This window comes from Adiantum capillus-veneris, chromosome 15 (assembly GCF_014529385.1).
Source record: "Adiantum capillus-veneris isolate H3 chromosome 15, ASM1452938v2, whole genome shotgun sequence".
Lineage (NCBI taxonomy): Eukaryota > Viridiplantae > Streptophyta > Polypodiopsida > Polypodiales > Pteridaceae > Adiantum > Adiantum capillus-veneris.
Genome location: NC_140945.1, coordinates 59,370,531 through 59,442,619, shown reverse-complemented (window position 1 = coordinate 59,442,619; position 72,089 = coordinate 59,370,531).

Below are 72,089 nucleotides of genomic sequence, written 5' to 3'. Positions count from 1 at the left end.
CATGAAACTCCGGATAAGAGAAAGCCATGGCTACCCAAGTTACAATGCTTTGAGAACCCCTTTGAACACACGTGCAAGAACCCAAAACTTTTGACTACCCAATCCCCAGAAACTTCAATGGAGCTCAACTTTAGATAAGGACAAACACATGCACATCAAATGAGTTTTCATAGTTGATCATCGGAATTACAACAGGCAAAGGACATTCCAAGATCTCTCGTAATCTTCTTGGCCCGAACATAAAGACTATGCGCTGCTGGAAAAAAATCTTCCTGGACACATGAACATTTATCTGGATTCTTTGAGTTAAATGAACTGGAGTGAATGGAGGGCCATTTTGATCATCCATTAAAGCCAACCATGAAGCTCCCAAGAAGGCACACCTGACTCAACCTCTGATTTTGCCAAAATTTCAGCAGCATAACAACATAAATGGCTCAAAATACCAAAAAACCAACCATCATAACTTGGGAAAATTTCGACAGAGTTTCCCCAGAAGTAGAGCAGTAGGAACCCAAAATATAGACTGTCTATGTATGCATAAACTGTCAACAATAGAACCCGAGCATCAAGTAGGACTCACTAGTACATAGCCTATGGCGAGGTCACGAAAAGGGTGCTCCAGCTACCTGTATCACCGAAAGGATCTCCACATTTGAGAATCCCCCAGCTCAATAAAACCTCATGCTATCGACCCTCACACGAAGGCTAATGCAAATCGCGTAAAATGACTATCTTCCAGACCAAGTCTCAGAAATGGCTGGGACTGGCAAATACAACCAAGTATGGCTCCACAAATGCGTACAATGGCAGTTTCCACAAGTAACGTACAATCCAGCAGACAATGCGCTCAAACAGGCGCCAAGTGATGCATACCCATAACAACTGTAAGTGACATCACTGCTAGTATATCACTGTACTCCAGCTACCTGTACCTGTGTGAATCACTTGTACCTGTACCTGTGTGAATCACTTGTACCTGTACCTGTCCCTGTCCCTGTAACCTGTAACTTGTAACCTGTAACCTGTAACCTGTAATCTGCAACCTGCAACCTGTAATCCCGAAGCTCGAAGCTTGAAGCTCGAAGCAGAAGGTACTCGAAGAAGATCCTCCGTGGGGGCGCCAAAAGAATGTGAGCGGGATGAAAACACACACAGCGCCTCTATAACGACCCGACAGACACTCTTGGGAAGATACACACACACACACACACTATGGGGCACCACTCAGCTTACACAACACACCTGGCCGAGACAGGGAACACACCTCTGGAGTGAGAGGAGAGAGACTATCCACTTGCCCACTCCACATAGACACACACACACACACACACACACCCAAAAAACTCAGCTCAAAAGAGGAGAATTTATGATGTTTAGATACAATTGAGCTTGGGCCAACACCAATGGGGCAAATAGCTCACACAATATGGGTAAAAGAAGCCAGATACAATCACAAATTGGAGCAGAAACTTCGCTCATAGGAGGAACTTACACAGAAAAACAGCAGGAAAAGAGTGAGGAATTTGGCAAAATGGACAGCGCCATCGCGTCCGGAACGGCCCAAAACCCCAGTCTACAATGTCAAAGTGCTCAAATCCGACCTCGGATGAGCAGTTTACGGCCAAAACAGGCTCCAAAATGAGCAAAAACACACCTGCGGCTGTTCCTCCTCTCTTCTCCACGTTTTTTCTGGTCTTCTCTCAGTTTTTTCAGTTCCCACACTTAGCTTTATTAGTTGGGCACCCTTGGCCTTTTAGATGACCTCAAACGGACCCTGAACAGGCCAAAAACTGACCTCGCAGTGCATAGTTGTCACCTTTTTGCATCATTCGCACACCTGGCACTCAGCTTTTTTCCAATAATGCATCTCGCCACCACGTGAAGTGGCCCCAAAAAGTGGTCCTAATGATGACCTTTCTGCATAACTCTCACTAGAAAACACCCACGTTGTGTCGGTCCTCATCCGCGTGCAAATATTGACCTCGTTCGCCCTCCTGACGCCACTAGATGCCATCTGACGCACCTGCTGACCTCACGTCGTCGGCCCGCGGATAGCTTCCTCGAGAAGTTTTACGCGCTACCAACTTCACTTTATTGTAGAAAGAAACACACTAGTACTGATAATAGTGAAAATCGCTGCACTATGTACATGCTGTCCTACCTGTACACATGTGGGCCCCACGTAACCACCTGGCTAAGAAAAATGGGCAATCCTTTATTTGATGCACCATGCATGTATATGTACATATGCGCAATCCCTTGCTCCAAAAAACTCCTGACAACGTGAAGTAAGAATGACACTTTAATGTTATATTTGATTATTGACAAGTGAAGTTTGAGAACTAATGAATTACAAAAAGGGACCTATTATGCAAAAAACCGTACTAACCAAAATTTTGCACAAAAGGACAAAATTGTCCATGGAGTATTTCTTGTAGTGGAAATGAAGGCCAAAATGAGCTCAAATCAAAATTCTAAGCTCTACAAGCTTTTCAAAAGTATTACTCAACCTCTTGACGCTCACCAAAGCTCACCCAATTTGGAGAAAATGAGTGAGAGGCTGTTGGCAATGCTTGCGATTGTGCCCGAGAGGATGCAACTTGCTCTGATACTACTTGTTGGATTTTGGGTTGCAACAATACACACATAACTTGGGAAAGATGAAGAAGCTCAGGGCACACAATAAAGAGTGTATTACTTAGTGCTCAAATAAAACAATAAGTTAGCCCTAGAGTGATGGGGGTATATACACTGCATGGGGGAAAAACATCCTAGTGAGAGAAAAAGTGCCCTGGAGATTCTAAGTGCGTTCACACATCACTACCACATATATTGTAACATGAAAGGTTGCACACCCAGAAGAGAGAGAGAGAGAGAGAGAGAGAGAGAGAGAGAGAGAGAGAGAGAGAGAGGTGGCAACATAGGTGATGTTCTATGAAGACGTTGAAGGAGGGATCATCATTTGTGAAGATGACACTATATGGTAGTAAGACTATGTGTTCGCAGATGTGTGAGGATGAGCTAGGGTCATCAATATGTTGCACAATAGTCAGATTCGAGCCATGAATGCACCACTCTTTTTGCACCTCGGGGAAAGGCCATTTGTTATTGATTTCATCCATTGGTTGATCTTCCTAATGATCACTGTGTTAGCTCTCCAATAAGGTGAACGTTCATTAAATGTTACTTATTTTGCATGAGATGCAGGAGCCTTGTTGATCATATGTAGTTGTATTGACGGTTTATATGTAGACAGATAGAGATGGCGCACAAAGCTCTTAGAGAGGAAGAGGGTACACACACACACACACACACACACACACACACACACACACACACACACACACACACACACACACACACACACACACCAAGGTAACGCCTTAATTGATATAGCCTTTTGTACATATATTGGTGCTGCTCTCTTTTTGTTTGACATCAAATTATGGTAGAAAAACAAGATTATTATAATTAATCACAATAAACTTATTACTGAGCTCAATTTTTTTCTAATCGAAGTCATGGTGCGTTCTTGTTTGTTGTGGCTCTTGGCAAAAAAATTTCTCACATCTTGCTGGTTGAAGTATGCTCTAAAACAAGCTTCTCAGATTCCACTAATTTCAATAAAATGAAATTTAAAGTCAACATGTACATGTTGCTCGCAAGGTAGATGCATGACATGTGTTCATAATAAATTTAGAGAGACGGTTTTGGAACCATTTTACCTCATATTAGAGATGTTCATAAGACCATTTGTAAGGATTTTTGTCAGTTATTTTGTAATTTTTTAAAAATTTTTCATGTTTCACATTGCTCCTCCTTATACACCAGACAATACAGTATAAATTAAAAGTGTTAAAAAAATGTTGTGATCTATGCTGAAAGACCATGATTTTTTTTTTTGCAAAACTCACAATTGTGAGTGAATTATATTGAACAACCCAAAAAATTATAAGGTCTTGTCATGCTCTTGTTGAGCCATGACATCATCCAGGGACTATAATTACATCGGCTATCAGAGCAGCCACCCCCACCAACCCGCTCCCTCCTCCTCGATACACAAGGTCCATAAACTTGTCCTTATGAGATCTTTTATTTACCAATGGCCAATATTTTCCCACGTCCTAGGTATCCCATCTGCTTACAACAAGGCACAAGTAGTCCTAGACCAATCCTTCGAGTGTTGCTTGCGCCCGAGCGTCCATATTAGCACTTTGCTTTCTTGAGTAATTTCTCCGAAGCTTGCCACGTCAAAACCTCCTTCAAACACACGGTGGTTCCTTGTCTGCCATACATTATGTAAGAAGAAGTATCTGACGATTTGAGTGCTTACAAGGAGGGCAAGACTTCCTGAGTTCTTACCTCCAAGGAATAGGTCAGTCTCGAAGAAACTAATTTTCCATGTTCTTTGGACCCACTTGCATATTTTCCTTGTGAGGCCTTTGATAGTTGGGCAGTCCATGAATAGGTGGGCCAGATCTTCACTAGCCATCCTGCACCCCAAGCATCGATCTAACCCAATCCCTCTCTCTTGAATCTTCACCCCCGTCGGTAGAGCAACCCACATTACCTTCCATAGAAAAACCTTCATGTGATGCGGAACCTTTGGCTTCCATATGTTCTCCATTACTTGCTCCCACCTTTCCTCCGGCCATTGCTTTTTCCATAGCTCGTTAAGGGGGACTAGACCAATTCTTCTTATGCATCATTGTCTTATAAATGCTTTTAGGATGGGGTTTCCATAAGAGACTACTTCCGGGCCATTTCCAAGCATTCTAGTCCAACTCCGAGTCACAGATTGGCATCACTAAATTGTCAAGCTCTTTCATTACTTTGTGGACAAGAAAGACCTCCAAGCTATTGAGTTGGTATTGGGTAACCAGAAGGTCAATGGTTTTCCAACTCTTGTTGCCACTATCCCAGAAGTGCCCAAGTCGCTTCAAACCCTTATGATTGAGTTTCCTGGCTGTCTCAATGCAATAGGGAGTTTGTGGTAGATCTACAACTTTGGAAAGCTAGGGGGACCAATGTAAAATGGAGTTCTTGAAGTATCTGACTTCTCCCCCCCACTTAAGACTCTTGCTGCTCTATTGCATTTTCTTATCAATTCTCTTGAGCTGCCCCGAGTCTTAAGGTAGACCACGTCGGGGCTAACAGTTTGTCATTAACCTCCACCCCTCTCCACTTTCCATCATTCGAGCCAAGTTTAACTGCTTCTATCATATCTCTGACCATGACAACCCAAACTTGATCCTGTTTATCCAAGGAAACAAAAAACTTGGCACAACAAGCTTCTGCATGGGCCACAGGGTTGAGAATCTTGAGGCCTCCTTGATTCACCGACCGAGAAACTGATTCCCAACGGCCCCATTGCCATGGCCTAGAGGATTTTGTGTTGTTTTTCCATGAATTTATTGATCCTAGTATGAGCCCTTAGGCAAATGGAATTTGATATTCAATCATGCCCTACTAATGGTTCTAGATCGCTCTACCGGATGGTCTAGCCCCCACGCTACCTTCAACAACAAACCTTGGATAATGTGGATGAGCATAAGATGACAGTTCGAGAATAATCTTACGTATAATAGACTAACAAACCTATATCTATAACCTGATATGCATGTGGTATGTGTAGAGGAAACCACCCAACTAGAAGTTGTCAAGTGGCTACCAATTTAAAGAAATGGTGTGATAAGTATAATAAAGTAAGTTAAAAACATAAAAAAATCCACTAACTTAGGCCAACTTGAATTTTCCATTGGAGAAGTTTTAAAGAGAGTAGATGGCCTCAGGGTCCAACTTAAAATGTGTAAGTGTAGCATGTGAGTTCATGGGGGAGGGAGCTTAGAATTATAGATTTACATTTATACAAGGGGTTAAAAACATGGATTGAAGAAAATGTATATGCTTATGAAGGAAAAGGGATTTAATTCATCTTGAATTATGTGTATAGAGAGATTAAATTTCTCTTAAATGCACGTGCTACGGTAATTTTTGGAAGGTGGGCACCTCGAGTAGAAGCTGGGGTAGCCATGGCACATTTGACTGCTATTTCCAAAATAGACCTCTAAAAGATCTAAGAGGGACGTATCTATGCTAATAGATAAAGGGGAAGGGAATTCCGGTTTCCCCCCCACCACATGTCAGCCTCTCCTTCAACCGACGGGTGTGGCTTGTAGCGCCCGAGAACACAGTGACAGAGAGAGAGAGAGAGAGAGAGAGAGAGAGAGAGAGAGAGAGAGAGAGAGGCGACGAAGCCGTCGGCTATACTAGTCAACCAAGAAAACATCACCAAGCTAGTAGGACCCTCACAAGAGGATGAGGGGTGGTGAAAAGCTAAAGCCATAGTTAGGTACTTACCACCATGACTTTGAGGTTAGTTGACGTACAAGAAGAGAAATCGAATAATAAATTTATACCTACAATGTCCTATTGCAAAAATGTTATGAAGGGCCATCGTTGTACTAAGAACCTTGGATATGATTATCCTATGGATACCCTAGTGGCCAGATCATGATGGATGCTCAAACCTTAATGGCAGTAGCTAAAGGGAATTTTAGACCTCATACCACGAAGGAATGATGACCCTACAATGCAAACAAGCCTCTTGGGCCCTATTTTTGTTGAAATGTTAATCACTTGATCAAGTATTGTACTTTTTTTTATTGAGTCTAATTCTAATTGGCCTAGAGTAATGATGTAATGTGTCTTTAAGTTTTTATTAATAAATTTTGCTTCCACTCAAGGCCCTTCATGAGCTCAATTAAGTGTAATAATAATTAGAGATTTGTTATGTTAATTCTATGTTTTAGATCTTAGGGAATAAAGAGAATATTTTAGATGTTTTACTTTTAGGAAAGTGAGTGTTGAATATTTTGTGGCTCCCAAATATCCGGGAGAAAAGGACTCTAAAAAGAGAAGTCGATGTGAACTCATAGCTAAAAGCAGAGGTTGACCATAATTGACTACGTGAAAAGAAGTGATGCGAAAACTATGCAACCAAAATAGTGATACGTGAAGCAAGGATTTGAAAAGAATGTACCAAAAATGACGCACCCCAAAAGCCTATAAAAAGAGGTAGGGGTGCATAACAGACATAGAGGAAGAGCAAGAGAACTATGTAGCAAAATTTTATGCAGTCAATGAGGGCATGCCATTCCGACACTACCCTATTCACTCCTGTGACTCCATCCAAGGTGCGATAAAGGAGTAGTCCTTTGCATACTTGGCAACGAGTCTACAAAGGGTTCATGGGTGCCATTGGATGCACGCTAGGGACAACCGCTTACTAGGACTCAAGGAGGTCACCCACCCCAATATTATTATGGCAGGAGAGCGCTTAACCGCAAGGTAGCTAATCATTGAGTTAAACCTCCTTGTTGTCTATATCCTCAAAATAATATGGGGTTAAGCTGGAGTTTCTAAGCTAAACCATGTGAAAAATAAGCATATAAAGGAACATCTAACATAGCTAAGCATGCATATATGTGGGTGCATTATGGATGTAAGAAAAGAAATGGACTCATTTTTGGGCCTTTTAGCTCTAGTGAGAGAATGCTCCTTAGCCAATAGGAAGAAGGCTAATTAGCATACCATCTTTGCTGGTTAGCATACTGTGCATGCTACCTAAAATACACATTACGATAACTAGCAAAGAGGTATGCTAACTAGCATACACATTATGCTAGCTAGCTCAGAATGTATGCTAACTAGCATAGAGGTATGCTAACAAGCATACACATTATGCTAGCTAGAAAAGAAGGTATGCTAACTAAACTTTGAATGCTTGTTAGCATGCACCAAATGCTAGCTAGCATACAAGGTATGCTAGTTAGCATACTGAGTATGCTAATCATCATATCTTGTTTTCTACTCGCCGTACTGTTGGATTAGCCAACGTTTTTAGATTTAGCCCGCTGTCAGCAGATTTCAGCATTTGCATTTTTAGCGCATCGTTGTCGCCATCGCCGTCCTATCCGACACAATGTCAATTTTCAGCGTGTGCTAACTAGCAAACAAGGTATGTTAATTAGCATATTTAATATGTTAATTAGCATACTTTTTGTGCTAATTAGAACATTGTGTATGATGGCTAGCATGCAAGTATGATAAGAAGAAAAAAAGGTATGCTTATGCATGCTAATTAGCATACCTTTTTTCTAATTAGCATACTTGCATGCCAGCCATCATACTGAGTGTTCTAATTAGCATAAAAAGTATGCTAATTAGCATACCCTATATTTTATTTAGCACACTGCATGTGTGCTAAATAACATATAGGGTATGATAATTAGCATATTTAATATGCTAATTAGCATACTTTTCATGCTAATTAGAAGACTGTGTACGCTGGCTAGCACACAAGTATGCTAACTAGAAGAAAAGGTATGCTAATTAACATACTCAATATGCTAATTAGCATACCTTTTCTTCTGGTTAGCATACTTGCATGCTAGCCATCATACGCAATGTTCTAACTAGCTTAAAAAGTAAGCTAATTAGCATATTAAATATGCTAATTAGCATACCCTGTTTGCTAGTTAGCACAATGTGCATTAATTAGCAAATTTAATATGCTGATTAGCATACTTTGTTTCTAATTGGGAAACTCTCTATGCTAGCTAGCATGCATAGTTTGTTAACTAGCATAGAAGTTATGCTTATTAGCATACACAATATGCTAACTAGCATACAAAAAATTGCCAACTAGTATTCACAATATGTTAGCTAGGGTAACTAGCTGTGCTAACTAGCATACATAGTATGCTTACCACCATGACAATGTATGCTATCTATGTCTCATAGTATGCTAACTAGCATAACTAGGTTTTCCAACTACCATACACAATATGATAGCCACCATACCCACTAAGCTAACTAGCATACCTTCTATGCTAACTAGCATACACAAGGCTAGTGCAGGAATCAAGGCTAGATAACTATTCCTTAACATTATCTTACCAGAACTTTGTGTGATTGGAGGTCCTTGCCCTGTGACCTTGCCACACCATTCAACTGGTATCCTCTGCTGGCAGGTGGAAGCTCTACATTCGGTCCCCAGGGAGCATGCAGCAACCAAGCAGATTAGGTGATACGTATGCTCACATGGCATTTTGGCCATTTCACTGATTTCGTGTACTTCTAGTGGTAGACCACAACCAGTAAACTCGTTGCTTGTTGTCCCATCGCGTACCCCTCGTATACACTTTGTAAAAGTGTCCATAGCTATCTTGCATAGGGCAGCGGGGATGAAGGAGCCTTGTATCATCCTAGTTATATGCATGAGCAGCTGAAATTAACTATCGCAAGCGTGCACTTTTGCTTCCTGCACCTCCACATTAATCTACAAACCAATCAAAACAGAAGCATGGTTAGTACATAGGATAGTTGTGCACATATTCAAAACATAAAATTCAATCACAAAAACCATCGGCACTTACATGAAGACAGGTTAGGTCAATATCAACAGCAGTGGGGGTGTCTTCACTGTGAGGAAACCCCAAACCATCCAGTGTCTCTTTCAGTGTCTTGATCTTTACCTTGAGCTCTATTTCTCTCCTTGCATCCACAATGTCAGTGAGGCCTAAACACCGCAATTCATTCTCAGCATCATGAAGCTTCTGTCTCATAGCAAGTACTACATGGATGACCATATCATGGATTGCTTTCAGGACTCTCGCAACTTCAAGCTTCTCACCCGCATTCTTGAGCTGTTGTTTAGCATCATGCAGTTGATTTTTGAGATGGTCACTTGCACTCATGATGTGCTGCAAATCAGAGAGCCCAAAATATGACAGGCTTGCTGTTACTTTGTGAGAGCTGTTAATAGAGAGGGGTGTTGTCCTGGTAGCAGAAACAACATTCGGAGCTACTTGGCCAGTGCAATCATCCTTTGTTTCTGCGGAGCCCTCCTCTATTTTTTGACTTGAGGGTGGGTATTACGCACCCTCCACTTTTCAACATGGACATCGTACTATCCTTTTTCTTGAAGGTCCTGCAAATGCTAGACAACAAACTCAACCCAATTGAATTGCATGATTGAGCAACACAATTTTCTCATGGGTGAGAGGATTCACTAACAAATTAGTAGTCAAGGACTATTGGAGAAATGTGTCATGCTTTGGTTGATTTACAACTTCCAAATGTGGCCCCCTCATTGAAGAGAGAGAGAGAGAGAGAGAGAGAGAGAGAGAGAGAGAGAGAGAGAGAGAGAGAGAGAGAGCCTGAGTCTTGCTTCCCCTTCCCTACATGCATGTACTTTGACATTGGGGATCCTTGGGAATTAGAAACCTTCAATCTTTTGTAGGGCAGAGGAGAAGCAACGGAACCTTTTCCCCTCGACTTCCTTCTCGATGGAGTACTGTCAAGAGAGCTGTAGGTGGTGGTTGGCCCTAGTGGTGAGCTATCCTCCACTTGGGTTGATTGCTGGCCTCTAGCTGCATACCTGCTTGCAACTCGCAATTGCTTTCCTCCCTCTCTGACCTGTGGCCCATGCATCGTGCTTCCCTCCATGCTTCATGACTACACCACTACCTCAACGTAACGACTGAGCTTAACTATTTGATATTTTAAAAATATTACGATTCACTTTTTCGAATTCCAAGTATACACTTTGTATAGTTCATGATGGTGGCCCACACACTTGAAAAAACATGACTGTCCTATCCGTGTGTTATGCTTACAAGATGTGCTTGTTGGCATATGTTAACTAGCACAAAAAGCGTGACATGTTAACATGATTTCACCCTATCATCAAGAACAAAAAGCGCAGGGAAGCTGAATTTGCAAAGATAATGATTTTTGGAGCTTTTGATGGGCATGGTGGCACAAATGTGGTCAAATTTTGTGTATGCAACCTCCCTTTAGAGATCCAAGCCTGACTATTGGAAGATAGAGATCTTCTCATGGGCAAGTGCCTTTGGCCTCGATATGAGTAGCACTAGAGTGCAGCAACAAGACTCACTAGAGGTAGGGGCACAACCATTGTGCCCTTGGTGAACTATGAGTGTGCAGTGAATGAAGAAGCCTAACTTTCTCTTGGAGTCCTCGCACATAGTGGGTGTTTCTCCCATGCAAGGGCTTTGGTAGACATTGCATTTAGGGAGTGGATTTAGGTAGAAGGTCTCTGCTTATCCACACTACAAGAGCAAACTACACACAACTTGTAGTGGGATGCTATGTTGTTGTTGTATCCAAATCATTTCCATTGATAAATTTTACTTGACAAGCAAGGCTCCTAGCGCTAGCTCTCAGGTAAAACCATTCTCTTTAGTAGTCACCTAGAAGAGCCATTTGCATCCTCCTCTGTGATGATAATCTCAAAAAAGGACCTGGTAATTAGTGGACCCGAGGGATTCACTCTATATACAAAACGGGACACCACCTGTGAGCGGACAACTTTGATAAAACCCATATATATGACTAATATTAGGGAATATGGCCCCCCATTCTATGCTTATACGACAATCAATGAAGAAAACTATCATACCCCTATCTTACATGTAAAATTTAGGTTTGACATTATCTAACTGAGTAAAACTAGTCAAATTAGCATAGTGACTGGCAACATACTAAGTAACCACTTCTATTGATAACTATATGTATCCTCAATGTGTTTTAGTTTGACTTTCAGATTATGTATCCAATCAGTGTGTACTCTGGCTATTTGTCCAATTTTGACCCATCCAAAGCTGGTGTAAATTAACCCTTGAACTTATCCAAATCAGCCCTTATCTCTATGACATGCTTGATGCAAAATTTGATGTGTGACCTGATAAAAAACTTCCCCTAAATTCATTCGAGTTCTACTGAATATTGGTGACCAATCGTTACAACTAATCAACCGGGTCAGGTCCCCCACCCCCCATAAATATGATACCCCCCTCCCTTAATTTTAAGCTTGGGAGATAAATTATTGGGGGCCTACCCCTAACTTATAACCTTATGTAACTTGTAAAAAAAAAACCCCTCCCCTGCACTTACGTGGTGTGGTAAGTTTTCCATGGTGAATCCCCCGAGTTAGTTGAATGTCAATTCATACTAGAGGGATTGGAATCATCATTCAAAAATCTTCTTTTCATTAGTAGAAGATCTTGCCCTGTAGTTTGGTCCATATCCCTCAAGGCCCAAGGAGAACCTTTTTTCTGGTCATGGAAACAACCTTAACCATACCTCTTAATCTCTCTTCAAAACACCTTTTGCATCAGAGATCATACATGCTATAATTTTTGACAGACGCATGATCCCTTTCTTTTGATCACGGAAGTCCACAAGCTATAGAGAGCAGCCATAATCAATGACATATGAAACCGTTCCTTGCTAGGTGTTGAACAACTCAAGTTCACATGCTTGATGACATTTTGAAGAGCTAGAGTTTCTTTCATCACCCTCTTTTTTTGAAGAGCTAGCATTTCTATAATCGTGATCCCTCATGTTTTGGTCTTGGAATTCATCATCATTGTCATTTTGAGCATATCCATTCTATCTATCCCTATGATCATCATGACCTCTGGGATTCCAGAGGCCTTATTTCCACAAAAGGACTCTTTAGATATGCACCACGGTTTCTCACAATATGAACTTATGTCAAGCGTAGCCCATAGAACTTGCTTCTGAAGAGTCCCACTTCATGCCAAAACTTTTCCTTCTTTATGCCGATCAAAGCCCCTCTAAACAACTTGGAGTGCTTTAAATAGTCATTTACATGAAAAATTTGATCACGGAGTCTATCTAAATCCCTCCATCATGCCCTTGATTGCTTTTTCATTTGAAAAACCCAAATGGCCTCTAGTCAAATCTTGTATATGTGGATATTGAGGGTGCGTGTATAAGTGACTGCATAAACTAGTTCTAAAAAAAAGAGAGATTTGGATTACATTTGACACTGTGTTCTTGGCTTGTGTGCATCCCTACAAGTGACGCCTTTGCTTTAATTTTGTAGGACCAAGATTCCAAGCATTCACCATGATCATGTCCAACATGATCTCCCTATCATTGTGTCAATCATGTCCACTGTGACTTTTGCCATGCCATCATGATTCATGTTCATTTTTGCATTGAATTTTGCTACCATGTCTACCATCACCATTGCCTGTGTGCTGTTTCTTTTTTTTCAACTTAGCCTATGCTCAAGATGGTTTTGGAGATTTTTCATTCTCCCTCTATCAAAGCCCAGGGAAGACAGAATGTATATGGTTATTTTTTACTGTCTCCTTGTTCATGATGTTGCTTTTAATGGGGAGAAGATCATAGATGCTGGTGAGAAAAGTCTTGACTATGTAATCACAAAGCTTAATGCCATTATCTATGAGGTTGATGAGCTCTACTAGTGCTTTCTAAGAACAATGCATCCTTTTAGCATAAGAACAATGTGATTATTTTCTTACAGTATTCAAGACCATGATATCAACAACTGCACAACTCTTTTGAGTAGTTTGAGAAGTTTGGAGACCATCCAATGAAGCAACAAGGCAATATTGCGAGGGTCGCTCTGCTTACAAGTTTACGACAATTTAAATGAAATATATTCATTTGTAAGTAATCTAGACCTTTGTAGTCAATGAGAATGGTCTAATATTTACTATTGCAACCCATTGTATCTTCTTTCCTCATTCTAGGAATCTTCTAGCATAGGGTGGCACTTGCATTCCGGAAATTTTGTGTATACTTTCTTGCAAGAAGGTGTACTACAAACTACTCTCAATTCAGACCATGCTTCTGGATCCCAATAGTCTTTAACCTCTCGGAACTTGGCACCATCCCAAATCCCACAATACTTCTCCCGATTGTCATTGCATATGAGTCAAACCATTGGTTATCATTTCTCCAGATGCTTAATATCTCATGGAAAAAGCTTCTGCTTTTGAACATGTAGTCATATTTGTGGTCGAATAGGAATGTAGTCAAATGAAAGCATCATTTTTCTACACTTGCATTTCTCACAACAAGTTGCACAATCTCTCTTAAGTATTTTGAAACAACGACCCTTTGAACATGTACATTTTGGTATTTCCCCAACATAGTTGTCCTCATGAATTAAATTTAAAATCTAAGGTGCATGACTTGCACTAGAAGTACCTAAAAAAATAGTATATTGTTGGCTACATACCATGACAAGTCCCTTGAGCATAGATTGCATTTGGTACCAACAAGCAAGCACTTGTATGCCCTTAAGATCATCATCCCATATTGGGGAGCCAAACTACTTTTTGTGCAATTGTTGTTTACTCTCAAGCCTCTAAAGCATCCAAACCAATACTACAACATGCCGCACGAAAATCGACGTGAATACCGACAACTCAAAGCTTGTTGTAAAGGAAAAAAGGCTTGGAATAAGTGTTGAAATAACCATTGGCATCGCATCGTCGGTATATGCACCAATATATATATTGTCAAAACACGCGATGGAACTACCAATAGGCACCAAAAACTAATTTGCCTTACCGACGCCTATTTCGAGGGGCATATATCGATAACTGTATCAACGACAAAATCTGCATTTTTTTTTTTGGGCAGAGAGGGTTGGGAACTGATACTGCATGTACTACAGCAGCAGGAAATAACCCTCTCTCCCCAAAGGAAGAGTGCACAAGCAACAATACTCCACCTACAGTTTGACACTAAAGAGCGAGTGAGTACAAATTAGCAAAATTGTAAGCGTAACAAAACCACAGAATCAAAAGCTTAAACATGACTAGTTCCCAAAAGCATAACCATATCGTCGACTCCCAAACCATAGGCACAACAGCATGAAGATTTTCTAGCCATAATTAAATCATGACTTGAAAACCGCAAAACCATAAACATAAACCACTTGCCATTAGGAAAGAAACGGACTCATTTTTGAGTCTTTTAGCTCTAGTGAGAGAATACTCCTTAGCCAATAGGAAGAAGGCTAATGTTACGTAGAAAAAGCCTTTTTTCTCATTTTGAAAATATCCATGAAAACCATTTTGGTGAAATTGTCACTATCATCCGAAAAGTAAGTCGCTTGGTAGTGACATCTTGTACAAGCGTCGAACACCTTTTTATGACCCATTGTTGCTATCCTATAAAGTGAAGTACTTGTACCTGTGCATCTTGCACAAGCATCAATCACCTTTCTATGAACTACTCGCAATTCAAATTTGAACTAATCGTACTTGATAGCGATTGATAGGTACTATTTAAGACTAAGAAGGAGTCAAAACCAAGGGAATAGAGGCCCTTGAGGGGTCTCAAGGGCCTCTATTCTCTTGATACTGACCTCGTGAGGCTCTAGGCTTAAAAATGCTATATCTTGAGCAAGAGATGTCAGATTTCAACATTTTAAAGTGCTATCCTAAGATTTTTGGACGTGTCGGATGCATACTGGTATTCTATTTGTATTTTGAAAACATCTCTTATGTGTTTTCTCTCATCGTACATCACATCACTCATTAAGATTCGTAGAAATGGATTTTTGTGTACACTTAAGTTGGGCTCTTGAAAAGCATTTTGTATGAGCATGCATTTAAGTGATCGAGTAAACTTTTATGTATGTACTATGAGAAATAGAATTCCAAAATACTACTTTTGTATTTTTCAAAATTACCTCTCTCTATGTTGAGTTGGCGTTTCTTACAGAGCCCAAAATTGAGTCCAAGTTTCTTCTAATGCATACCATAACCATAACCATAATCTGCTTGTCATACCATAACCATAGCTTTCTTGTCATACCATGACCATAATAGCCATATCATCATTGCAAAACCATAACCATAACCATAACTTGAATGCCAAACCATAACCATAACCATAACTTGAATGCCAAACCATAACCATCACATGATTGCCAAGCCTTATTTGGAAAACCATAAACATAATCTTCTTGCCATACCATAACCATAACCATAACCATAACCATAACCATAACCATAACCATAACCATAACCATAACCATAACCATAGCCATAGCCATAGCCATAGCCATAGCCATAGCCATAGCCATAGCCATAGCCATAGCCATAGCCATAGCCATAGCCATAGCCATAGCCATAGCCATAGCCATAACCATAACCTGCTTGTCATACCATTACCATAACATCCATACCGTCATTGCAAAACCATAACCATAATTTGATTGCCAAACCATAACCATAACATGGTTGCCATACCATCATTGCAAAACTATAACATAACTTGATTGCGAAACCATAACCATAACCTCTGTGCCATACTATGATTGATATACCATAATTGCAAAACCATAACCATAACCTGATTGTCATACCATAATGATAATTGTAAACAGAATGCAAAACCATAAATATAAGCGTGAAATTGTACATGTATACAATGAATGAGTATAACTATATCAAGAAGACCACAACTACAAAAGAAACATATATAGAGGATGTCACCCTCATGATAATGCCTCCCAATCAACGTCCTCTCCCTCATCCTATAGATGGGTAAAAAGGGCCACAAGTCCATGCTTGTACCAATAATTCTCCTCTCGACGTGTCGGAGGGTGCTTCATGACAACTTCCTGCAAAATTATGGTGTAATCATAAGATAAATATTCAAAATAACATATACATTTTTGAAAGTTTAAAGCATACATATAATACTTACAAACTCATGCCGAAGTGTGTCGTAGCCTCCATTTCCAAGATGTGATGCTCCAACAGACTCCAAACATGCTCTGGCTGCATTTGTATGCTACTGAAATCTCTCAGGATTGTCTTGTGTCTCTTGTGCAGTCCCCACCCACTCCTCTTTGTCCAACCATGCCGGCTTTGGACTGTCGTCCCTGTACTGTCTCTCGCCTCTGACCGATAGTGTGACACTGTGGCAATCACCACACTCAAAATCTACCCCTCTGCCGGCATGTCCTCTTTGTAAATGGCCTTGACGATGTAATTCTTTCTTTCATCATCTTGATTATCCCAAATCTCCATCACAGAGTGGCCAAACCGAAATGTATAGAGCTGTCAAATCCTCTGTTGCATGGCGTTTTTCACCCTATCTGCCACAACAGCCCCGTCCGTGCTCTTGTTGGCACCTTGCTAGGATCATGCTAGTGTGATCCCCAAGGTGTATGTGGTGTGCTAATCGGTTAACTATATATTGAAGAGAGTGGTGGGTCCTCTCTTGGTGGTGTGGACGCATCGGTAGAACCACTACCACAACAACCACTGCCTCTAGAACAATTCCTACCTCGTCTCGAAGATAAACCAACCGTTGATGTAGGGGGTACACTCGATTGAGGTGTAGGGACTGTCTTTATTGGTCAATGACTCACATTCTCTAGCCATGCCCGATCCTCGAACACCTCGATCTAGAGGTGCACGAAGATCGAGACCCCCGGGGAGGTCACCTAATAAAAATGTAACCTATCACGTGAGTTCAACCGAAGGGTATTTAAAGTTCTTAAAATTTACAGAAATATATATACAGAAGGGTATTATTTTTTCAAATTTGAAAAAAAACTTACAGATTTTAAAAGAAAAGGGTACATTATATTCTTAACAAAATTCACAGATAAGGGGTTTTACAAACATGTCTTGAACGCACGTGATATGGTAGGTTTACACATAGTGAACCCCTCGAGTCGGGACCACCGGGTAATAATCTTGTCTTTATTGGTGAATGCCTATATATTAGGGTTTGAAATACTCCTTTTTTAAAATCTATTTACCATTTTGAAGTCTGTGTGCGCTATTAAAGTCTGATTGCGTTATTTTACTTCGTTTATCGAAGTCCGTTTGTGTTTTTGAAGTACATAAGTCACTTTTGAAGACTGTTGCGTTTCTGAAGTCCGCTTGCGGTTTTTCTACCATTTGTTGCTAGCTCTAAAACCTCACATTCTCTAGCCATGCCCGATCTCCTCACACCTCGGTCTAAAGGTGTACAAAGATCAGGATCACTGGGTAATAATCTCGTCTTTATTGGTCAATGCCTATATATTAGGGTTTGATATAAGTCTGTTTTTGAAATTTGTTTGCGTTTTTGAAGTGTGCGGTATTGAAGTCCAATTGCATTATTTTACTTTTTTTGTCGAAGTTCTTTTACGGCTAAGACTAAGCGGCTAGTCCTACGCGTGTAGCTTCCAACGGCCTAAATACGGAGTAGTCCTTCTTGAGTGGTAAGCGACTAAATACCTAAGCGGTTACCTATAAGCGACAAGCCCTAATAAACCGTTTGAATATCGACTAAATCTACACGACTAGTCCTAAGTCGCTAAGTGACTAAATAACGAACTAGTCGAGCCGCGTATAGGACTAAGTGGGTTCGGCTAAACAATTCAATACATAAGTAGCTAGGCGCTCTAATTAAGCAATGACTAACCTTCATCAATCTAAATGCGGACTAGTCCTAAGCGATGAGACCACTTATTACCTAAATGGTTAGTGTAGGACTAAACCTAATTAAGTGAATAGCCTACGATAAGTCACAATTACAAAAATAACAATATAATTTTTTAAATTTGAAATTTATTTACACAAAAACAACAAAACTAATTATAAAATAGTATAAATCAAAATAAATCTTTCTTTCAATGATAAAATGTCATTATCTTTCTTAGTTCATGATGAATTTTAATTAATCTTACTTATAAAATAACATTTTATTTTTGCAAAATATGTGTGAGCATCATATATAGTGTCTTTATATTGTTTAGTGTGCATTTCTATTTACTTGCGTGCATGTTTATGTGAATGTGTGTATGAAACAAAAAAGAATTTTAGAACACTCACATGAGGCCTATTTGAGAAACAAACAGTTGGAAAAATGTCCTCAAACCTGCACATACACACACACACACACACACACACACACACACATAAACAAAAGTGCACAAATCTATAAAGAAACTTGAAAAGAAGCTTATCTTGTTGATGGGGAGCAGCCTATGAGTAAAAATCTCAACTCCGACAAGTCGTGAGGCAGCAGATCTGCAGCCAGTAAGTGAGAAGGAGGAGGGCAAGAGAGGAAGAGAAGAAAGGAGCAAAATGTGCAAGAAAAACCCGCGATTCTATTTTTGCATAATTTGATGGTACAGGTGCCGATATGTGCGCTGGTATAGGCGTTGGTATAGCCATTGGTATGCGCGTCGGTATACGCGTCGAAAATTTGAAAATAATTTTAAAAAAAAACCTTGATCTCCCTCTAGATTTACCTACACATATATCAAAGCTTGCCACTAACGTCGATAATCTGACCTCGAAATTTAAGCGATCTCTTGTAGTGAATACATCACACAATATTTTTTTCTTAAACATCAATAGGTATTTTTTTCTCATCCAGTAAAGCTTGAAGCTCTAAGATTTTTTCAGCTAATTGAGAAGCTAGATTTGGCTCGCATTTTGTTTCATTATTGAACATTCATGTTTGCCTCTCACAACCCACACTAGCATTGTCATTCAAAATGTAACTACCGTCTATAGAAATATCATTAGGTAGTTGCATTTGTTCTTCACAAATTTGGGTGTTTTGTGTGATCTCTTCTAGACTACCTTGTGCGTTTGAAGAAAAAGGGTCTACTTGCATGTTATTTTCCAAGTCAAATCCACTCTTTAGTACATCCAATTTATGCATGAGTTCTTGATGTTGATAGAAGGTTGATAGATGAACCTATCATCCACCTTGATAGTACACATTGACGTACAAAAACTAGTTTTATTTGCTGCATGTTTGGTATCACTCATCATGTGTACATTCGCTTGTGTGCCCCCCTGGAAGGGAGTAGCTCCTCAGTAGCTCCGTCATGGCTCTATATGTGTGTGGGTTAGGTTTTACCAATTGATCATGGATGAATTTTTCCTAGAGAGTCTTAAAGTTGATGGTTGTAAAATATTCTCCTTGTTATTGTTAGTAGCAAGCTAACACGGACATCATTTTTCAGAGTTCTCTTTGTAAAACATTTATTATTTTGATAAATCGAGAATATTGTAACTCCTATTTTCTCGGATAAACTCTGTAGTTAATGAGCCGGGGCTACAAGCTTCCAGATTGTATCAGTCAGTCATCACCCAGCTTTGATAGAACTCCAAATTATTGGTTTTGACCACCCAAAAACCTTGTCTAAGATATAAAAGCCAATTTTTGTAAGTTTTTAATATGTTTTTTGAATAAGAAATACATAGTGTGAGCTAACAACGCTCACTTCTCTCCTTCTTGTGCTTCCTACTCCCTCTCTGGTTGTCACATTGTGATTGCATTTGTTGCATTGAAACCGTAGGTAAGAGCTCTACGCATTGACGTAAGCCATTCACAGTATTTCGTAGCTTTTGGCGTTGCTGACCTGCGGCCTAATTTCATCATAACTAGAAATTTATACTTTTAAATAAAAAATTAAGCATAGGCGGGGTATTGGGACATCATTGCTAAGCATTTAGATGCATTCTGGGTCGAAAACAACTAGGTCAAAAATCCACTGATGTTAATAATCACGATTTTGGATTTTGACCTAAAGTGGGGTTTGAGACCATAAGCATGTGTGCTTAGGTCTTATAAACTTGTCCTAAAAGTTTCGTTATGTTTGGATGTCATTTGATGCTGTAACGGATGTGAATTGTTTGACGAGCGATGAGCGATTGGCTTTTGGTGATTTCAGTCACTTGAGTGTAGCTTAAGTTAGATGCCACTTGTTAGTTGTTTTTCGAGAGATTGACAACCTCTTGTAGCCTCTATGCACTAGTCGATTCAGCTTCGTCCCATGGTTTGACAAATTAATCGTGGTTCTTGCTAATACTGTAATAAGATAGGATGGTGAGGTTAGACATGCGTCCCACATTTTTGGCACCGTTGTCGGGGATCGAGGAGACGTAAACTAGGGAAAAACACGAGTGTCTTGTGTAGTTGTCCTTTAACTTCCTCTAGGTTCGCCTAGAGTTCAAAACTTTCTTTTAGAAACTGCATAGCTTAAGATTGTCATCTTTTGTTGTGTAGAGGTAGCTTGGAAATAACCATACTTGTCGAGTGCCTTTAGGATTGTAGGATTGTAGAATTAGATGACGATTTTGAGAATGATTGGTAGACAAGATAAGTCTCAAGATCATCAAGACTCTGAAAAACATAAAAAAACACAAGAAAACGAGTGTTTGTCACTTTCCACAACCCCATTGCATGAGAATCTAGGAGTAGGGTAAGTAGGATCCGAGGTGGATTTCAGAACATTGCTCTCTTTGAAAGAATCAAGTGTGAGTTGTTATTGGAAGTGCATAAATTTCAGGTCTACGGCTAGAAACAGCTCGAAAAACCTCGAATCTACTCACTCCGACTGGAGAGTAAGCCTAAAAGTTGTCTGAACCAGTTGGTAAGCTCAAAGACACTTCGAGGTAAAAATTTCAAGAGCTGACCAAAACTCAGATTATTTACTCTTTCTTGATATTATAGGCCAAATTAAGTTTTGACTTGATTCATAGGCTTAAAATAACTCATATAAAGACTGTCTTTGAAAAAATTGCAAAAAAGGCTTCATTTCAAGCCTAAAGTTAATAATTGCGATTATTAACTTTCTGCTCTAAATGGACCAAGGTTCATACCATTGACTCATTGCATGTGTACAAACAACTTTTGTAAAGGACCAAGAGATTTGGATCACTAAACTAGCTAAAAACTGGGTAAAAACTAAAGTTTGTACTGACTTTTTGAATCTTGAGTATAAATTGGGAAAAAATTTATCCAAACTTGTTGAAATTTGATTCATAGGCTCATGTTGATGTGATAAACATGTGTACATGCTCAATTGACCAAAAAGATGCAAAAATTTATCAGAAGTAAATAATTGCGATTATTTACATCTGCCCACTTTTTCAAATTTTTTGACCATGTCAGCATACCACTAGTCTTACCATGTTGTAATAAGCCCACAAACCGAATTTGGTAAGATTTGGATCACTAGATTGAAAATTGTGACTAAAATTGAAAAGTTAGTCTGCGAACAAATAATTGATGACCATTTGACCAAAAATTGTCCAAACTTGATGAAACTTGGCTAGTGACCTTAACTAAAGGTGCTTAATAAATCTGTGTCAAAGTTGAGACATAAACTTGCAAAAATACAGTTGGAGTAAATAATCACGATTATTTACGTCTGCTTCAAAACTTGATGATTTTGCATAGTGGACCACAAGGTCAAGCACATCAATGAGACCTCACAAATCAATTTTGGTGAAATTTGGATCCCGAAAGTGAGACTTAAGCCAAATTCTTGAAATCAGAGTCTGCGAACCCCAAACAGTTGATAAACTTGATCAGATTTTGTCCAAACTTGTTGAAACTTGTCCAAAGACTTTAACAAGCTGTATACTTGTCAAAACAATAAAAAAAAGTGCAAAAAATTGACAAAAGTAAATAATTACAATTATTTACTTATGTTATCCAGAGACATCAATTTTGACTTTTGAACTTATACAGTGATAGACCAACATCATATAAAGCCACAGGGCAATTTAGGGTTCAATTGGATCAAAATTGATACATGTACACTCAGTTTACAGGTTGCAGATTAAACCTTTGATTTTTTGCTAAAGTCAAATTTGAAAGTCAAATTTTGACTCTCATAGCTTGATTTGAAGTGATACACAAAGACCAATCACGAGAGTAGCAAAAACTCTACTGTCTTTATAGAAGAATAGCTAGCTTGATCAAATTTGTACAGGAATCAGGTTGTAGACGAGAAATCCGTGGCTTGACAGAAAGTTGTAATTGAATCAAGTGGGAATTGACAACAAGTCAATCCAAAGGTGGGTACTCTATCCAGAGCTTCATAAGTCTATATGAACCTTAGATATGGTCATGTACTAGGAAATCAGGCATTCTCGGAGAAACCTCCAGTAGAGTATCCACCGAAGAAAGCGTGAATCAAGGCAATTCCTTGCACACAATTCCTAAAGAAGTTTCAGACACTTTTTCAGATTCAACATCCGAAATGTCATCTTACTCGACGCACTCGAAAACCGAAACAACAGTGCACTATAAGCAGATACTAACTTTTTACAAGACTAACCGTCATGGAGCCCAGGTTTACTTGGACCCTAACGAGGAGTATGCTATTCGCATTGATGACCATGGTATTGAGTTCGAAGAAGAGGTTAGGACAAACAAACAAGGACAAATGTACATGGATTGAAACGAAACTTAGTATCTACAACATAAAAATCCTGACGTGATAGACAAATGGGGTTAGAAGTAAACACCATAATCTCAGATATGTCAGCAAAAGAAGGACCACCAACTTGAGAATTCCAGGCATATGATCAAGTAGACTTGAAGCCTTTGAAATGGCTTAGTACGGATAATCCTAGGATCGAAGTCTATTGCTGGGAAGATAGAAGCATAAAAGATCTTGTATGGACTTCTCATGCCCAACCACGACAATTAACAACCATGAAGATCATCTATATCTTCAAGATCAAAGATAAGGGATCAACAGACCTACCAACCTACCTGTTTAGGGATTGTTATAACAACAACTTTGTTATGATGACTCCTGAGGAGGTAGAACAAACCAAATACCAAGGGCATTCCATACGGGATTGGATATTGGGGCAAGGACCAGAAACAATTCCAAGAGATGAACATCGTGAGAGATCATCTGAGAGTAATGTGAAGAAACCAGAAACCACCTCATCATGTAGAAAAACGAGTGACACTAAGGCCAGTCTAGGGCTACATGAGTCACTATTTCCAACAGACTAGTTTGAAGGACTCATAACGGAACCAACTCCTAGAAGACCTGGAGTTGAACCGAACAGATGCGTCAAACCGGCCGATTTTCAGAAATGGTTCAGAAAATACAGTGGATCAGGGGATCCATACAACCACTTAGCAAGCTTTAAGCAAGTGCTAAGAGCAGAGCGTATATTCGATTTCCATACTCAATTCGAGGGGTTTGGAATGACATTGGAAGGAAAAGCATTGGCATGGTTCCAAAACATTTCACCAAGGTCAATCATGGACTTGAACACATTAGCTCAAGGATCTGTAGCTGCTTGTTCCAAACCGGGGATCAAACATAATACGATAGCTCAAATCTACAGCTTTAAACAGAAACATGGTGAGTCTGTTAGGGATTGTGCAACTCGAATAAAAAAATACATTGCCAGATGCCCGGAGATGGAGATACCTGCAGAAGAACGACTTGTATCTTTGTTTCTGGAGGGATTGCTAAACAGAGAACTTCATGCTATACTCTATAGTAAAAAGCATACAACCCTAGAAGCGTGTGTGTCAGATGCTATTGACTTAGGAGACAATTGTGAAATTTTCAACGAGGAAGATGTCCCTAAGGATAATCAAAGAGAGAAAACAACATCCACTAAACCAACACAAGTGGGAACGGCTGATGCGGCACCACTCTCAGCTATAGAAGATATGCTAAAAAGGATGAACGACATGATGAACAACATGTAAAAAGCACTTATGAGAGGACCAGAACAAGGGATACCTCCACAAAGACAACCAATTAGGCCACAAAAATGGTATGAAATCAAGGGTAAATGGACCAACCATGAGATCCATGAGTGATACTTCAGACCAAAGTATGATGGGAAGGTTCAATACGTGCCCATGAGGCCACAAGGACAACCCATGTACAGATATCAGCCTAATATGGCCCAAGCTCAAAGACCACCAATGGGTATGGAAAGACCTCAACCTGTGTTGGGACAACAACCTGTAAAGTACATGCACTCTGAAGGAGTCATAGATGAACAAGAATTAGTGCCTGTTACACCCTATGCAGAGCCTAGTCCATCTACAATAATGGTAGAAGGAGATTGGTATAATCCACATCCACCACCAATGGAAGAAACTGTGACATATGCTCCACCAGAGCTCGCACCAATGTATTATGTAGTTAATCAAGGTGTCAGACCTCCCATGGGAAGACCCATAATGAAGCCAAGAACAGGAAATTGTCATAACTGTGGTGCTGATGATCATTGGAAAAATGAATGCCCAGAGCCTAACAAAAACCTCAAACCAATTGAAGCCTATTGCATACAATGTTTCAAAAAGGGAGGACACTTTCCGGAAGATAAATCCTTTGAGCAAGGGTAAAATGATAGTAAACGTAGTCCAAGTGATACCTAGTAGCTCATCAGAGAGTGAACCGATTGTTCCAATCAAGGTAATCACTAGAGCCCAGGCAAAGAAAAAGAAACACAGCTCCTCTTATGATTCAAAAAATACGAAAGTTTCTTCTCAAAGAATCAAAACGAGCAGAAGCAAAAGATATGAGATGAGAAAACAAAAACAACGGGTTGAAATCGAGGAGAAAGCAAAGAAGCTAGTCCAGGACAAGTTGAAAGAAACTGGCAGTGAATTCAAGGAAACAACCGTGAAATCTGGAGGATCCATTCTGGTTGATAAAATTTTTGTGCCTATTAATGCTGCCTTGGAAAACAAATGGAAAAACTATCCATCTCCAGACATGGAAGCAGCTAAGATGGAAGCTTATCAAAATTTGGTAAGAATCATGCAAGAAATGGTGGAAAAACAAAAACGCAAGCTTGAAAGTATTACAAAACTTGAAGAGCTTGTGGTAAAAGAAACTAAAGCAAAATCCGATGTGGTGGCAGAACACCACCTTGAAGCAAATGAACCAGAGCTTATAGTGCCTCACAGCGAAGATGCCTTAGACGAAATTCCATTCGTAGAGGAAGACTGGTCAGGACACTTATGGGAAAAAGTGATAGAGATCAATGATGGGAGCCTAACTCTAAAGTCAGCTCCTATAGAGGAAGTCTGGTTGGATAACCTACCCTCTGATATGAATAGGATGTACAATCCTTGTACGGGGATTGTGGATCAAAACCTTACATTAAAAACATTACCTAACGAAGATGAATCCATCTTGTGCAAGACCACTCAAGTAAAAAGTGCTGAACAGACCCTAGAAGTAGACAATATTCATTCAATCATGTCTACACCCATCCAATGCACTCTTACCTTGGAAAAACTGCTAAAACTTTGAAGGGGATCGGGGAGCACCACAGACGGAGAGTGAGAGAGAGAGACACACACGATGTGGGTGGGGAGACTCAAAGAGTGAGCAGCCCCCTATACACTTATGCTATGTATAAGGTATACAAGTTAGTGGGCGCCCAGACTCTGGGCGGCCGGGCAAGGCACAGACGCCTATACCCCAACAACCTCCCACTTAAAGGCGACTGTGCCTTTAAGCAAGGGAACCTAGTCTAAAGACTACAAAAGGTGAGAGAAAAACGCTCTCAACCGATGCCCACTGGCTGGCTGTGATCGTATGCATCCGGCTGTCCTGCTCCCGTGTAAGTCCATACACCACCAGACGTACCGCACACGTAGTGCAAGTATGTATGCAATACCTGCATATCTCCCTCGTGCACTATGTCATCATCAGTCAACAAACAACTGACAACCCCAACTGCAAATGCTCCCACTGCAGCTGCGATATCCGGTCTCAAGATCAACATCTCATACATGAGACCACCGAATGCCGATGCAATGCTAGCGGGCCCTGCTAGCTCTACGGAGCATGCATCAACATATTTATACCTGGCAATAGGCATCCCTGACTGACAAGGCGTGTCAGCCACATGCATCTCTTGACTGTCCGCAAAAGATGCATCAACCTGTCGTGCAACCTCAGAGCAAACTAGTTGCTCTAGGTGTCTGCTGGAAGACATATCCTGCACAACTATATCCCCATGCTCACTGTCGAGCATAGAAAGGAATGACTGCATAATTGCTGACATCTCAGTCTCCTCTGCAATCATCCACTGCAAACATGACCACTCAATCTGCTGTGACTCACTAGAGATCTCATGCTCTAGCTCCGTATGCATAGACTCTTGCACAACGTCCTCGTGTCGTGACTCACTAGAGCAAGACCGCTCTACTTGTCTATCCTGCATAGAAGTATCTCGCACAACTGACTCTCTGCTTTGCTCAGTCACTAGCAAAGTGCGCATGTCTGACTCTGTCACCTCTCTGTGTGATTTCTCAAGTCGTGCCCCAACTGTGTGCACAATGAGCTCACTACTCTGTACTCCATGCAAAGCATCCTGCAACCCACAAGCAAAAGAGACTCGCCTGCTCTCTCGCTGTCTACCTGTTTGCATGATCACAGAGACAACACCGTCTCTCCCGTGATCCACATGCAATGGGTAACATGTACCACTCCTGGCACCTCTCGCAATCACTAGCGAACCCAAATGCATCACAAAATCTCGCTCTCGTAGCAAAATCTGACATCCACTATCCCGTAACTATTTGACTGCGATCAAATCCAGTCTCAGATCTGGCACATAACGCACATGACGTAGGGTAAATCTCATACCACTGGGCAAGGACAAACATACGTCTCCTGTACCCTCAATGTCATACACAGCACCATCAACCATGTGCACACAACCAAGTCTCCCACTAGAAAACGTTCTAAACCACTCACGATGCGACGTGACATGGAAAGTAGCATCTGAATCTAGTAACCAATGTGAAGACAATGTGCAATCCGATATGCAATCCGTAGACATAAGATCGTCTGAAGACAAGCTAGATGTAAATGTGACATCGCCGTCATAATCATACTCAGTAACCACCGTACTGATCTCACTAGCATCTGTCATGCCCAAATCTGCATCACGCATCTGTCGCCTCCGTTTTCTCAAACGCCTGAAACATCGACGCCTAATGTGCCCTCTATGTCCACAATGCAAGGTTTTGCGAAATGTTGCTATAGTTATCTGGCAGACATTTGCTCATCGATTGAAAGGTATTTTGGTAGCAATCATCACTCACATGTATGTCATTTGATGGTGCAGATTTTGTTGCTTGGAAGGAGCATATGCTTGTTGCATTGGCGGATTTGGGGCAGGATAAACCCTTGCATGGTTTATCGGCAAAGCCCAAGTCTATGAGTGATGATGATTGGCAGGATCTTGATGAGTTAGCCATGTCTACGATTCGTTTGCATCTGGTTGAGTCTGTTGACTGACAGGTCTCGAGGGAGACTACAACTCATGCTTTATGGCAGAGTTTACATGCTATGTATGAGACATCCATGTCTACAGGGAAGTCTAGTCCCACTTCTATGTCCATGGGAGAGATTGGTCCCACACGCAAGTCTCTATGCCGTCGAGACTTGCGTGTGGGACCAATCTCTCCCATGGACATAGAAGTGGGACTAGACTTCCCTGTAGACATGGATGTCTTGTACATAGCATGTAAACTCTGCCATAAAGCATGAGTTGTAGTCTCCCTCGATACCTGCCAGTCAACAGACTCAACCAGATGCAAACGAATCGTAGACATGGCTAACTCATCAAGATCCTGCCAATCATCATCACTCATAGACTTGGGCTTTGCCGATAAACCACGCAAGGGTTTATCCTGCCCCAAATCCGCCAATGCAACAAGCATATGCTCCTTCCAAGCAACAAAATCTGCACCATCAAACTGTGTCAGACCATAACGCTGGAAGTCAAATGAAAAATCAGCCATAATGCTCGCAAAAGAGCAACCAACAATGAGTAGCAAATGTCAACCAAATCAGCCCTAAACTGGCTCGAATCGCATCAACAAAAGTTTGCAAATATGGCTCAAAACCTGATGCAAAGTTGCACCAATAACCGTGCAAAACCTTGCACAAAATCACAAGTCAATATGACTTAATCGCGCATAAATATCTGACAAAATTTTGGCAGAGTCTCCTTTGTAATTGGAGAAAAATCTCAACAGTAAACCTCAAAGAGACAATAATATATGCCACGATAGCCAATCCTGGAATAAACTCGACCGGAATCACCTCACAAAGTCATACATATGAGCATACCCGCTCTTGCCGAAGTACCACTCAAATAATCTCAGCCATAAACAAATACACAAATCCATATATGGCATACATAAACCGCCAAGACCATGGCAACATAGCTCACTCTCGCATGAGTGGCTCTCTGGACAAATGCATATCCAAAAACCTATGTACACCTATGAATTTGCTGGTTGCTGCAGAAAATACTCCATGTGTGTGAGATATACCAAAAACAGTGTTTTTGGGACCCGAAAGTGCACAAATAAACCTGCTGTAATTCAAAGCATAATTTCAGCAAATAGACATCACCATCGCCTCCGGAGCGTGCCAAAACCCTGACCTAGACTCCTGGATCATGTAGATCTGACTCTGTATGACGAAGCTATGCAAAAAACTGCATTTTAGAGCCCGAAAATGACAAAAACGAGCTGTACACAGTTTTGAACCTGCTCCTGCTCCACTCTGCGTGATGCAATGTCCTCTCAAGGCAAGCTCCAATGCAAGAGCTCTGCCACAACAGCATCCAAGCACTCGAATGTCAAGCTCTCCTCCGCCGAGCACTTCTCTAACGAGCTCCACTGAGCTCAAAAGCTCCTCTCACCCAGGAAGCCACATCCGCCTCCTCGACCAAGCTTGACCACACCAAGCTCCTAAGATCCAAAGACAATGCTCCTCAAGCTAAAATCGCTCTCCGTGAAACTCCGCGATCGAACTTCACCGTCGAGAACGAGCGAGCTATCGCCTCGAAGCTCTCAAAGCCTTCATGCTCTCCGCGGTCACCATAGCTCTGATACCAATTGAAGGGGATCGGGGAGCACCACAGACGGAGAGTGAGAGAGAGAGACACACACGATGTGGGTGGGGAGACTCAAAGAGTGAGCAGCCCCCTATACACTTATGCTATGTATAAGGTATACAAGTCAGTGGGCGCCTAGACTCTGGGCGGCCGAGCAAGGCACAGACGCCTATACCCCAACAAACTCAGACCATACTTATGGAATGATTTATAGAAAACCATAGAGAAGGCAGGGATAACAGGGTTAATATCGAAGAATTTGGGAAAATTGAAAAATGAAATGGAACACAAAGAGATTTGATCAGTTCCTATGAACAAAGTCGGAAAATATTATGAAGGGGAAGAAGGAAACATCACCCTCCCAGTGAGATATAATGACATTGAAACCATGGTGATACTGGATAGTGGAGCTGGCATAGCCATAGCCACTAAAGCAGTATGGGAATCCTGGGGACAGCCAGCCATTACACAAACTCGAATGAAATTGCAGTTGGTTGACGAACACATTGAGAGACCATTAGGGCTGCTTGAAAAAGTGATAGTCAATTCTTGTGGAATTGAATATCAACACACTTTTTCCATAGTAGACTTTGAGAAAAAACTCAACTATGAAATCATATTGGGAAGACCTTTCATGCGACAAGTACAACTTATCCAAGATTGGGGAAACAATTATTTGTACTTGAAGCAAGTGGGATCTATAACAAGGGTCAATCTAAAAGATCACACTTATAGAGATGTTTTGGAAACACCCATCCAAGAGTTTGATTCAATCTCTTTAGCTGAAACTAAACTCCCATTCTGGTTAAACAAAGACACTCCTATTTGGATGTGTGGAGCTTCAAAAAATGGAAGCTTAAGATGAGAAGAATGTATCTTAGAAAGGGAGTACACAGAAGAAGCCTACATACCTGAACCCTTTCCAGAGCATTTGTTTGAGCCATTGGAGTGGAATCAAATTTTAGCGAAAATGGATGTATATATGAATACGTCTATGCCTACTCAATTTTGCAATGGGGATGGCTACGACATAATTTCCATCCAAATGATTTCAATCCTCAACATTGAAAACGAAGATGAGGAACCCAAGGACTTAATGAAAGCTCAACAAGTCTTTTCAGACCTCTATTACGATGCAACTGATGAGTTAGATGAACACTCAGCTACCTCAAAAGATTCAGGGTCAGAAAAAGAGTATATGAGAGCTAAGTTACTCTTAAAGGGAGGGGAGGAAAAGATTTTTGACTTTTCAAACCAGAAATCAAGAAGACAAAAATGGTATAGACGAAAGAGAGACACCAAAATTGTGAAAACACGACCTATTCCATCAATTCCTGATGCAGATAGATGCTAATGATTGCGTCAAGGACAAAATAATTGGCAAATATCCTTCAAACAAAAACTCAAAAATGTCTCAGACATCGAGGGAAACAAGAAAGGGTACTGATCAAAAAGAAAAACAGGATAAGAAACCACTCATGACCAGAGTCGAGCGAAAAAAGAAACATCAAGAGTTGAAAAAAGCTCTAAAGGAGATATACACAACCAAAATGGAAACCACTGAAGAGGATGGTAAGGATATAATTTATGTTCCATCCCATTACAAAAAGTATACTCTCCAAGATCGGAAAATCATACTTGAACAACCTGTTAGGGAGCTACGAAAACATGGCGAGTCTTACGAAGGGCCTAAAAACGCTAAAAGGATAGACCTGGCTGAAACAGGAGAAGAGCCTAGACCTGCTTACATTGTGAATGACCTAACAGAACAAGAAGAAAAGCTTTTGCTGAGCTTGTTAAAGGAATACCGAGATATCTTCGCTTAGTCTTGCAAGGATCTCAAGGGTGTTGATCCAGAAATTTTTCAACATACCATACCTATGAGAGATGTTGCGAAACCAAGTAGACAGAGACCATACACATGTATAACAAAACATTTTCCAGGAAGATAAAAGAAGAGATTGAAAAACCAAAGGAAGCCGAATTCATTTACGAAATTGAACACATAGATTGGGTGTCTCCAATAGTGGTAGTACCCAAGAAGAATGGAAAATTAGGAGTGTGTGTTAATATCAAAAAGGTGAATGTAGCTACCATTAGAGACAAATTTCCTCTTTCGATAATTGAGCATGTTTTAGAACGAGTTACAGAAAAAGAAGCTTACAGCTTCTTAAACGGCTTTTCGGGATACAATCAACTTTTGGTTGACCTGAAAGATCATCATAAAACTACTTTTGCAACATAATGGGGTATATTTGCTTATTGGGTTAACTAATGCTCCAGCCACGTTTCAAAGGTTGATGAGCCATGCTTTCAAAGAATATCTTAGGAAATTCTTAGAAGTATATATGGATGATCTATGCGTACATTCATCAATCCGGGTTGATCATTTTGAACACCTCAAAAAGGCATTCAAAAAATGTAGACTTTATAGGATTTGCTTAAATTTTGAAAAGTGCACATTCATGGGTAGACAAGGAAAAATTCTTGGACATATAGTGTCTAAAAATGGCAGAGCTACTGATATTGAGAAGATTCATGTCATTGCTGATTTTCCTAGACCAACAACAGTAAAGGGGGTACAAGCCTTCATGGGACATTGTGGATATTACCGACGGTTCATCTACATGTACACTATAATTGCAAAACCAATGTATAGCTTGATTACACACTTTGAATGGACCGAGGTGTGTGAAGAATCCTTCATGAATCTTAAGAAGCTCTCACCTCAGCTCCAATATTGAAAGCACCAGATTGGGATAAGGTATTCCACGTACGTGTAGATGCTTTAAATTTTGCTATCGGTTGTATACTAGATCAACCAGGACACAGGAAAATTGACTTTACTATTTCTTATGCTAGCCGACAATTGAACATGGCGGAAAAGAATTAGATCACCATCGAAAGAGAAGGACTAGGAATGATCTATTCCGTTGAAAAGTATAGAAATTACTTATTAGCTAACAAGTTTGTGTTCTTTGTGGACCACCAAGCTTTGTTGTATTTGGTCAACAAGCCATGCAGCATAGGGAGAATAGTGAGATGGTTCATCATTCTTCTGGAATTTGATTTCACTGTGGTTGTAAAAAAAGGCACTACACATCAACGAGCAGATCATATGTCAAGGATTGTTTCAATGGAATCACCTAAAGGGGTAGGCGATGATCTACCGGATGCCTATTTTTTCTCCGTGGAAATGATACCTAGATGGTCGGAAAACATTGTGTCATCAATGACAATAGCTCAAGTGGATTCACAAATACCACTTCGTATCACAATCGGATTAATTGAGCAATGGGCTACGTATCAATTACTAGCTGGTAGACTATACAAAAGAAATCGGGATGGAATGTTGCTTTTATGCATTAATCCTAAAGAAAAAGAACAGTACCTAAGTCAAGCACATGTTACCATAGTAGGACTTCACTTTGTAGAAGACCAAACTATGCAACAAATCTTGAGACTTGGAGTATTTTGGCTGACTATGAAGAGAGATGCTAGATCTTTTGTAAAGGATTGCCCTCAATGTCAAAAAAAAACACCCATACCTCATGTAACATTGTTTCAAATGTCACCTGTTCCTAAGTGGAGTAATTATTTGGTCACTTACTTATCGAACCGAACATTTCCTGAGGATATGAGTAAACGTCCTCTAAGAGCAATTGAAACTGAAGCAAGAGACTATGTTCTTATTGGGAACCAACTGTATCGGAGAGGTAAGGATCAAAATTTGCATCTTTGTGCAAATGAAAATAAGTATATTCCGATTATAGAACAAGCACATGCTAGATTAGCTGGAGGTCACTTTTCTAGTGAGACCACTGCAAGAGCAATCTTGATGGTAGGCATATGGTGGCCACCACTTTTTGCAGATGCCAAAGAATATGTTCAAAGATGTGATACTTGTCAACGAGCAAAAATGCCAACACGAGTAGACAACATGCCCTTAAGACCAATGATGGGGGTTAGAGCTTTTGCAAAATGGGATATAGATTTTGTTGGACCAATACAGCCACCTGCTTATAGAACCCAAGCTCAATTTATCATTGGAGCTACAAACTATTTAACCAAGTGGGCCAAGGCTGAAGCAACTCAAAATAATGATGCCAAAACCACTGTTGCATTCTTATATGAGTATGTATTCACGAGACATGGACTACCAATATAGATTGCCAGTGATCAGGGAACTCATTTCCTCAACGAGGTAATAGAGTATTTGCTCAATGAGTTTATGGTCATCCATAACAAATCAGCTCCCTATCACCTATAAGAAAATGGACAAGCTGAGCATACGAATAAAATTCTTAGCTCGGTAGTGACTAAAGTGGCTAGTTCAGGAAGGACAGACTGGGAAATGAATCTCCATGCTGCTCTATGGGCTTATCGAGTTTCATTCAAAACAGCTTTAAATGCCACACCCTTTAACCTTGTTTATGGTCTTGATGCCATACTTCCAATAGAATTTCTATTGCCGACATTAAGGGTAGCACATAATCTTGAGTGGACTGGACATGAATTATCACAAAGACTCGAAGATTTGGAAAAGCTAGACGAGCAAAGGATAACTGCTGTAGCTCATATCTATGCACAAAAGCGGAAACAAAAATAGTTTTTTGATTCCCACTTAATCATAAAAATCTTCAAGAAAGGGGACTTAATTTTAGTCTATTCCCTTAAGCAACACATTTCCAAGTTTAAGAAAAAGGAAAACGAACCGTTTATCATTGAAGATGTATCTCCAAGTGGAGCAGTAAAATTGTCCACCCTAGATGGTGAACCAAAGGCTAATTGGATTTAGTGGATGTCATTTAAAGAAATACAAATTGCCACTAACCAATGATTTGCTAGAAAGAATGCATGCATCCAAGCAAAGAAAGATAAAATGAAAGTAGGTTGTTGATGAAGCGCAAGAAGAAGCTAGGCTTCATGTACTCAAGCGGAAAGACGCTCTCAAGAATCAACAGATACCGATTCCCATCAACACTTTGGAAATAGATGATCGACAATGGGAATTACCTAAAGACGTAGTTTCAACAGATGATGACTGGTTAGATGGAATGGACCTACGCATCAAGGTACAACTCAACAATCATAGCACCAATGCTTTGGTCGACACAGGAGCTAGAGTAAATGCAATCATTTATTACACATACAAGAAGGCAACAAGTCAAGCATTGATGGCAGGAATAGAGACAATTAAAGGATGCAACAAGAACCCAACCCCAACATTGGGAGTAGTCAAATTGAACGTAATAGTACATGGATGTTCATGTCTTCATCAGTTTGTATGCTTGCCAAATGAACACATGAATGAAACTATGATTCTTGGAATTACCTGGATGCACACATACAAAGCAGTACCAGATTGGGATACAAATCAGCTAAAGCTATCACCTAGAGAAGGGCAACTCATTGTTCCAATTGCACCAAGCAAGTAGGAATGGAAAAGAAGCAATCAGCAGACCAAACCACGAAGTAGTCAATCTTTTCCATCCCCTTGATAATCACATGCTACATGTAGCATGCAAGGAGTGAGACAAATTTGGGTACCAAAAGCACAGCTTAAGGATAAGACGATTCAAATATGGGTGCCTAAAACTTCACCGACAAAACAAAAGAAGGTTCCAAGGGTTAAAACACAGAGACGAGCATCTCTGAGCAAGGAACCTAGCATGGAAGTGGTTTGGAAGAAAAAGGAGCACAAATCTTCTCCACAAATCATGAAACCAATCAAGAAATGGCGAGTTAAGTCTCAACAGACTCCACCACACCATGCAGCACCAAGCCGACCAAGCTACCAATGGCAAGAAAAAGCTCGACAATAGTCAAAAGTGCTATCAACACCTTAAGCAATCAGTGTGCTAAAGCATCCTGATGGTACAATCAAACAGAGAGCACACAAGCTACAAGATTTGCTCTTTGGAAGACATCAGCAGCAAACCTCGACATCGGAAACCCTTGAGTTAATTATTCAAGACCCAGCTCTTGCACAACATATTGGTTTGAATTGCATTGATCTTCATAGCATGATAGAGCCAACCATGGCTATCCATAGACACAATTGTTTAACCCATGCACACAGTCGTCCCGGAGTACGCAATCTAGGAGGGGTGGAAGGGCACTAAGTACTAAGTACTAAGTAATTAAGGGCAATGTTTGAAGAGGGAGGAAAAAGTTCGATGTTAACGTGTGATTTTTTACAAAATTACCTAATAATACTCTTATAATTCATCATCAAGGAAAAATTCACTGATAATATCTTCCCGATGAGTGTAAATAGTGTATATACTATCAAAACATCAGTCATTTTTTTGGGTATTTTTCATTATTTTTATTGCTAAGGAGTTTTAAAAATAGAAAAATCCAATAAAAAACAACAAAGATGTGTTTTTCAATTGATTTTGTTAATTATTGGATTTTTACTTTACTTCTTTAGAGCATTTTTCTATTTTCTTTGATTTTTTCAAATAAAATGGTCAAAAATTAATAATAAATAGGAGGGAAGACCAGATGGAAAAATGAAAGACACGATGGTGATTAGAAAGACAAGGCAGACAAGAATAAAATTTTTCAATGAAATCAGAAGATGGAAGCGGGAAAGCCTAAATTAGGCGGCTAGGCCTACTTTTGCAAAATTCTTGTAGAATGAGCTACAGGAATCCGATCAGGGAAATTTTTGAGTCTAACATAGATCTCACGGTCTAGTTGGACTAATGAGGGAATTTAGAGAAATTTGGTTCGGGAAGTCCGGGTATAGATATCCAAGGTAGGCTAAAACCACCTCACTTCCACTTGCAGCTTTTGTAGAGAGGGATTTTGGCCTCTTTCGTGCGACTTTTTCGGAGCCCACAATTGACCATTTTCAGCGCCGTCTCACACGAGACATGAGGGGTAAGTTCTTTACTCGTCAATGATCCATTTTGTACGGCCAGTATCTAGTCTAAAGCTCTAGAAAAAACCCTAGAAATCGAGCAATGCACGAAGACCTACGACCTAAAACTGACCATAGCGGCCTGCCAGCTTGACCAAATTAGATGGGATTTGATCGATAGCATGCCCTAACATAATAGAACCTTTCTATATCGTCAGATGACCATTCGACAGGGGTTGAGGGGGTCCCCAATAGAAAAGTTAGGTTTTTGGCAAATGCGAGAATTTCGACTTGACTCCTCAGATGGCTTGCTTATGAAGTCCATATACAATGTATATGATTGGTTTGGTGAAATCCATCAAGCAAAGCCCTCAAAAAGCAGAAAACGGCTCGAAGGTTACAAAGAGTCAAATTCGACATACGGGGTCAAACTGACTCCAAATGAGCCAAAACTGGACATGTTGCTTCACGACTATGTTGAGAACAAGTCTAAAGCCTCAAAGTTGACCGACCAATCCAACAGGAAGTGTAGTCACAATAAACGGTGATTTCAGAGTCGACAAAGCACAAAGTGATGTCGGCATGACCAAATTCATCAATTTAGAACTTGTATTAGATATATGGAATATGTCTATGTCAAAGATTTTGTCACTGTAGTAAATAATCACGATTATTTACTTTTGCATCAGTTTTGCTTGAAAATTGTCAAATCATCTGACCTATCATGTGTACACACCTATTACATGCCAAAAATCAAGTATGAGCCAAAATGACCACCCATTACTTGAAAAATTGTCAAAAAAATGCAAAGAAGTCCTTGCAAGCCAAATTTTGGGTTATGGAGAACATTTCTCTCATATACAGGGTCTATACAATGCGTAGAATCAGTTTGTACAAAAAAATTTCAATTTTAGAAGAAAAGCTAATAATCGCAATTATTTACTTTTTGGTCAAAATTGGGGAATTTTGATATTTTGCCATCATACATCCAAAGTACATGATGTGTTAACCCACTAGACAATTTTGAATCAATTTGGAGCTCAAAATCTCAAATTTCTTTTATATCTATTGTTTGAGAGACCTAAAGCCAAAATCTGGTACCATTTTCACCCTATGCATCCAAATGAGCCCATATTTCACTCAGAGCATGTATTTGGTATATACTTCAAGCCTATAAAGCCAAGTTTGCAAAAAGTTGAAAATTTTCCTCAGCTGTAAATAATCGCAATTATTTACTTTGGTTGCAAATATTTTGTTTGACCACACTGTTTTGTTCCTTGCATGTTTTTATGCATCTTTGCTTGTTCAAAAATTGATTTGAAGCAAATTGGACCAAAATTGTCAGCATTTCAGCCTAAAGGACATTTGAGAGACAATTCCGTCAAATCTGCTAACTTTGCACTCTATTCGCTGAACAGGAGCCATGCAAGCAGTAGAGAGGGCTAAAAATAAGCTCAACCAAAAGGAGAAACTACATGAACTACCCGCTTATCAACTAGACCCCGAGTCAGTCAAAGCAGCAAAAGCATCCTACCTCTCCAGAGAACCGTTAGAAGAGCACCACACTACGGTCTTCATTGGTAGGTTCAAAAGTGAAGAGGGGCATCAGGTGGAGTTGCAACTCCTACCCAAGGAAGTCTAGGATACAGCAGCAAACCCAGAGACAAAAGCCAGAGACAAAAGAGGCTACCGCAGGCTGAGGCTCAGGAATTTCTACAAGAACAAGAGCCTTGTGGAGTGGATTTTCAGAAAGCTTATGAGCTTCTATTCACAATCAAAGAAGATGGAATCGCATAGATATCCGACACCCAAGGGAACAAGGTCAAAGTAGTTATCACTAAAGAGATAGTGGCAGAGGCACTTAGACTGCCCACAGAAGGAATGACCATGCGAGAAAGGGACAAGAAAACCGCAGAAACATTTACCAAAGAGACAGTCGTGGCTACATTCGCCGATCTAATTCACAAACAAGTGGAAGAGCCAGCCCTTTTGTACCATCAACACTTTCATTTTCTCGCAAAAAGGCCACCAAGGTACACTACGCCAAATCATGCCGTGGCCACCACATTCACTCAAGTTCTCAAGTCGACAACAAGACAACCAGTGGACCACGTGCAATATGTCTTGACAACTTTGAAGGGCACCAAGAAGGAATGCAAAATCACTTACTTGGGTGCGCCAGAGGTCTTGACTAGAATAGCATACCATGCCATTGGCATGGACAACAACCTACCGCCTACTCCTCATCAGAACACATGGATATTGGCAGCACAACCCTCTCCAAGAGCTACAAGGTAAAAAAAAAAGATCATAAAAATTTGATGAAGAGTAAGCTGGCAGCTTGTCGGAAAGGCACACCAGCGAGAGCTCTGACAGCGAAGAAAAGAGAGCTAGGAGAAAATAGATGAAAAGAAAAGTTGTGGCTACACACCAAGAAGAGCCAGCTCAAAAACAAGCACGCTTTGAAAGAGAAAAACAAGCCTACCAGCGTAGTAGACAAGCACAAGGGAAGGACCCAAAAAAATGGGTGCTTGTTGTACTCAAAGGCCCAAGAACGAAGCATCACATAAGAAAAGAGACGGATTATCTGACAGAGCATTTAGAAAGAATGTACCAAGAGGCTGAAGCTCTAAAGCTGAAGGAGGTAGAAGAAGATGCCAAGAAAGCCAAAGAGGTGGAAGACCAAAGACAAGTCAAGAAGACGGCTAGAGCAGAAGCCCAAGAAAAAAGTTATGGATCTCCCCGACCCACCTCACTGCCTACAGAACAATAGGACCATCCCATGCCTAGCCCACCACCATCACCTGCAAGCAAAGACACCAGTAAAGAAGCGGAACCTAAGAAAGAGAAAGATTCCAAGTCCACCAAACAAACAGACCGCACAAGAAGCTTACCACCCCGAGAGACAAAAAGAAAAAGATGCTGAGCCAAAACAGGAGAGAGCCGCCGAAGATGCTCAAAATCCTAAAGAGAAAAAGGCATGTGAATCTGAACAAGAGTCTGATAAAGAAGCATATGTAGAAAAGTCTACCACTGCACATGAGACAGAACTCGAGCCAGAGAAGGAAGAAAGGCCCGTACCTGACGAGACAGCAAGGTCTGAGTCAACACCCTCTACTTCTACTCAGCCAGAAACTACCGAGGCATCAAAGCCTCTGGATGACCAAGAAGAAGACCGACCATCTACCTCCACACAAGAACCATTAGCAGTTACGACGCAGCAGGAAGCCACACATGAGGCTGCAGGCACATCTCAGCTGGCAGGACAAGAGGAGTGGAAATCAAATGACGAGGTAATAATCCAAGTCAATGAATATGTACGGAAGATGCAAGAAATGATGGAGAGACTCCGTTCAGCAGCATTAAACCACAACACAAAGGCCAAGGAACTTGAGATGGTGATCCATGCTTTGCAAGGAGAGTTAGAAGACAGGATGCCTGTCATCATCGATCTTCAAAGGCAGGTGCAAGAGATGAAGGCAAAAGCTAAACAACATCAGTTAGCCAGAGATAGGCAACAAAAAGAAATGGAGGAGTTAGGTGATCTACTCACCAAACTATCCAATGCCTGCAAAGCAAAAGACGAGAAAATGACAAAAGTTACAAATGAACTTCTCACGATATCTCTATCAGCTCAAAAAATTCAGGTGCAATTAGATGTTTCCAATGCCTCATTACAATACTCTGAACAGCGGATCAATGATCATGCAATTTTCTTACGGAAAATAAGAGAAAATCCAGCTGTGGCCTCGATCAAAGGAATTGACGAAGTGTACCAAGCACTCGAGAAGAAAAACAAAGACCTTGAATTGGAATTAAAGCTAGAACAATCATAGTGTAGGGACCTGGCACTGATGCGGGTTCAGAAAGAGGAGAAGCTCCTAAAGGAGATAGCAGAACTCAAGAAAATTAATCAACTCCTCAGAGATGGGAAACCAGACATGCACGAAGAGGTAGGCACTTCAGAGCCACCACAGATAGACATACCCTCAGTCTTGTTTGCTGAGTTTGAGACACAGTCCACAGCAGAGCCGAGTGTTGATGAAAATTTTCATATTAATATCACGGATGAAGACACAATGCCAATAGATCATCCTAGAGGTGGATGAGCAGTGGAAAGCCGCAATTGATTGGGAGTTGAGAGTTTTACACTCTGTCAACGTCACTCAACTCACTCCCAATCAGATCAACTCTCAATGGCATCAACAATCCCTGCCATACCCTCTCATCAAAGTGGAATTATTACAGGTGAAAGAGAGGTTGTACAAAGATATGCAAGAAGATGGTGCAAATAAAGACCACCCAAAGTGGAGGTTAAGCTGGCTGAACAAGAATCCGAGATACCTGATTCTGTTCACAAGAGCACATGCAGCCCTTCAAAGAGATCCAACCTTCTGTCCTGTACCCAGAGTAAGGACATGGCAAGCGCATGAAGCACTGCAAAAGAAGAGGCCAACCTGGCTTAACTACCCAAGCCTGCGAGCTTTGGAGAGAGGACATGCAACAGAGGAATACATGGTGAAAACCCTAACAAGTGCCATGTCTTTCTTCAAGAGTCTACCAGATCTTTCCTGCGCGATGTTATATAAAATCTGCAAAATGTTGCTCACATGTATACAAGTTTTTAATGAGCCTGAGAAAACAGGAGCCCCATGGCTATTATTTTTGGAAGGAAACAAAAGCTTATCCTACGATCTGAGTGGGAAACCTTTAGAAGATTTCCTTCACAAATTCTATGCCAGATGTATGTTCTTGCCATCGAATAATATGTTGGCCTTTGAACAAGCTTTCTACACTGGATTCTTCACCTGGCGAACGAAGATATTTGCGCTGGTGACCAATAACCTAACATCCAGGTTTGTAGGCTACTCAACAGTGGAGCTGAAGAATAAAGTGACATTGCAATTTCTGCAAGTGCTCGACAAAGAAAGCAGAATCAGATACCAGAAGGCATTGGATGCACTTAAAGATTGCCTCACCAACCGTCAACCCAAAGAATATTTCAGCCCATAAAGCTGTGTCAAGGGACAACACAGGCGAGGAGGTGGGGAATGTTAGCAGCAAGCTAACACGGACATCATTTTTTGGAGTTCTCTTTGTAAAACATTTATTATTTTGATAAATTGGGAATATTGTAACTTCTATTTTCTCGGATGAACTCTGTAATTAATGAGCCGGGGCTACAAGCTTCCATATTGTATCAGCCAGTCATCACCCAGCTTTGGTAGAACTCCAGATTATTAGTTTTGACCACCCAAAAACCTTGGCTAAGGTATAAAAGTCAATTTTTGTAAGTTTTTTGGATAAGAAATACACAGCGTGAGCTAACGGCACTCACTTCTCTCCTTCTTGCGCTTCCCACTCCTCTCTAGCTGTCACATTGCAATTGCGTTTGTTGCATTGCAACCGCAAGTAAGAACTCTACGCATTGACGTAAGCCATTCACAGTATTTCATAGCTTTTGGTGTCGCCAATCCATAGCCTACTTTTATCATAACTAGGAATTTACGCTTTTAAATCGAAAACTAAGCATAGGCAGGGTATTGGGGCATCATTGCTAAGCATTTAGATGCATTATAGGTCAAAAACGAGTAGGTCAAAAATCCACTGCTGTTAATAATCACGATTTTGGAACTTGACCTAAAGTGGGGTTTGAGACCATAAGCATGTGTGCTTAGGTCTTATAAACTTACGTTTGGATGTCATTTGATGCTGTAACGGATGTAAATTGTTTGCCGATGAGCGATTGGCTTTTGGTGATTTCACTCACTTGAGTGTAGCTTGAGTTAGATGTGAGTTGTTGTTTTCCAAGAGATTGACAACCGCTTGTAGCCTCTCTGCACTAGTCGAGTTAACTTCGTCCCATGGTTTGACAAATTAATCGTGGTTCTCGCTAATACTACAATAAGGTAGGATGGTGAGGTTAGACATGCGTCCCACAGTTATGAATTCTCATCCGACACTTGAGTGCTTGCATTTATAATTGTATTGACACTTGTGGGTCTCCATACTACCTAATGCTATAGCCATCCTTGCCTAAAAGCATATAGGATTGAATAATTAGATCTATTGAACAAAAAATCCAAAGCTACACAAGTTACTACATATAAGATACTTAAATTGGGATGAAATAGTTGATGCACTATTGTTTTGAAATGATTTTCTTAATTAACATGTATAACTTAATGGTATACATAAAAAGCTTCTTTCGATCCAAGACACAAAGAGGAACTAGCACATTTCATAAAAAACAAATTCTACCTCTATCACAAAGGTTTGTGCTTGAATGCATGAAAGATACACAAACATAAAATAGACGTTCCTATGCTATGGCCAAGAGACATTTACAACTTGCCTTTCCCTCACAAAATAATGGGGGAAAATCACAAATTACTACCTTTCTCCTGTTACCATATACATGTGGTGGTGATGTGTGTGAACACACATAGGACTGCTAAGGCATTTTTTCCCTCAGTAGGAGGTTTTTAACCCCGTGCATTGAATATACGTTCATCACTCTAGAGCTATCTTATCTTTCCACTGAACACTAAGTAAAGCACTCTCTACTGTGTGCCTTGAGATTCCTTTGTTGTTGATAAATCACTTTTGGCATGTAAAAAGTAGCATTTATATGCATAGTCATATGTTCAAAAAGATGTAAATACATGCATTTGGGAGCTTTGAAAAGTGGTTTCAAGTTGGGAAAAAGATGCAACGTGTGCACATTGTAAATATGCGTGCTTGCGTGTCGGCAGTCGGACACATGTACATGCCCGTATAGGGTATCGGGGCCTTGGATATGGTTTTAGGTAGCTTATTTTGGTTCTATAGAATGTGTTTGAGCTTTTTAGAATGTAAATAATTCAAGTGACAAGTATGGGTACTCTCATCCCGCTCGAGAAGTTTGGGACATGCAGTAACTATCTATTTACGGTGCCTGATCTGCGGCGATGCGTGCACCGCCCTAGAAGTGGTCAAAAATGGAATGTGGGGATGTGGAAATGTGATTTGGGTATCGAGGATCAAGCGTGAAAAATTTGGTGAATTTTGGAGTCCGTTTGGGGTTTTTCCTACGAAAAATGCCTGCCGAGGGTCAAAACTGGCCAAAACTGGGCAAAAAAAGGTCAAAAAATGGTCAAAAAGGGGTGTGAAATGGCTTAAAATTGCCACATCACTCATAGTGCCTTGATGGTCCAGGCTAAGGGAGGAATTTGGAAGAGCAATATCAACAATTTCACCCCTCTGTGTGTGGGAGGAAGCAGGGTTCCTACAGGTAGTCTAGTGCAATCCTGTCGCGTTCCCGTTCTGTTTTCGAGTGTGTGGAGGAGTGAATGAGAGCTTTCTCTCTTCAATTTTGCACTTGAGAGAGTCTATGGGAGTTCTAAGGTTTCCATGGATGTGTGTATGCAAGGAATTGAGGGAAGAAGGTGCGGCTTTCTGCAAGACTATGTGACCCTGTATCGGTGGCATTAGGGTTGGCGCTACTCGAAAGAGTCCAACAGAGTGGAGTTTGGTGAAGCTTTTGCAATGGTTTGAGAGTGGTCATTTGTGGCTGGAGTTTTTGGGTTTTTTATGGTTTTTCTTGTATATTTTGGTCACCATCAAGCGTGATTTCAAGTGTTGATCACCTCAACTTACCTTGCCATTACAAGCAGTACTGCACATGCTATTTATTCATTTTGTGCAGAATTTCCTTCAGTGCTATTTTTTGCATAACAGGTCCCTTACAGTCTTCTAGGGTTTGTGCTATATAGCACATGTTGTTCTTGCTTCATTTGTCCTCTTTTTGAGTAGTTTTAACATCAAGTGCAGCTTTTGCCATGGCTGACAACAGCATAGATGTGTTAAGATGTTTGCTGCTGAGGATAGATTGGATATGGAAACAATTACCCTATGTAATCTTATATGATGCAGCATGTCCTTGTGTCAAAGGGCGTTTGAAATATTGTGCAGGGCATCAATGTACGTCTTGGTTATGAGGATGTTACAAGTTTTGGTGGTAGGATTGCTGCTGCCAGAGTTGTTTTGCCTACGACAAAGCAAGCTTTTTGGGAGGTAAAAGATGCACAAGCTCATGCTTTGATTGTGTTGTTTGTGAAGCGCACTATTAATCCTTATATTCATTTAGCAAAATCTATAAAACAACTGGGGATATTCTGCATGGTCTTTATGCAAGTCGCAATGAGGCTAAAATTGCATTGTTGCGTAAAGAGATGGAGTTGAAGATTATACATGAGGAAGATGAAATGGACACTTTCCTTGATGGTGTCAAGGATATAAATGATCCACCTAGGCAAAGACATTTTTGAAAGTTCCCTTGTGCAGTCTGTTCCTGATACTTTGCCAAATTCTTAACAGACTTTTGCTAGTACTTGGAGACTTATGATCCAAGAAAATGCTAAAGCTATCAAGTTTGATGCATTATGCACATTGCTATTACAAGAGTCAATTTCCAAAAATAATAGGCCTAAACAACGTGCAATTGAATAGGCTTTTATTGCTGCTCAAATTAAAGGTGGTAATAACAACAATGTAACCACTTCTCTTGGTTTTTCTACGAGTGAAAATCTTATGTTCCTAATGCTTCTTCTGGCAACACTTTGTCTGGGAATTTTGGTGATAAGGAGAAAATGAAGATGGGCTGCCATTATTGTAAAGATAATGATCACTTGATCAAGCAGTGTCCAAAATTGAAGGCAAAAGAGACTAAGAAGAAAGAGGCTGGTTCACCTCTAGGGCCAAATACGAGTGCAACTATTGTAGAGTCTTCTTTGAAAGGAGATTGTGATGCTGATATAGATGTAGAGTGGGCTTTTAGTGAAGAGTGTACTTATGATCCTGCTGTCCATGATGCATGCATGTCAGTTGTTGCAAATTCTGCTTTGGATGTGTCTATCTCATGTGATGTTGATGAACCTCTATCTCTTGATAAAGCATAAAATTCAAAAAATTGGATGGCTGCCATGCAATCAGAATATGATGCACTTATAGAAAAAGACACATGGACTTTATGTGATTTGCCTCTTGGCAAAAAGGCCATTGGTACAAAGTGGGTTTACAAGTTGAAACGCAAGCCGGATGGTGAGATTAATCGCTATAAGGCTCCGAGTTGTTGCAAAAGGCTTATGCACAACAAAAAGGCATAGATTATGAAGGGACTTTTTCTCGCACTTGTTGTATGACTATTGTGAATTTTCTATGTGCATTAGCAACTCATTTTGGTTAGGATGTACATCAGCCAGACATTGTTACTGCTTTTTTCAATGGTGACATATTTTGAGAAAGTTTATGTAACGCATCCTCACAATTTTGTCATTAAAGGGCAAGAAGATAAAGTGTGAAAATGTAAGAAATCTTTGTGTAGGTTGAAGCAATATCCTTGTGCTTGGTATGAGAAGGGTGACACTCATGGTCAAACGAGGCTTTCATAACAGTCCAACAAAAAGCACATTGTTGTGAGGGTGATGTACTTCTCATTGTCGTTCTCTATGTGGATGATTTGCTGATCACTGGACCAAATGAGAGACATATTGCTGAATTTAAGGCTGATTTTGAATGCTACTTTCAAGATGAAAGATTTGGGGCTATTGCATCATTACTTGGGTATATATCTTAAGTAGTGTGATGGTGGTATTGTCTTATGTCAGACAAGTTACATAGAAACATTGCTATGTAAGTTTGGACTTGAGGATTGCAAACATATGGCCACTCCCATGGAAATAGGTTTAAAATTGAGTATTCATAATAGTGGTGATCTTGCTGATGTCACTCTTTACCAAAATGCTGTTGGCTGCCTTATTTATGTATGCAAGACGAGGCGGGATATTCAATTTGCAATCCCACATGTTAGCAGATTCATGCATAGCCCAGGGTCTAAGCATTGGCAGGCTGTCAAGAGGATTTCTCTTTCCTTAAGTGGCACTTTATATCTTGGATTTTTTAATCCCAAGGGAGATCATTGTTGCCATTACATGCTTTTTTGGACTCAAATTGGGCTGGTTGTTTTGACACACGAGTGTCCACAAGTGGTTTTTGTTTCATGCTCAGCTGTTCATCCATATCATGGTTGAGAAAGAAGCAACCTACTGTGGTCACTTCCAATTGTGAGGCTGAGTACAAGGAAGTCTTCACAACTACGGGGTTCAATGTGTATGGATCAGACGCCTTATGGCTCGTTTGGGTGTTGGACAAGACACTGCAAACACTATCTACATTGATAGTCCAAGTGCATTGGCAGTTGCGAGGAACCAATTTTTCATGCTTGCACAAATCACATTGAGTTGCATTACCACTATGTCAGGGAGAGGCTCTCAACAAGAGAGATCAGCTTCGCTTATGTACCAACATAGGACAACCTTGCATATCTTTTCACAAAGGCATTGTCTAGTGAGAAGTTCAAAGCTTTCTGCAAATCTTTGGGCTTACTCTCCTTTGTGGACTGATCATGTCCTTAGGGCATGGAACATCCCTAAACTCTGTGTGCCAGCTCTTGTGTAACATTTAATTGTATAGTAACTTGTGTGCAACGGAAAATAACATAGACATAGTGAGCATAGCAAGAGTGCTTGGATGGAGAGAGCAACAAAAAGCATAACACCTAGTTAGATAGGCATGAACAATAGAGAAATTAAGCTATTGACAACAGTTGAGGACCGGATTTACATGGAGTCGGTCCCCCCTCCAAAAGGCTTTGTATTATAGGTTTCCCCCATCAAGGGAGACATTTTACAATACAATAATTTGTGTTCCTTCAATAACTTGCTGGTGCAATGAAGATGGAAGCTTCAAGCACCAAGCTTACACTTGAAAACACAACATCAATTCCCTCATGGTCTCTAACCCAAGACCTCACACACCTTCGAAGATGGTGAGAGCTAGCGGGTATGAGAGTAGATTGAGAGGAAGGAGGAGTATTCTTAAGAGAAAGAAGTATGTCTCCTCACATAATCACTCTTAATAGCTTATCATAGCTTAGTAATTAGCATGGTAGAGGAGATGAGCATGCATTGGAGCTTGGATCTTGGTTGGATTTTCATCACAAAGCCAAGAGTTGTTGGTGTAGGCCTCCCTTCTCACAAGCTTGGAGTAGATGATGAGCTTTCCATTAAAGCTTGAGAAGGACATAGTCTTATTTACTTCACACATGATCTTGTGTGAGTGTGTGTGTGATAATGCATTGCAGAAATCAGCCCCCTCTCTCTCATGGTCGCCCCTCTTGCTATTTTCTCATGCTGGCATCCTATTGGCCCCTGCAAAGCTTAGCCAATGACAATTAAGAAGCATAAGTGATAGCCTTGTGACATGTGTCCCCCTTTCCCCTTTTGTGAGAGCTTTAGGTATTTAAATAATGCAATTAAACTCTCATTGTACCTCTTAGTCTTTTGGCCAATAGGAATCAGGCAAGCCATTGGGCTGCTCAATGCTCATTGGATGCCTTGGGAGACTGTCCAATAGTCTTCTAGAGAGCTTAATTTCTATTTGTTCTTTTATCAAGTGTTTTTAATGAGTTAAACTAAAATTACTCTAGCCTGATTCTCATTGGTCCACCTCTATTGCCATCCAATAGGATTTGAATGCACCTTGGGGACAACTGGGCTAGGAAGCTGACATGTGTCCACTATACCCTTTGTGTAAAGGGAGCTTGGAAGAGTGTGTGTGTGTTTCTTTCTCATCCCCTATAAAAATGGCTCGCCCCCTCATGGATAGCAATGTGGGAAGAATTTTGAGTCTTCCCACAAGCATCCAATTTTCCCAAAGGTTTGACCATTGAAGATTTCATTTAATTTTGAAACCCTTAGCATTTTGGAAGTCTTAATGGGTTGAACCTTAGGGTCTTTGAAGCCCATTGATGCACATTGCTCTTTTGCATATGGATCCCTATTTTCCCTCCTTTGGATCCCTACTGTGACCGATCTGCCAACCTAACCAATATTCTAGCCTTTTCTCCCCTGGTACTTCCCCATATTAAATGATCAGTTTAACATGTGAAAATCATTTAGGAGAATTAGATATTAGTTATTATGACATCTTGTTCATCCCATCGCTCCCAGGGGGATTTTTTACCATATACATGTGGTAGTGATGTGTGTGAACACACTTAGGAATGTCAAGGCATTTTTTCCCTCACTAGGAGGGTTTTCACCCCATGCATTGTATATACACCCATCACTCCAAGGCTATCTTATCTTTCCATTGCACACTAAGTAAAACACTCTCTATTGTGTGCCTTGAGATTCCTTCATCTTCTCCTATGTGTGTTTTCCTGCAACCCTAATTCCAACATCTCCTAAGTAACACGGTCATCAAATAGATTAGCATAAGGCCCAATACATAGATGGGCACAATTTTACAACCATAATAAGAAATCTTATAAAAACTAATGAGACCTAGTGTCTTTTTGATTATTAAAGTGATTCCTAGGTTTATGTACCAATCCTTTGGATCATCCAAAAATATGGTAAATATTGTGGTTAAGGGTTTTTCATGGCCAAATAAGAAGTATTGTCACTCTGGCCACGAACCATATTCTGCATCATGTTGCCACAAATTGGCCATAGTACTTTGCACCTACTCCGAGTGAACCTTATAGGGTGCTTTTTTTGCAATCATTGTCCTAGCTACTACAAAACAAAAAGTATAAAATCTTGCAAAGTTCACTCATTTGTCTGTCTCTCTCTCTCTCTCTCTCTCTCACACACACACACACACACACACACACACACACACACTCTCTCTCTCTCTCTCTCTCTCTCTCTCTCACACACACACACACACTCACACACACACACACACTCTCTCTCTCTCTCTCTCTCTCTCTCTCTCTCTCTCTCACACACACACACACACACACACACACACACACACACACACACACACACACACACACACACACACACACACACACACACACACACACACACACACACACACACACACACACACACACACACACACACACACACACGAACAAACATTTGTGCATCAGCTTCAATTTCTCACATGTACATGGATTCGCTCTCTCTCTCTCTCTCTCTCTGATGGATTGCTCCAAATTTTGCAAAGTTTAGTTTGTTCTCTCTCTCTCTCTCTCTCTCTCTCTCTGGCTATTTATATGGGGAAAAGAGGACCTAATGTGGTCAAAAGCTGAGCACTCAAGTAGTGTGTGGTACTCACTCCCTTGCACTTGGTGAGGGCATAAGGTGCAAAGTCGATGAGACTCCTCGCCAGTGCCCCAACGTCTTGTCTCGCAGCATAGAGAATGGGAGCTATGACGAATGGAGGCAATGGTGTGGATCGTACTCAATGGGATGGGCTCAAGGATGTAGGGATGCGTTTGGTTACCGCGCTCAAAGAAGAAGAGAGATTTGTAGTTTTGGTTACCACAATGTGGACTCTCTATTGCGACGCTCATTTCAGACATTTTTGAGCATCGAGAGTCACTTATGACCTCCACTCACACCATGTGACATGTTCATTTGGTCCCATAGGTCATATTTGACCTCCAAGGATGATAATAGAACTCTCTCTCTCTCTCTCTCTCTCTCTCTCTCTCTCTCGCCAAAAACTAAATGCACCGATGCATACGTCACTAAGAGCATTGCTAAATCCATCACTAGTTGCATCGCATGTTGTGATGCTCATAGTGACGCTTACAAACTAAAAAGTGGTGTATAAGAGATGGTGTCGCTTACGCGATGCTAAAAACTTCAAAAAAAAACCCTAATCTGTCAAAAGAGCCATTTTTTCTCCCATTGCAACTGAGAAACGGGTCTCTCCTTTGCCTCACTAGTGAAGCGAGTCGAGAGAGAGTCGACCTTTAGCTCCCCCCATCTCTCCTTGACCCCCCCCACCCCACACACACACACACACACACACACACACACACAGAGAGAGAGAGAGAGAGAGAGAGAGAGAGAGAGAGAGAGAGAGAGAGAGAGAGAGAGAGAGAGAGAGAGAGAGAGAGAGAGAGAGAGAGAGAGAGAGAGAGAGAGATGAAATGAAATGGTATATTAACATCTTAAAAAGGCCAAAATGACCTATCATACCAAAATGTTACAACTATGCGTGACTCTAGTACAATGTCAGGGGAACATAAAGATAAAAATAAATTAGGGTACCTAGAGTGGGTAGGTATGCAAGCATAGCCTATATCCCATCATCATCAATGTCCTCATCACATAATACATCAGATCAAAACATATGGGGAGTGGGTACATGAGGGCTAATGAGGTGCAAAGTGAGAGAAGTAGACAACTGTGATCATCCCATGAGCTCCCTCATTGGTCTTTATAGTATGGACTCAATTTTCTCCATGGTTAGCTCTCGGGAGGGGGGGGGGGGAGCTTGATGTCGCTCAATGATGCTCTGTAGCCTCTGATGTAGACATCATCTATGGTGTGAAGATCCTCAAGATGGCTTGATCGAGAAGAATGCCATGATGAGGGTGTGACAAGTTAGATTGTCGTGGGTCATTCAAAGTAGCCATGTATCTGAAACCATGATGACATCTGTGCATACCAGCATGAGAGAGAGAAATGAAATGATGTATTAACCTCTTCAAAAGGCCAAAGTGACCTATGAGACAAAAGAGTTTACAAGTGGTCAATTTGATACAATGTCTGTGTAAAAGACTAAAAACTGAAAACTGAAAAATAAAAAATGAAATGAGCTAAAGTGAAATGGGTCAAATGAAATGAAATGAAAGATTGAGATGTTGGAATCAAGATGCTATCTTATGATATCCAATATCGATATTTGGCGGAGCTCATCAATGTCCTCCTTAGTGAGTACTCTGACTGGGCATCTCCCATGTCGTGCCAGAACAGTTCGGACCCTCTGATGCAACTTCCATCAATGTCTCAATGATATCCAACATTGATCTTTGGTAGAGCTCATCAATGCCCTTCTCAGTGAGTACTCTGAGTGGGCATCTCCCATGTTGTGCCAAAACAGTTCGGACCCTCTGATGCAACTTCCATGGTTGTCTCAATGACCCTCGCAATCGTGGGTGTTTGGATTTCATAATCTTAGTGGCCTTGTGAGTCATTGTACCTCTGATATAGGTGGACTCTTAAGTCTGTTGTGATGCCTACTCATTTGAATTTTGCACATGTAGTCTAAAAAAATCAGTGATCTCCCTTTATGAGTGTCTCCAATTGTTTGGTCTCCTCAAGAGGCTCTCCCTATGTCTGCACAACTCCAATAGAAATAGCCCAAGGCATATCTAATCTTGATATATCATAAATTTGGCTAGTGGTCCAAAACCCTCTCTGAATAGGCAATGGAAATGGCCTCGTATCTCATAGTAGACCGGGTAGTGATATATGTGATGTAACTCTATCTCTGGCTCTATATGGCATAGCTGAGAAATCTTGGCCTTTATTGGTACTCCTCTAATCTACTAGTCTCAATCTCTAATTGATGTGACGATGTGCACATCTGTCCAATAGCACATCGTAATCCATGGGATAGATGAGTGTCCATGTAGGCGGGTCTAATCACAAAACCATCCTTTGTAAGCTCAAGGAGATGCTCTTTGTAGAAAGCCATCTTCAAAACACACATAGGCTGTATCCATGTCCTTCTAGTGTCTAATTGAACCAAGTCCTATCTGATGAGTTGAGTGATCTTGGTCCATGTGAGAGACAAGGAGGGTGCATCCAACAAATATTGGAAAGGGGGCAGTCTATCCATGTCAAGACCATGCATCTTGAACCAAGCTATCATCTGTGCATACCAAAAAGAGGTGTATACCAACAGAGGTGTCTCCCTCTGAGGCAGGCTGTCGTGAAGACTCCAAAGTTAGATGGGCATATCTGTCTCTCGAGAGATCCTAGATACTATGCATGAAAGAAATACATCTGGTGAGTGTCTCAATGACCAATGGTGGAGCAATGAGCTCTACACGAATAATATCATGTGGTATAGAGGGCTTGGCCCTAGTCATCCGAGAAATCATAGATACCAGAGGACTCTCCATGTACTTCCAGCCATCAGTACTGCCAGCCAGGGCTATGGTGATCCACTAATGGACCCCAAATTTGCACCCCATAAAGCATAGCCGGTGACCAAAGTATAAAAATCCTTATTTTTGTTTGAGGTTCTTGAAACTAAACCTACAAACACATCCTCTCCATCTTCCCTAAATCCCCATACACTCTCGTTAGCCTACTCTCTGCTGCTCTCCTCAAAGAAAACACTGGGCCACTAGGCCACTAAACACTACACCATAGTAAATGTCACGCATTTGTATACTCCACCGTCTCCTGACCATATGCAAAGGTAGGTGAAGCTCACTTGACCCACTGTGGTGTGGTGTTGAACACCATAACCTTGGTCTTGCCAAGGTTCATTGATAAGCCACTACTTGGGGGGTTCACCGTTCAATACCTCCTATGTAACGTGCGTTCGTGGGGTATTAAAAATCCCTCTTTTTAACATGTCTGGATGAATAAAATGACCCCTTATTTTAGGAAGTTTTTCCAAAATTGAATATAAAAATCCCTTATTTTAATGTATCTCTGTTGAATTACCTAAAATTTTGTATTTTAAAACCCCTCCCTTTAAACTCACGGTATCCATTATCATTACATAGTGCACCCTCCGAGAGCCACTATCACTAGCAAATGTGTGCAATGTATCCAAATGTTGCTGCATTTCCTCTGGTGAATCTGATATCAACACAATATCATCTGTATATAGTAGCAATGAGATCCAGGTCCCTACTAATTGTGCTCCTCTATCATCTCTCCTCTCAATGTATTCTAAAACCTCATCCACATAAATATCAAATAAAGTGGTACATCCATCTCTTGTAACCTACACATCAGTCTCCAGAAATGGCATTGGGGGGTGTGGTAGAGGCGGCTGTCCTGGAACCGTGTAAAGAGATGCTGCATACTCACCACAAGTCTCAGTGGATGTGATAGCTGATGTAGGGGAGTGCTCATGAAAGAATCTCCATGAGAGAGAGAGAGAGAGAGAGAGAGAGAGAGAGAGAGAGAGAGAGAGAGAGAGAGAGAGAGAGAGAGAGAGAGAGAGAGAGAGAGAGAGAGAGAGAGAGAGAGAGAGAGAGAGAGAGAGAGAGAGAGAGATGAAATGTAATGATATATTAACATCTTCAAAAGACCCAAATGACCTATGAGACCAATCTGTTACTTACTAGTGAATCTGATACCACGTGTGAGTACAAAAAAAGAGATACTAAATTGAATCTAGAAGTGTTACTAGCTAGAACTATGTGAGATATGTGTGATCATTGATACAATGGGTTCCCAATACAACATAGAGATACAATGGGTGATGAATCCATCCTCATTTGTACTCTGGGTGTCAAGATATTATGGCTTGAATCCTCTATTTTAGTCTCCATCTACTGTGAAGCTCCTCTCCTGAATCATGGGTGTCTCGATCTCCCTAGCTCCATTGCTCCATCAATGAGAGTACCATGTGTGTGAGTATGAGTTGAGCTTTGCAATGGTGGATGCTCCTCTATTTTTCTAGTGTCTTGTAACATTAAATGACCTAGTAACTTGTGCGTAGCAGAAAATAGCATGAACATAGTGAGCATTTCATTAGAATAGATTCCTAATGAGATTAACAAGAGTACTTGGGTGGAGAGAGCAACACAAAGCATAACACCTAGTTAGATAGCATGAAAAATACTTCAAAAGAGAGAGAAATTAAGCACTTGACAACAGTTGAGGACCGGATTTGCATGGAGCCCGTCCCCCCTCCAAAAGGCTTTGTATTATGGTTTCTCCCATCAAGAGAGACATTTTACAATACAATTTCTTGTGTTCCTTCAATACTAGCTAGTGCAATGAAGATGGAAACTTCATGCACTATGCAAAACACTTATCAAACACAACATCAATTCCCTCAGGGTCTCAGACCCAAGGCCTCACACACCTTCGAAGATGGTGAGAGCTAGCGGGGTATGAGAGTAGATTGAGAGGAAGAAGGAATATTCTTACGAGAAAGATGTACATCTCCTCACATAATCACTCATATTATCATAGCTTAGCTTAGTAATTAGCATGGTAGAGGAGATGAGCATGCACTGAAGCTTGGATCTTGGTTGGATTTGCATCATAAATCCAAGAGCTGTTGGTGTAGGCCTCCCTTCTCACAAGCTTGGAGTAGGTGGTGAGGCGGTCCGGGGCGGGCAACAAGAAGAGAAACCTCTAGACACCCTTCAAGGCTCCCGTGCTGCTCAATGGGGCTGGGGCACAACACAACACAAACCAAAACAACAAACCCACAGCCAAATCCCAACTACACAAGGGGCACCACCTAGTTTAAGAGCGAACTAGGATGCAAAAGAGGAGAATCGTTAGGGCAACCCACAAACAAGAAATGGATTTACACTAACCCTAACACCAATGGAACACTGTCACACACTAAAACACGAGAGAGAGAGAGAGAGAGAGAGAGAGAGAGAGAGAGAGAGAGAGAGAGAGAGATGGTGTACAACTTAGCTTCAACTTTATATTTTGCACAAAAAGGAACTTAGAGCTTGCGGAATCAAGTGACAAGATTTGGTTATAGCATCACTAGCACATTGTCTTAGGGTTATGGGAGCCCTCTCACCATCCACCCTCTTACAATGGTAGCCAAACAATAGCCAATGAATCACAAGCAACAAAACAACAACCTTCAATGAAACAAGTCACCTTATGAAGCTGAATGAGTTTGCCAAGCCAAATTGGAGGAGAAGCATGAGCCTTTGGACATGAATTGCACCCAAAACTACCAATTCATTGATGTTGGGGTAGATACAACAATGGTAGGAAGAATATCTTCTACTCGCACTCACTCAAACTAGCTCAAGCTTTTCTATGCACCAAAGTGATGGTGTATAGAAAGCTTACTCTCTCTTTACAACCAAGATAGAACTGGCGTGTGCTACGCTCAATCTAGTGGGCAATGGTATAGTGATATCTTTTACAAGGAGGAATGGGTTCTATTTATAGGTTTTAGAAGCCTTGATTAGGATTAAGCCTAATCAATTTTATTAGGAAAGATCAAGGATTATGAATTTTTATGACTTTCAAATGAGAATGGGGTCTCTCTTTTCTCTTGAGTCACATGGATGTGGGCTCAAGTAAGAGAATTATTGATGTGGTGAAAGGAGAGAAACTTCCATGGGAGTGAGTGAATTTGGTTTACTTGTGCGGTTGCCTACTCCATATGTTGATAGTGTGGGTGCATTTTTACAAGAGAAGTTAGTTGTTAGTGGTAATAATCACTAGAATTGTTAGTGATACATTTACAATGGGTAGGATGAGTTGATTTGATGAAGGAAGAGGGGTGAATTAAAAGAGAATCATTGAGATGGTGAAGCTTTGAAGAAGCTTGAACTCACCCTTGTGTAGATTGTGGAAAAAATGACCGCTGGTCTTCTTCTTCTTCTTCGCTTCTTTACGTCGCCGCCACGGTTGACCACCACGATGAAAAGAGGATTTGTTGATGAAAAATCCTCAATTTGCAGAAGTTATCATGGTTAAGATGCTGAATTTTAGATATTTTTAGGAGAGGTAAATGAAATTGTAACATAGAAGCAATAGAGAGAGACATGGAGAGGGTGTATGTATGTAGAGGTTCATAAAAGAACTATAGGGATGAGAGAGAAGGGTAATGGTGAAGATGGTGGGAGAAGCCATGGAAATTGCAGGTTTGAGTGAGGGAAGGAGAGGGAGGGATGTGTAAGAGTGAGTAGGTGTGTGGAAGGGTGAGAGAAGACTAAGGGCTACTTGTGAGAAAAGTGGGCAGACTGGGGTCCACTCAAAAACTCATAGCTCACCGCTGGTAGCTCTAAAAATCATGAAACAATTTGAGGTGATTATTCAGAACGTGGGCTACATTTTCTCTTTTGACTACCACTCCAAATTCGGAGTGGAGATAGGTGCCAAAATTCTCACCAAAAAGCCTGTTTTTATGCCTGCAAAAGTCTTTTAGTGGCCCCCTCCTTTGTTGAATTTGTACAATGCATCCAAGAGTGAGCCCCTTCTTTGTCATATTATAATACAAAGCATCCAAGTTGCCCTTGACCCATGCATGGAGGAGGATTATTGGTGAATAAAGAAATATATACATGGTGGGAGTAGTGTATGGACTATTCATGGACTTTAGCTCAATGAGCACATGGTGTTAGAATAATGAGTAAAAACAATAATAAAAATATGGAGGAGTTAGGGATATGGAAAGATATTGGAATCATATGATGTGGTCCCTCTTTGAATTATTTTGGGTGAAAGAGGAAAAGGTATGCAAGTAAATAATATAATAAACGTAAACAATGAGTAGAAATCAATTTTTTGTTTTCACGAGGGTGAAGGTGAAAATGTGGGAGTGATTTTTATAAAGGAAAAATATGAGGTTAGAGTATGTACATATTGGCAAAAAATATAATTATGGTGTAAGAGGATGAAAGAAGGTGTACATATGTTTAATAAAACACACACCTAAGTAGAAATATTTAAATAAAATATCAAAATAATTATAAAAAATCCCTATATTTAGGCCATATATACAATGAAATATTTACACACAAAGAGGCCATAATATACTTTTATTTTTTATTATTTTTATTTTTTAGGATCAACTAGCCCAGTGACTAGCTAGCTGAGGGTTTTTAAGAAGATATGGGAAAAGCCCCCTAACTCACACACGCCTATGTACAGTGAAATGGTAGGGATAGCCATAGCGTTTGGGTGAATTTGGTAGGGTGGAGTAACTTAGTGTGGCAATTATGGATAGCCGAAAAATGGCTATCATTAGCCCTCCCCCAGGATGATGGTATATTCATGTACCATCATAGAGCATCTTTTTTAAAGAGAGTGCTTCAGAGTCCTTGACGAGATCTTCATTGTTTGGCCCCTCAGAATTTTGTTTTGTGTTACACTCATGCTTCATGTAACAATACTTACATGAGACAACGGCCTTTGGAAAGATCTTTGGTAGATCCTTTGGTAGAAGGCGACTCAAATAGGGCTTCAAGAGATACCCGTTTACCTTCCTGGAGTGCTCTTTACCATTGAAGTCCATAAGCTGATAGTAATTAGAATTGAAAGCCTTCTTGACTATGTATGGCCCTTGCCATTTAGTTTTAAACTTGGCATCAAAACGATTGTCAAGTCGATTGTCATACCTTAGCACAAGCTCTCCTTCCTTGATGCCTTTGTCCTTCAGTTTCTTGTCGTGCGTTTCTTTCGCTTGTGTGGCTTTCCTCTTGTAGCACTCATATGCTGCTTCTCTTTTCCACTCAAGCTCCACTAACGTAAGAAGTCGATCCATCCATACCTCTTGATCATCTTGTGCTCCTTTGCCATGAAGTCGCATTATTGGAATGTTGAGCTCGATAGGCTGCAAAGCCTCTTGACCATAGACCGAGTGAAATGGTGTGAACTCCGTGGCTTCCCTATATGTGGTTCGATATGCCCACAAGGCACCATCCAAGAAGTCATCCCATAATTTTGTCTTGTTTTGCACCATCTTTCTAATAATTCCTGCAATGACACCATTAGCCTTCTCCACCAAACCATTTGATTGTGGGTAGTATGGTGTGCTATGACGATGTAGAATGTGAAGCTCTTCACAAACTTCTGTGAGAAAGCCCTTCCTAAACCCTGGACCATTATCAGAAACAATCTCCAAAGGTGTGCCAAATCTGCAACAAATGTGATTGTACACAAACTTGCTAACTGTCCTCTCATTCACTCTTGCCACACTTTGAGCTTCCACCCACCTAATCATATAGTCTACAGCCACTAGAATGTAGAGTTTACCATTTTTTGTCCTAGGCAGAGGAACCATAGCATCAATGCCCCACTTTTCAAAGGGTCCATTTGCAAACACTATTTGCCTCGGGCCATGCACCAACCTTCTATTTCCATTTATCTGACAATTGTGACAGCTTTTACACCAATGTTGAACATCCACATGCAAGCTTGGCCAAACATACCCCGCAAGCAAAATCTTCTTCACAGTTGATTCTTGGGCAAAATGACCACCACATGCCTCTTCATGCAAACCTTTTAGAATGGCTGGAATTTCCTCGATAGTTGGTACTCTTCTGCACACTTGATCCTTCCCTCTTTGATAGAGGGAGCCTTCTAGGAAGAGATAGAAACTTGCCTTGTTCATGAGTCTCCTCTTCTGAGCCTTCGTGAAGTCTTGTGGAAACTCACCCTCCAAAATGTAGCCAATAATGGGAGCCAATGACTCCAATCCCTGGTATCTCGGTTGCTTGACAGCTGCTGCCACCATGATGACCTGCACTTCTCTCTCAACACATGTAACTGCTTGTTGTGCAATTAAATCGGCATCTTCATTTTGTTTCCTCGGAATATGATATAGTTACACTTCTTCAAACTGATTAAACATCCTACGAATGGCATGAAATTTTGTCCTTAAGCTTTCATTCTTGCATGCCCAAATGCCTAAAATCTGTTTAACAATGAGAAGTGCATCTCCCTTTACCATGAGACGTTTTTATCCCTTGGCCAATGCACATCTTCAAACCATGAAGTAGTGTGTCGTATTCTACTTCATTGTTGCTAGTTGAACCTAGTAGATTGACCTTCTCTTTCATGACCACCTCTCCCCTTGGGTTGAGCAACACTAGCCCTCCCCCTGCTTTCCCTGTGGCTCGTCGAAAAGCTCCATCAAAGAACAAGGTAAAAGCATTGGGAATACTTTTTGGTGGTGGCAATGGTAGGGTCTTTACTTGAGGCACCTTAATTTCCTTCTCATGTACCCTATAAGTGAGAATCCCTGCCAATTGTGCACGCACACTATCTTCTACCTTGAAAGAGTATTGGAACTCTTGCAACTCCATAATCCACTTTGAGATCCTAGTACTAAGATTCATTTGAGATGACACCCAAGGGAACAAATTTTCTGCAGTGAGAATTACAAAAGGTTTTGGTAGCAGGTAGGATCTAAACTTTCTCACCGCAAACATGAGAGAAAGCATCATGAGTTCTGCTTCTGTGTAGTCTCTCTCCAAAGCATTCATGACCCTACTAGAAAAGTAGATGGGTCGCATCCTTGTACTGTGGGGATCTTGTTGTAGCAACACAGCACCAATTGTTTCCCTTCCAACACTAGAGCTAACAAAGAATGTGTACTCCCAACAAGGAGGCATGAGTGTTGGTAGCTCTGACAAAATGACTTTAATGTTACAAAATTACTCTTCAAGCTCATCATACCATGCAAATTCTACTTGTTGTGTCAACTTTTGCAAAGGATGAAGCAACTCCGAGGCTAAGTGAATGAAGCATGACATATACTTCACCTTCTGAATAAAAGAGATGACCTCCTTAAGACTCTTCGGTGATGGGAGCTCAATAAGAGCCTTTGCCTTTGAAGGATCCACCTCAATGCCTTTATAGGAAACCTTGTGACCGAGCAAGATCACTTCATCCTCACCTATGTGGCACTTGTCGGGGTTGAGTTGACCTCCCATGTCGTAGAGCTTCTTTAAACCTTCTTCTACCCTTTGTAGATGCAATGATTTTGAGTTATAAATGCAGAAATCATCAATGAACACCCTAATTGACTTTCCAAAGAATGCCTGAAACACCATGTTCATGAAACGTTGGAATGTTGCAGGAGCATTTGTCAGACCAAATGGCATGACTCTAAAAGCATAACAACCCCAAGGAGTGATAAAGGTTGTTTTCAATTGATCTTCCAATGCGATACCTATTTGAAAGTAGCCTGAGTAGCCATCACACACAGTGTACTTCTCATGACCAGCTACCTCATTTAGTATCTCATCCTGAAATGGGAGGGGAAAGTGATCTCTTTTTGTTGCCTCATTGAGTGGACGGTAATCCACACACACCCTCCACTTTACGTTCTTCTTAGGAGTGACAACAACGGGAGAGACCCACTCTGAATTCTCCACTAGATAAATGAAACCTGCTGCTAGAAGCTTTCTTACCTCCTTGAGTAAAGCCTGCTCCTTGATGAATCCTAGCCTTCGTAGCTTCTGAGCCTTAGGTGTGGCCTCTGGCTTCAACTCAATTTTGTGTTGAACAGCATCTACTCCACGCACATCGGTGTAGTCTTTAGCAAAAAGCCTAGGAAATTTCCTTAGCACACATTTGAACTCCTCTCTTTCATCCTTTGTAAGTGTTGTAGATAGCATACCTTCTAGCATTCTTTCATCTTCCACTTTTTGGTTCTCTTGGGAACCTACCTCCTCCAAACCTTGACAAGAGGTCTCTTGGTTGGTTGGTTGGCTTAAACCTTACCCCCATGACTTCGATGGAAGACTCCTCTTCAGTAATGCTGCCCCTACTTTCTTCTTCTGAAGTGTTATCGGTCCAACCTTCTTCCGTCTCACTTTGAGATGATTCTTCATGGAGCTCCTCTTGGCGTTTCTCCTTCATGTCAAAGACAACCTTCTTATGATTGTCGTTCCTGCAAATTAGCTTTCCACTCTCCCAATCCTGCAAAGCTCGCATTTTCATTAGCCATGGTCTCCCTAGGATAAATGGGTAACCATTTCCTTTGGTAGACATGACATTGAAATCCACTGCCTTTTTAATGCCAAAGGCCTCCACAAAAACATTTTTACAAATGTCTACGCACCTAGCCTTGCTATTGTTTGCCATCTTGACCTTAATTTTAGGTGTCTCATGGATGTGCATGCCTAGTTTTTGCATGAGTCCCTCTGTCATGATGCAAATTTGTGCACCCCCATCCACTAGACCTTTCCTAACCAATCTCCCTTTTATGTAACAATCTAGCACAGATGTAATGTCCTCATTCATTTCAGCTTGTGCAATTTTTACAACATGCACACTCTCTTTTACCTTTCTCCTAGTGCTAACTGCCCTTGTTAAATCCCTCCTAACTTGTGGACATAATGCAAGAAATTGAGGCCATGAGATATCAGGACCCTTACCTCTCATGTCTTCCAACAGGTTGTATGGAGCCATTCCATGTCCAAGAGGAAAGTCTTGGAGGTTGATACGACGTCGAGTCCTCTTAGCTTCCTTGGTCTCCTTTGCCTTCTTTTCTCGTCCATGGTCACTTTGTGATGTAACTCCTTTCTCCTTACCTTTCCCTCGGCCACGCTTAATGTCATTTGCTTCCATGTCAACCTCTCTTGAATTTTTCACCTCTACCACATGCACGTTTGGGTCTGGCAAAGGTGGAACTCCTTCCACTCATTGTGGAGGTGGTCTTGCTCCATTTGGCCTTTGTATAAGCCGTGGTTGCTGACTAGTTCCTTCACCTGCATTCATCACTGGGTAATTCAAGTTAGGTCTCCCTGGCTCCCCACGGGGCCAAGGACAATTATACATCCCATGTCCAGACTCACCGCAATTCCAACATTGCAAGACTCTCCTAGTTCGTGGCTCTCTCTCTTCTGACTTCTTTGCTTGTCCCTTTGGACCTACAGCTTGTGCAAGGTGAATTGACAGGCTGCTTAAAGATTCATTTAACTTCTCAATCACTTCAGCCGTTACCTCAGGAAGCTCCATAGATGTTGATGCTTGTGACTTACCTTTGGGTCTAAGAACTTCTATTGGAACCTCTCCCCTTAAGCACTTGAGTTTCCTATACTTCTCAGCAGCCCTAGTTTCAGCTGCATCAAAGGTAGCAGGTGCACCCGCCTCAACTTTTACCTTAAGGTCAGGAAAGAGTCTGGCTATGAACCTCTCCTTCTTTAAAAATTCTGCACCATCACCAGGGTTAGCAACATTTCGTATCCATAGAGCCCAAAGACGTAGAAAATCTTGCTTGTACAAGTAGTAATCATCTAAGTCTTTTTGCTTATGAGAAACAATGTCTTGCCATAGTTTTTGAGTGTTTTGGGGATCAAAGAAGTATTTCTTGAAACGATTCAAAACTTCCATGTAATTCCCTTTAACTTCCTCAGGCAAAGATTCAAACCAAGTGCTAGCATCTTTCCTAAGGACCACCTCAAACATTTCTACACGTTCTTGATCAGTTACTATCCTCTTGATACGGCAAGACATCTTGAAATTCGCTAAAAATAATTCTGCATCCTCTCCAGGCTCTCCAAAGAAAAGAGGATACCCAAACATTTGGCGTTGGCTTTCCATTGAATTGATTTCAAAGTGACACCCGTTTTTGTTTTTCTTTCTTAAAAAGATCTACACAATAATGTTTTCTAGCTTGCAATCTATTCTACAACAAAATAAAAATATGCACATCAAATGACCTATGATAATCAATAAGAGATAGAATGACAGGGTTTGGTGACGCGAGAATTTCTCCTACTCTTTGGGCACCAAACATGAATACCATACGTTGTTGAAAATGGATATTTCTACTAATTGCAATGTTTACTCTAATGTCTGGAGTGAAATGAAAGGGAAAAACCTGTATTCCTGGGCCATTATCCATGGTCTATGCATGACCTAATTCTTAAAACAAAACAAAAATATAGACGTCCAAACTAAGGTCGTACCTAATGAGAGGCAAAATAAAAGGATTAACTAATGCGTTTATCTCTACCAACCTAAGAGGACCTAAAATTCTACGAATTACTCGTTGAAATTGCAACTTAGTACTAACAATTATGTGTACCTTTTGCCTTGCAATGGGAATGAAGGGATCATACAAATTCTCGTGATTCATGCAAGCTACTTGATTATGCTAAAGGTTGAGCCTTCACAAAACATACACAAGCCTGTCCTCAGTGGGGGCACCAAAATTAAGGCGATCCCGGGAGGGCAACAAGAAGAGCAACCTCTAGACACCCTTCAAGGCTCCCGTGCTGCTCAATGGGGCTGGGGCACAACACAACACAAACCAAAACAACAAATCCACAGCCAAATCCCAACTACACAAGGGGCACCACCTAGTTTAAGAGTGAACTAGGACGCAAAAGAGGAGAATCGTTAGGGCAACCCACAAACAAGCAATGGATTTACACTAACCCTAACACCAATGGAACACTCTCACACACTAAAACACGAGAGAGAGAGAGAGAGAGAGAGAGAGAGAGAGAGAGAGAGAGAGAGAGAGAGAGAGAGAGATGGTGTACAACTTAGCTTCAACTTTATATTTTGCACAAAAAGGAACTTAGAGCTTGCGGAATCAAGTGACAAGATTTGGTTATAGCATCACTAGCACATTGTCTTAGGGTTATGGGAGCCCTCTCACCATCCACCCTCTTACAATGGTAGCCAAACAATAGCCAATGAATCACAAGCAACAAAACAACAACCTTCAATGAAACAAGTCACCTTATGAAGCTGAATGAGTTTGCCAAGCCAAATTGGAGGAGAAGCATGAGCCTTTGGACATGAATTGCACCCAAAACTACCAATTCATTGATGTTGGGGTAGATACAACAATGGTAGGAAGAATATCTTCTACTCGCACTCACTCAAACTAGCTCAAGCTTTTCTATGCACCAAAGTGATGGTGTATAGAAAGCTTACTCTCTCTTTACAACCAAGATAGAACTGGCGTGTGCTACGCTCAATCTAGTGGGCAATGGCATAGTGATATCTTTTACAAGGAGGAATGGGTTCTATTTATAGGTTTTAGAAGCCTTGATTAGGATTAAGCCTAATCAATTTTATTAGGAAAGATCAAGGATTATGAATTTTTATGAATTTCAAATGAGAATGGGGTCTCTCTTTTCTCTTGAGTCACATGGATGTGGGCTCAAGTAAGAGAATTATTGATGTGGTGAAAGGAGAGAAACTTCCATGGGAGTGAGTGAATTTGGTTTACTTGTGCGGTTGCCTACTCCATATGTTGATAGTGTGGGTGCATTTTTACAAGAGAAGTTAGTTGTTAGTGGTAATAATCACTAGAATTTTTAGTGATACATTTACAATGGGTAGGATGAGTTGATTTGATGAAGGAAGAGGGGTGAATTAAAAGAGAATCATTGAGATGGTGAAGCTTTGAAGAAGCTTGAACTCACCCTTGTGTAGATTGTGGAAAAAATGACCGCTGGTCTTCTTCTTCTTCTTCGCTTCTTTACGCCGCCGCCACGGTTGACCACCACGATGAAAAGAGGATTTGTTGATGAAAAATCCTCAATTTTCAGAAGTTATCATGGTTAAGATGCTGAATTTTAGATATTTTTAGGAGAGGTAAATGAAATTGTAACATAGAAGCAATAGAGAGAGACATGGAGAGGGTGTATGTATGTAGAGGTTCATAAAAGAACTATAGGGATGAGAGAGAAGGGTAATGGTGAAGAGAGTGGGAGAATCCATGGAAATTGTAGGTTTGAGTGAGGTAAGGAGAGGGAGGGATGTGTAAGAGTGAGTAGGTGTGTGGAAGGGTGAGAGAAGACTAAGGGCTACTTGTGAGAAAAGTGGGCAGACTGGGGTCCACTCAAAAAATCATAGCTCACCGCTGGTAACTGCAAAAATCATGAACAAATTTGAGGTGATTATTCAGAGCGTGGACTACATTTTCTCTTTTGACCACCACTCCAAATTCGCAGTGGAGATAGGTGCCAAAATTCTCACCAAAAAGCCTGTTTTTATGCCTGCAAAAGTCTTTTAGTGGCCCCCTCCTTTGTTGAATTTGTACAATGCATCCAAGAGTGAACCCCTCCTTTGTCATATTATAATACAAAGCATCCAAGTTGCCCTTGACCCATGCATGGAGGAGGATTATTGGTGAATAAAGAAATATATACATGGTGGGAGTAGTGTATGGACTATTCATGGATTTTAGCTCAATGAGCACATGGTGTTAGAATAATGAGTAAAAACAATAATAAAAATATGGAGGAGTTATGGATATGGAAAGATATTGGAATCATATGATATGGTCCCTCTTTGAATTATTTTGGGTGAAAGAGGAAAAGGTATGCAAGTAAATAATATAATAAACGTAACCAATGAGTAGAAATCAATTTTTTGTTTTCACGAGGGTGAAGGTGAAAATGTGGGAGTGATTTGTATAAAGGAAATATATGAGGTTAGAGTATGTACATATTGGCAAAAAATATAATTATGGTGTAAGAGGATGAAAGAAGGTGTACATATGTTTAATAAAACACACACCTAAGTAGAAATATTTAAATAAAATACCAAAATAATTATAAAAAATCCCTATATTTAGGCCATATATACAATGAAATATTTACACACAAAGAGGCCATAATATACTTTTATTTTTTATTTTTTTTATTTTTTTGGCTCAACTAGCCCAGTGACTAGCTAGCTGAGGGTTTTTAAGAAGATATGGGAAAAGCCCCCTAACTCACACACGCCTATATACAGTGAAATGGTAGGGATAGACATAGCGTTTGGGTGAATTTGGTAGGGTGGAGTAACTTAGTGTGGAAATTGTGGATAGCCGAAAAATGGCTATCAGTGGTAAGCTTTCCATTAAAGCTTGAGAAGGAGAGGGAGACTTATTTATTTCACACATGAGAGTGTGTGAGTGTGTGTGTGATAATGCCTTGGAAAATTAGCCCCCTCTCTCTCTTGGTCGACCCCCGTTCCAATTTTCTCTTGCTACAGTCCTATTGGACCTCCCCAAGCTTAGCCAATGGGATTTAAGCAGTATAAGTGATAGCCTTTTGACATGTGTCCCCCTTTACCCTTTTGTGAGAGCTTAAGGTAATTATTTAATTCAACTAAACTCTCATTGGACCCCTTTGCCTCCTGGCCAATAGGAATTAGGCAAGCCATTGGGTTGCTGAATGCTCATTGGTGCCCTTGGGAGACTATCCAATAGTCTTCTAGAGAGCTTAATTCTTATTGTTTCTTTCATTAAGTGTTTTTAAATTAATTCAACTAAATTTACTCTAGCCTAACTCACATTGGTCCACCTCCAAGGCCATCCAATAGGAATTGGGTACACCTTGTGGGCATCTGAGCTAGGGAGCTGACATGTGTCCCTCATTCCCTTTGTGTAAAAGGAGCATGTGTGTGTGTGTGAGTGAGTTTCTCTCTCATCCCCTACTTACAAGGCTCGCCCCATCCTATGTAGGGATTGATAAAGACTTTTTGTGACACACACTAAGCATCCAATTTCCCTAGTGTTTGGCCTTTGGACACAACCTTTGAATTTTAGAACCTTAGCATTTTGGAAGTCTTAATGGGCTGAACCTTAGGGTCTTTTGAGCCCATTGTTGCACATAGCCATTGTTGCACATAGCTCTTTTGTAGATGGCCCCCCCTTTGGATCCCTACTGTGGCCGGTCTGCTAGATTAACCAATATTCTAGCTTTTTATCCCCTATCACTTCCCTGTATTAAATGATCAGTTTAACATGAGAAAATCATTTAGGAGAATTAGATATTGATTATTATGGCATTACCTCTCTCCTGAAATCATAGTCGTCCTCGACTATGGGGTAGAGAAGATAAAGCATATTCATTAGTCCTTTTTCCTAGCGGGTAGTGGATCCCTATGTTACCCTACGACATCATTCTACAATGGATGACTAGTTGATTTGGCGCTTGAGAGCCTGAGGCTGCCTCAAGCATGTCTCCACATTAGTCCTATCAGCTTCCATAGTAGAGTGACAAGCTCTACTTGGTGTTCGGGAAACATCGTCTCCGCAAACTTCATCTAAGCATGCATACTACTTCATTTTTGTACACAATAAAGAAAAAGAGAGTCTTATAAGACAAATTTTTTGTTCATTTTTAACATTTGTACATTTTCTTACTCTTGGGAAGTATTGTAAGCATTGACAAGGTTTAGGTTATCCTTTAATTGTATGCCTTGCATCCATCTGGCATCTTCAAAAGGATAATTCTTTAACTTAATAAGATATTGCCGGATAGTCTTACCGCCTCTTAGTACCTTATCTTCATGTCAAAGAATGGACTCGGGCTGCAGCACCTCTTCTTGGTCCTCGATTTCTGGTGGGTCTTCAATTGTTGGTTCTTGTGGTGGCTCTTCTTTGTAAAGCTTTAGTAGGCTCACATGGAAAGCATTGTGTATGAGCCAATGGTTGGGCAACTTGAGTTGATAGGCCATCTCATTGATTGGCCTAAGAATTTGGAAGGGAACATAGTACCTTTTTGCTAACTTCGCATAGTACTTTTGGTGTCCCGTAGGATTTTTTCCCGTCATGTGCCTTAATCGAGCCTTGGGAAATTTGAGTAAGACCCAATTATTTTCTTTAAAGGCATGGGCTCTTCTGTGCTTATCAGCAGCAGCCAACAACCTTTTGCCTTTGCTGTGAGATAGAGATAGAATCCTTAATCTTTTGGAAATATTCTTGTAGGTCTCGGCTATACTCATCTGTAGAGAAGATCTTCCCGTGTACCTTAACACTAGTTCTGTAATTGGACACTTAAGTGTCCTGTTTTTCTACCAAGTTTTGGCAATGTATTTGTCAAGCTAAAAAGAAGTTTTTAACACCTTGCCTCTACCATAGATTGGTTATAAGAGAAAGAAGACACTGGATTTTTCTCCATATCAAAATACAATCTGTATGGAGAGAATTCTGGTAAGTGCTAAGACATAAATTCTAGTGAAATTTCAAGTTGTTTTGCCAAAAAAATCATAAAATGATTATATCTTTTTGTAGAGATGGCCTTTTTTATGTTTTTTAAAGCCAAGTGTTAGCACTTCGTGTTACAAAACAATGGAATGCACTTCAAAGCTAGGTTTTCAAGTCACATGCAAGCTATAGACATAATTTCATACTTGAGCACGTGTTGAATAAGAGCATAATTTTGGTCTTCCAAAGGTCCCCTCATGAAATTGGTATTATTCTAGTACAATTTGACAACTACAAATGACTTTATATGTTTAAACCAAGAAACTGCGTATTTTTTGGGCCCCCTAACACAATTAAATCTTGTTGCTTGAACTCTATCTTGAATTCTTTATCGTGCAAAAACTCTTGAGAATATTTAGTTCCCCATAATAGCATTAAAACCAAGGTTTTAAGCACCCCAATTGTGTATGTACCACGTACTTTGATACATTTAACTGATCTACATGGAAAGTTTGATATTATTTGAGCTTTTGAATGCTTATGTCTCAAGAATGAAAATAAAAAAGTTTTCTCTTATGCAGTTTTGAATATTTAAAATGATCCAATAATTGTTGCATACCAAAGCCCTTCTACTTGCCACCTTTAGTGGTCAATGGAAAGGGCAAGCTATGTATCACTTTCTAAAACTCACAAATACATTTCACAAATATGCTTGAAATGACCATATCAAACACATGGAACTTTACATTATTTTATATACTCCAAAATCAAATTTTTTGCACATGAAACTTTCAATTATCTATAGCAAAACTATGGAAGAGTCACCTAAAATTTTCTACAAGGTCGCTTCATTTTCTATTGAGCTTATAAAGGCGATTTCTTCAAATCGTCGATTGTAGGCTTGTGAGGGTCAACTTGATGAGTATAATTGTTGATCATGATAGATTCTAAAATAGAAGGTTATATTTTTTAAAGACTCTCTAGCTAACATATTTAAGCATATCAAGAGGTTTTTATTAAATAAACCGTCTAATGCAAGTAGCATTTAATTTAAATTTGTTAAAAAAGGACACTTAAAGTGTCCTGTTTTGGCACCAAACTAGTGTTAAGTAGCAAGGGACTTTTTTATCTTCCCTCAATTACCTCAAAATGTGCTTTTCCTGTGGAAGTATGTACAATGTTATTGTAGGCATACTCTCGGGGGGTTCACTATGTGTAAAAATACCATATCACGTGCGTTCAAGACATGTTTGTAAAACCCCTTATCTGTGAATTTTGTTAGGAATATAATGTACCCTTTTCTTTTAAAATCTGTAAGTTTTTTTAAAAATTTGAAAAAATAATGCCCTTCTGTATATATATTTCTGTAAGTTTTAAGAACTTTAAATACCCTTCTGTTGAACTCACGTGATAGGTTACATTATTATTAGGTAACCTCCCCGGAGGCATACTCCACTAAGGGTAAGTACTTCTCCCATTGGGATCTTTGATCTACTTCCGTTACATAGGCTTTTAGTAGATCAAGAATTGTTAGGTTAGCTATTTCACTTTGGCCATCCGTTTGTGGGTGATAGGCCAAAGAGAAGTTTAGCCTTGTTCCTAAATTCTCAAAGAGACCCTTCCAGAAATTACTGGTCATTCTACGATCTCTATCCGACACTATGGACATTGGCAAGCCATGGTACTTGAAGATTTGTGAAATGAAGAGGGTTGCCATTTGATGGGCTTTGATAGTCTTTTTGACGGGTATAAAATGAGCTTGTATACTGAACCTGTCTACTATCATCCATATTCACGTATTCCCATGAATAGTCTTAGACAATCCAAAGATAAAATCCATGGATATGCTCTCCAATGGTGAATTAGGGATTGGCAAAGGTTGAAGAAATCCAAGTTTCTTCCCTCTATCAAACTTCGTCTTTTGGCATACCACACATTTAGAAACATACTCTTGTATGTTTGCTTTCATGGTTGGCCAATAGAAACATGTTTCAATCCCCTTTAGGGTAGGCTGAATCCCTCTATGTCCTGCATAAGGAGAAGCATGAGATTCATACATTACTTTCTCACATAGTGAGCTAGTAACGCATAGTCTATTTCCATAGAGAAGATAACCCTCTTGTAAAGTAAATGGTTCCTCTTTCTTCTCTAGTGCAAGGGCTGAAATCACATCTCTAAAATCGGGATCAATAGCATACTCATCTATCATAGAAAATAGATCATTGTGAGTTGCTATGGAAACCGCATTCACTCTCGGTTATCTTGAGAGTGCATCGGCTACTTGATTATGCTTGCCAGCAATGTGAGCAATATGAAAATGAAATTGCAAAAGAAAATTTGCCCACCTCATTTGTTTGTCGGAGAGCTTGGTCTATGTCATGAAGTACTTAAGACTTTGGTGATCCATTCGCAGAATGAAAGGAGTCCCCAAAAAATAGTGCTTCCATGAGTCTAAGGCATGTAGAATTGCAAGGAGTTCCTTTTCATATATTCCTATAGCTTGCTCAATAGGGTCGAGCTTGCTCAACAAGGTCGAGCCTCGACTTTCATAGCCTATGGTGTGCCCTTCTTGAAGCAAAACAGCTCCAAGGCAATCACCACAAGCATCACATTGGACTTCAAATGGCTTTGAGAGATCCGGTAGTGTAAGCACAGGCTGACAGATAAGCTTTTCGAAATCATTGTTCTCCTTGGCAGACCATGTGTACCTAACATTTTTCTTTGTTAGGTCATGTAATGGTCCTGCTATTAGTGAGAACTTTTCTATTAAGTGTCTATAGTATGCACACATATCTATAAAGCTTCTTAATTCATGAAGATTCCTTGGTTTAGGCCATCCTCTTATTACCTCTAACTTTGAGTGGATCCATTTGGATGCCATCTTGAGAGATAATGTGACCTAAATACTAAATCTCTTGTAAGAAAAATTAACTTTTCTTTTGATTAACATAAAGTTTATTCTCTCTTAGAACTTGAAATATTACCTAGAGGTGCTACTTGTGTTCATATAATGAACTAGAGTAGATGATGATATCATCAAAGAACGCTCCAGTAAAGGTTCGGTGAGGCCTGACTAGCTTCTCCATCGAGCAGTTGAATGTGGCTAGTGCATTGGTCAACCCAAAAGGCATGACAATGTATTCGTAAAGACCAAACATAGTGCGAAATGCGGTCTTTACAATGTATTGATCAACTATCCTTATTTGACGATAGCCACTCTTTAGGTCAATCCTACTGAAGTAGGTGGACCCTTGTAGCTTATCAAATAGGTCTTCTACCCGTGGAACGAGAAACCTATTTTTGATAGTGATCCTATTTAGTGCTCTATAGTCGACACACATACGATATGTGCTGTCTTTCTTTTGCACTAGTAGCACAAGAGAACAAAATGGAGATGAGCTCGGCCTAACCATGCCCTTCTCAACTAACTCATGCACTTGCCGCATAATCTCCTCTTGTTGAGCTTGAGAAACTCTATAAGGAGGTTTGTTAGGTGGTGAATTTCCTGGAAGAAGTTAAATTGCATGGTCATCATTGCCTCGTTTAGGAGGTAGCTCACAAGGGATGTCGTCAATAAAGACATCTTGAAACCCCTTGAGAAAATTGGATAACTCTAATTCCTTTTGATTGTGTATATTTTCTTTTGCTAACACATTAGGTTCATTTTGAGAATCTTTAACAAAAATCATGTACACGAAACTAGATCTCTTTATTGACTTGTCAAAAGCTTGTGTATGTACAATGGTTATAGTGTTACCCATTTCCTTAGCATCTATATACATATCTTTTTCCCTGAACTTAAAGAAGATTCTCCTTTTAGGGAATTTAACATTGGCAGCCATGCAATCAGACCATGGTGCCCCTAGGATTACATCCTCATGCTTGAGAGGAGAGATAAATAAGTCCTCTTTGTCCACGTAGCTTTGGACATGGAGCCTCAATTTCCCGATTAAGGGAGTGACTGAAGCTTCTTGCCCCTTGAAAGCACCGTCTGCGGGTAGGACATCTCCCATCTTGTAGGTTTGTATGCCTAGCTTGGTGGCCAACTCTATAGATATAAAAGTATGAGTAGACCCGGGGTCAAGGAGAATAAAAGCATCATGTTCTCTTACCTTTCCCCAGGCATGGCATAGAGGAGATCCTTTGTGGTGAGTTTCCTCCTCTTGGATTTCGACAAAAGTAGCTCTAGGAAGATCATGGCGGTTGTTCTTTTGGGGACAAGCATGGTA